General features: G+C 45.5%; 1 protein-coding gene across 1 annotated transcript; it reads left to right on the forward strand.

The window, feature by feature from the left end:
* Window positions 1–1,533: 1,533 nt before the first annotated feature.
* LOC136629098 (zinc finger protein 585A-like) lies at window positions 1,534–46,620 on the forward strand. Its single transcript, XM_066605231.1, has 10 exons — window positions 1,534–1,969; window positions 15,527–15,630; window positions 15,900–16,079; window positions 16,162–16,285; window positions 20,722–20,825; window positions 21,769–21,948; window positions 22,031–22,154; window positions 22,237–22,301; window positions 30,234–30,336; window positions 44,154–46,620. Exons 1-10 carry the CDS (start codon window positions 1,846–1,848, stop codon window positions 46,337–46,339), a joined length of 3,294 nt encoding a protein of 1,097 aa, XP_066461328.1. The 5' UTR covers window positions 1,534–1,845; the 3' UTR covers window positions 46,340–46,620.
* Window positions 46,621–72,089: the final 25,469 nt, after the last annotated feature.

A 72,089-nucleotide genomic window follows, 5' to 3' on the forward strand; every position in this document is an offset into this window, starting at 1 on the left:
CCTCACAATCCTAAGAGAGGAAGGAAGGGAGGGAGGGGACGGGGAGGGGCGCAGTGCATCACAATGAGGCCACGCCCCCGTGTGCCGCCGCGAAGCCGAGGGCCTTGCGTCACTAGGGGCATGGCCAGATTGGAGCCACGCCCCCCGCCCAGAGTGTTGCTGCCGCACCAGGGCTGCACAGAGGCCCTCTATTGTGCCCCATGCTGTAAGAGTGCCCCCAATTGCCAGGAGCCCAAGACCCGGGCGGCACTATGTCAACGCGCTGTGCTACTAAGGTAGCCATGCCCACTCAGCGTGCTCGTGCCCTGATACCGGCACCAGAACACCACCAGGTAAGCCATCAACCAGAAACAGCCCCCCGAGCTGCCCGCAAGCTCAAAGGGAGCAGAGGGAGAGAATAACCTGCCAGCCGCTGCACTATAATATGGGCAGGCTAGCGCTTACCCTACGCCATGCTGCCCGACGCCCAGGGCTGCACAGAACGCGACATACGGGGAGAGCCAAGGGAGGGGGGAAGGGAAGGTCGCCAGCGCATACTCACCTCTTGCGTCCTTGCTGGTGGAAATAGCGGCTCCCCAGTTCCAGCAGCCTACCCCTGTAACATCACCTGCCCAACAGGTAGGGGATGTGGACCTTTGCACCAAACGGGGGGCTCTCGCTGGTGGGCCACATGCAGATATATATGATCCGGATGTGCCACCTTTTCTTCTAAGGCGGGCCGGGCAAGAAGCAACCTGGACAAACCCGAGGTTGTTCGCCCTCCTCTCCGTCCGGGTTTGATGGGGAGCGTCCTGCCTCTCCGTCTAACCCTGGCCCTTAAAACTAGCCCTAACGGGCACGACCGTCCTCCTACGAGACACTAAGCTAAAAACTGACTAGCCTGCTGTCGGCAGGAGGGATACAGCCAGAGGGCGGAGCTAACTTTTTGTGCTTAGTGTCGCCTCCTAGTGGCAGAAGCTATATCCCATGGTCTTTGCTGTGTACCCCAATGACACGGGCGAGAAATCCTGGGGGTGTGAAGGAGCGGGACCCTCTAACCAGGAGGGGGCAGCATTCTCACACAGAGGAAGAGGAATCCTGGGGAGTGAAGGACAGGAACCCAGTGACGAGGAGGGGGCAGCACTCTCACACAGAGGAAGAGAGATCCTGGAAGGTGAAGGACCGGGACCTCCTGACCAGGAGGGGGCAGCATTCTCACACAGAGGAAGAGAGATCCTGGAAGGTGAGGAACCGGGACCCCCTGACTAGGAGAGGGCTGCATTCTCACACAGACAAAGAGGAATCCTGGTTGCAACAAGGTCAAGTCTTCCTCTATTCCAGTCACAGCCCTCCCAGCAGCCTCCTTTTCTTCTCTTTCCACAGAACTGCATTATTTGTAAGCTCCTCCTTTTCCAATCATGTGACCTCAGACCATGTGACTTCCTCCCCTCAAACCTCCTAGGAGCCCCTCCATTCCAGCATCTACCCCGGTGGAAGTACGGGAAGGTTGTGAGACCTTCTGCCATCAGCAGGCGGAGCCCGGTGGAGGTACGGGAAGGTTGTGAGACCTTCTGCCATCAGCTGGCGGAGCCGGCGCCCCCTGAAGGAAGTAGCTGCTGGGAGTTACCAGCTGTAACTCTTTCACTGCCTGAGAGGTGACATGTGCTCCTCACACAGCAGGGGGGACAATTAGGAGTTTAAGGGTTAATCAACCAGCACTGGCCACTGAGTCCTATAGGGGCTGTGAGGAAGGGGCCCACTGAGGGAACTCCGACAGACTCAGGGGCTTTCTGCAGTGACAGGAAGAAGGTGGCACGTTGTCATCTGTAGGTTGGTGTGAGTCTCCCACACAGGGAAGCGCCGTCTATGGAGAGCAGCGCCATTGTTTATTATATTCACTGCAAGTCAGAAGTTGTAGAAGAGAAGAAAAACCTGCGGAACGTCCGGAGCGAACGCAGAAATTGTAGGGAGAAACACGGAGGATCCGTCGGTGAGCGACATAACACTATCCGCCATCTAGACCACAGAAGACGTGTGTGATGTCACCGGTCACTATTATGTCACTACTGTCACCACTATCTGATGTCACCGGTCACTATCCTGTCACTACTGTCACCACTATCTGATGTCACCTGTCACTATTCTGTCACTACCGTCACCACTATCTGATGTCACCTGTCACTATTATGTCACTACTGTCACCACTATCTGATGTCACCGGTCACTATTCTGTCACTACCGTCACCACTATCTGATGTCACCGGTCACTATCCTGTCACTACTGTCACCACTATCTTATGTCACCTGTCACTATTCTGTCACTACTGTCACCACTATCTTATGTCACCTGTCACTATCCTGTCACTACTTTCACCACTATCTTATGTCACCTGTCACTATTCTGTCACTACCGTCACCACTATCTGATGTCACCGGTCACTATTCTGTCACTACTATCTGATGTCACCTGTCACTATTCTGTCACTACCGTCACCACTATCTGATGTCACCTGTCACTATTCTGTCACTACCGTCACCACTATCTTATGTCACCGGTCACTATTCTGTCACTACCGTCACCACTATCTGATGTCACCTGTCACTATTCTGTCACTACCGTCACCACTATCTTATGTCACAGTCACTATTCTCTCACTACTGTCACCACTATCTGATGTCACCTGTCACTATTCTGTCACTACCGTCCCCACTATCTGATGTCACTATTCTGTCACTACTGTCACCACTATCTGATGTCACATGTCACTATTCTGTCACTACTGTCACCACTATCTGATGTCACATGTCACTATTCTGTCACTACTGTCACCACTATCTGATGTCACCTGTCACTATTCTGTCACTACTGTCACCACTATCTGATGTCACATGTCACTATTCTGTCACTACCGTCACCACTATCTGATGTCACCGGTCACTATTCTGTCACTGCCAAATATATCATATGAAATTCATGACATTTATCAGAGCTTTATAAGGACTGCACCAGGTGGAAACGTTTTCTTTTTATTGGATATGGAGGAATATAGAATTATATTTTTACTCCGCCCCGTATTATTGCTGCTGTGAGTCTCATATTATATGTTTGATACTGTGTGGATCGCGGTGCGGACCCTCCTGTGGCGTCTGATCTTCCTCACCCTGTTGGGTTGCGTCACTATTTATTTGCTGCTGATTAACCGTTTACCTGTTCTGTCTCTTCTGTCGCCGCTCTTTTATGTATACTAGCAGTATTTTAGTTTTGATAACCTCTCTGGGTATTGTAGTCCGCCCCTTCCAGGTATTACTTTAGTTGTCGCCTTCGATCCCACTCATCCTCAGATATGTGCTTCTTAAGTACCGGGGCCCCAAACAGTCTACTGTATTCCATGTGTCGTCTGACCGGTGATCGGTAAGGAGGGGGAATAATGTTCTCGTCATCCGCCCGTAGACCTCATTTTATGGCCCCCATTATCCTACTTGCCTTGGCAGCAGCTGCCTGACATTGGTTGCTCCAGTTTAGTTTACAGTTATCTTCTCTAAGCCATCAGCTAAATCTGTTTCTTTACAAGTTCTTTTGGTGTCTTTTTTAGGGCGTCCTCACACTGACGAGCGCCATTTAGCTGTGAGTAAATCGCAATGTTGCTTATGAGACATCTGAGCGTCAGCGATGCTTTTTATTACAAGAACATCGCTGCGGCTTGCGTTTTTTTCTCGCACATTTTTCTTGCAATAGACAGTAGGAATTTCTAATGTTAAAAACGCATCGCACGCAAGTCGCAAGTTCGGGCATTGTGATTGGATAAAAAGGAGACTTCATAGGGAAACCTGGGAAATAGAAGGAGTCTCCATAGGGAATACCCAGAAAGATGGGACAGGCTGCAAGGTTTTCTTTTTCCCCCTCCACATGGCAGGAATGGTTCCCTAATTCTGCGGTTCCGCTCTCTCGCATCGTGTGATGTTATCCCCAGTGTGAAGGCAGCCTTGGGCACAGATGTGTTTTCTGAGGGTTTATTCCAAGTTGAGAAATCCTTGGGAAAAGATAACTGATAGCCGACCCCCTGATGCCACAACGGGGGTGCATGAGGAAAGCGACCCCCGCTGTTAAAGGGGTTGTCCCGCGCCGAAACGGGTTTTTTTTTTTTCAACCCCCCCCCCCCCCCCCCCCGTTCGGCGCGAGACAACCCCGATGCAGGGACCTAAAGAAAGCTTATCGGAGCGCTTACCTTAATCCCCGCGCTCCGGTGACTTCTATACTTACCGGTGAAGATGGCCGCCGGGAACCTCTTCCTCCGTGGACCGCAGCTCTTCTGTGCGGTCCATTGCCGATTCCAGCCTCCTGATTCGCTGGAATCGGCACGTGACGGGGCGGAGCTACACGGAGCTACACGGAGCCCCATAGAGAACAGGAGAAGACCTGGACTGCGCAAGCGCGGCTAATTTGGCCATCGGAGGGCGAAAATTAGTCGGCTCCATGGGAACGAGGACGCTAGCAACGGAGCAGGTAAGTATAAAACTTTTTATAACTTCTGTATGGCTCATAATTAATGCACAATGTATATTACAAAGTGCATTATTATGGCCATACAGAAGTGTATAACCCCACTTGCTGCCGCGGGACAACCCCTTTAACCCCTTACATGAAAAGTATTCCCAGATGGAGTGCTGCCCCCTCTGTGACATCATTGGACCCCCAGCTTGCCATTGCCTATTACAAGCGATCGGGCATGGCAGTACCGAAGTCCTGTGATGCCTAGGGCCGCTCTCACACATGCATTGTTTCCAGCATTTAACAGCCTTTTTAGCGCAGCGCTAAACATTGTCAGACGCTTTCTTTGATTTCATTGAGGCTTCTCAGACATGCGCTAAAACACAGCGTTTTTACAAGCCCATGTGTGGGAGGAGTTTAAGATATGAAAAAAATAGTGTAAAAAAACAACTTTTTTTTGCTCATCTTCCCCTATTTGTATAAAAAAAATAAGAAAATCCCATATATTTGGTATCATCATGTCCAGAATGATCTGTCCTATTATTGGAGCATACTATTTAACTTTTGCAGTAAAAAACATTAAATAAAGAGGCAAAATGCTTATTTTATCCATTTTACCTTCAAAAAGTGCAATAATAGTGAACAAAAAAGCCATAATGTACCCCAAAATGCTACAACTAAAAACTACAGCTTATAACGTAATAAACAAGCCCAGACAGAGATCCGGGCAGAGATGTAAAAGTAATTATAATGTAAAATAAAATGTTTTTTATTGTGCAGGAGTGGAAAAAACTAAAAAAATTATATTTTTAGTATGGTTGTAATCGTACCAACACGCAGAAAAAATGTATTGTCATTTATTCTGTATGATTGACACTGTTTTCTCTCCCTGCTCTCAAAAAAAAGATTATATGAACCCAAAAATAGTACCAGTAAAACCAACATTTCGCCACACAAAAAACAAGCCCTCATACGGCCGTGTCGACTGAAAAATATATAAGTTATGGCTATTGAAGAGTGGAGATAAAAATCCCCCAAAAATCCTTGTGACCTTAAGGCCAAAATAGACCATGTCCTTGGTATTAGTGTATCTTGACACCACCAGAAGTTAGGGGTTTAACAGGAGGAACGCCTCTGTCACACCCCCAGCACCCGATGGGGTCAAAGCTGCAAGGTACTAGCAGCACAGTGTGGATCTATTTCTGCCGGCCCTGCTGCATTAGGCTGACGGTTAGTTTTCTTCTTTGCCTTATGTTATTACCTGTAAATGCTGCCAGTTTCCCACAGTAAAATGGCACCATTAACATGTAATAATGTAAGGAAAAGAAGACAACTAACCGTCAGGGTAAGCCAGCAGGGCCGACTGAAATGGATCAAGACACAGGAGCGTCTCACCTCTGTCTCGGGCAGCATTTCTTGCATGTATCCCACCCAGCTGCCGGCCTGACACCACCGCCCCTGCCGCTGCTGTGAGGTCCGACCTTGCCCCCGGCTGTGTGGGCCGGTGGCAGTGAGCTCTGTGTTGGCCAGCAATCTGAGCTCGGCTGCCGCCGGCGGCTGTCAGCTCCTTGCCAGCCGGCGGCTGTGAGCTCCGTGCCAGTCGGTTGCCCACACCCGCTGACAATTGGCAATGAAATAGGAAATCACCTGGGCTAACACAATAAGTTCCCTGTCGCCAACGTACTGCCCAGGTGCCGCAAAGCTTGTGCACTGACGGGTGGTTCCGCCTTCTGGGGCGTTCTGCCTTTTCTACCTTTTGTTTAGTGGCTATTAGGGAAAAACTCCCGTTAGTATGTCATCCGGCGTCCAAACTGTAATGAGTACTCATCATTGTTTAAGTAATACCGATCGGCAGGAAGAAATGAGACCGTACATGTGCATTGAATGTACAAAATCATCTATTTCGATTTTATTGGTGTTACAAGAGGTCTTTTATAAGCATATCATATAATAAAGTGACGTTGATTCTGAGCCTAACATTACATATGTGTTTACATCATTCAGTAGTCTGCCACATGTTTGATCAAAGTCCATTCATAATACCTAATATTTTCCATTCTTCAGCGGTTTTGCTATTTTATTATAATTAACATTTCATAATGATTCAGCATAGTTATTTATCATACATGTTTGTCTTTATGACTTTATTTTGAGGTAACTATATTGCTTGTACCTGGTACATTTAGCCTTTATCAGCTTATAGCTATATTTCTTCCATCTCCTGACTTACCACCAGGTGTGGTTTTATTACTTTGTTAGTTATTCTGAATTATTGCAATGTCTAAGGGCTCATGTCCACGGGCAAAAGAAGAATTAAAATCCGCAGCAGATTGTAACTCTTCTCCTGCCCGCGGATCCGCACCCCATAGGGATGCATTGACCACCCGCGGGGTAGATAAATACCCGCGGATGGTCAATAAAAGTGATTTAAAAAAAAATGGAGCATGAAAAAATCTGGACCATGCTCCATTTTCGTGCGGGTCTCCCGCGGGGACGGCTAAAATAGGAATTTAAAAGAATTTACTCATCCGGAGCGGGCGGGGAAGGTCTTCTCTTCCTCACGGCCGGATCTTTCTTGCTTCGGCTCGGCGGATGTGCCCGGCGCATGCGTGCGGCACGTCGGCGATGTGCCGCCGGCGTGACGAGTTCATCCGGCGGCCGAAAAAGAACATCCGGCCGTGAGGAAGAGAAGATTTTCCCCGCCCGCTCCGGATGAGTAAATTCTTTTAAATTCCTATTTTCAGCGCTCATGTCCGCGGGGCAGGAGGGACCCGCTGCAGATTCTCCATGGAGAATCCGTAGTGGGCCTGATTTTCCCCGTGGACATGAGGCCTAAGGGTCATATCTGTTACGTGACAGAGAAAATGAATTATCTGAGACAGTAGAATTTAAAGGTAATATCACACAATACTGGGGTCCTGGATAATTTTCCCCACATTGGCCTTCAAGGACCTTGTGCCGAAGAAGCTGCGCAGCCAATCACCTACAGGGGGCGTCACCCTTCCTGTCAATCTTGACTCCACCAGCTATTGCTGGGGGGCATTAAGATACACATACCCATGTCTTTATGGGGTTAACAGAGGTTTTCCCATGACTTGCTTCACAACCACTCTGTCCCTTCTCGGTGCTGCTGACCATGACATGTGACTGCTGCAGCCAATCACTGGCCACAGCACTGACCCTTTATAACACATGGCCTGGTCAGCAGCAGACAGGACGGACAGAGTGATTGTGAAGCAATTTTAACCAATGGGAAAACACTTTTACATATCTCCCCTCGTTATATCCAGTAAATTGGTCCTCATGTTGTTTTTGTGGTTTTTACATTCGTTCATATTGTTATAGTAATATATTTCTCTTATCAGCCTAGGCAAACACGTGTATGCATAAATAATTCTGTGAGGGCTCCGCGTTAGGACAGGTAGAAATCTGGGCGTAAACAGTCAGAGACAGTGACATTCTGGATAAAGTTCGTAGTCCAGGCTTCACCTGGGTTTATTTCAGCACAAAACAAAGCAAAAACAGGCCTTAACACCAGGCCAACATAAAGTAACGCCTGCTCGTCTGAGCACTGACTAGACATAGACCGACCCTGTCTATTCACTTGCAAAAACAAAAGCTTGCTGCGCACAGCCAGCCTGGCTCTCAGACCTGCAGAGGTCTCAGCACGCCTCTCCTAGGACCAGCAGGTCCAGGCTTTATAACGCCTGGTACCAGCCTCACCTCGTACGTGGGAGTGGCCATCCCACTCTTCACTTTGACCACTCCAGGAAAAGCCGGCCCGGATTATGCGGCTTGGAACCACTTACCAACTACAACGTGTCAGTAACTTAGTGCTACTGACACACAACTGCCGGCTTCCTCCACCGAACTCACGCTGCTCGGTGGCATGTATCTGCCCACGTGCTCCCTAAAACCTCATAGGAGAGCATCCTAGGCAAAATGTATCGGCCCTCCAGCACTTTTCCGGTCACTGTCTCGCATACCCTCCCCCTCTGTTCGAGCCTGTGGGGGTCGGACACCTTTAGCTGCCATACAATGCATCCTAGACAAGGCATCGGCATTGCCCTGTAGCTTTCTTACCCTGTGTTCGACAGAGAAACTGAAGTTTTGTAGTGTCAGGAACCACCTAGTAACTCTAGCGTTTCTTTCTTTTGCCTGTGACATCCAGGTTAAGGGAGAGTGGTCTGTGATCAGCCTGAAGTGCCGACCTAGAAGGTAGTATTTTAGGGATTCAAGGGCCCACTTGATGGCTAGGCACTCCCGCTCAACAATACTGTAATTTTTTTCGGGTGGCGTGAGCTTCCTGCTCAGATAAATCACGGGATGTTCCTCTCCCTCTACTTCTTGGGACAGGACTGCTACCAGTCCCACATCAGACGCGTCTGTCTGAACAATAAATTCCCTTTTAAAATTGGGTGTGACCAACACTGGACGTCTACAAAGGGCCCGTTTTAACTCCTGGAACGCCTTTTCTGCTTCAGGGTTCCTCTTGACCATGACTGACTTATTGTTTTTGGTCAAGTCTGTTAGGGGTGCTGCTATGCTAGCAAAGTTTGGCACGAACCGCCGATAGTACCTTACAATGCCTAAAAAGGCTCTCACCTGCCTTTTAGTTGTGGGTTGTGGCCAGTCCTGAACGGCTTCAATTTTATTAACCTGAGGTTTTATAATACCCCTGCCTATTACATACCCCAGGTATCGTGCTTCTTCGAGGCCTATGGCGCACTTCTTTGGGTTTGCTGTCAGCCCCGTTTTCTAAAGGAGTTCAGTACTGGCTGTACCTTAGGTAGATGGCTGTCCCAGTCTTCACAAAAGATGATGATATCATCTAAATACACTGACGCATACTTACGATGGGGTTTGAGTATGACATCCATCAATCTTTGGAAGGTTGCTGGAGCTCCATGCAAACTAAAGGGCAGCGAGATGTACTGAGACAGCCCAACGGGTGTGGCAAAGCCGTCTTTTCTTTCACTCTTTCTGTAAGGGGGGCCTGCCAGTAACCTTTAGTAAGGTCGAGAGTGGAAAAGTATCTGGCATGACCCAGTCTCTCGATTAACTCGTCCACTCTCAGCATTGGGTATGCGTCAAATTTTGACACGTCATTTAGCTTCCGGAAGTCATTTACTTTTCGACTCTTCAATTATCCCGAGGTCTAGCTTTTTCTTGACCTCCTCAGAAATGGCTCGTCTGCGGGCTTCTGAAACCCTGTACGGTTTTAAATGAACCTTTACCCCTGGCTCAGTTACAATGTCGTGTTTTATGACGCCAGTACGCCCTAGTATATCGGAGAACACGTCCAAATTACGTTGGATCAATTCCCTAGACTCTTGCTGTTGAGATTTAGACAGGGACCCTGATACACCTCTTGGACTCCGCCATGGGGGGTGCTCACTGCAGTCAGGGTTTCTCTGTCCTTCCATGGCTTAATTAGATTTACATGGTACAACTGTTCTGGCTTCCGCCTCCCCGGTTGGTACACCTTATAGTTTACCTCTCCGACTTTCTCGATTATTTCATAGGGCCCTTGCCATTTCGCTAGGAATTTACTTTCTAGGGTGGGCACAAACACTAGTACCCGATCCCCAGGGTTGAAGCTTCTCATCTTGGCGGACCTGTTATATACCCGGCTTTGAGCTTCCTGAGCCTGCTGTAAATGGTCTCTAACAATGGGCATGACCGCCGCAATTCGATCTTGCTTGAGGGAGATGTGGTCAATAACACTCCTGTAGGGGGTGGATTCGTGCTCCCAGGTCTCCTTAGCTATATCAAGGAGCCCCCGCGGATGTCTACCATAAATTAACTCAAAGGGAGAGAACCCAGTAGAGAATTGTGGGACTTCACGGATTGATAACATTAAATATGGCAGCAGACAGTCTTAATCCTTCCCATTCCTATTGACTACCTTTTTTTAGCATGCTTTTTAGGGTCTTATTGAATCTCTCAACAAGACCATCTGTCTGTGGGTGGTACATAGATGTTCGTAAGTGCTTAATATTCAGCAGCTTACACAGTTCCTGCATGACCTTTGACATAAAGGGGGTTCCTTGGTCAGTCAGGATCTCTTTTGGTATACCCGTGCGGGAGAACATATGAAGTAGTTCTTTTGCAATACCGTTTGATGAAGTATTGCGCAAAGGAACTGCTTCGGGGTAGCGGGTGGCGTAATCTACAACCACTAATATATGTTGGTGACCCCGGGCAGACCTTACCAAGGGACCGACTAGGTCCATAGCGATCCGCTCAAACGGCACCTCTATAATGGGCAGGGGCACTAAGGGACTCCGGTAATGGGGCATAGGAGCTGTTATTTGACACTCCGAACATGACTCGCAGTAACGTTTTACATCACCATGTACCCCAGGCCAGAAAAACCGCTGAAGGACGCGTTCCCTAGTTTTTTTGCTCCCGAGATGACCTCCTAGCACAGTGATGGCGAACCTTTTAGAGACCGAGTGCCCAAACTGCAACCCAAAACCCACTTATTTATTGTAAAGTGCCAACATGTCAGGGGGCGGGGCTTATCACGACGTATGATTTTTACCCCCGTCGTTCTTAAAAGGACAAGGCTGTTTCAAAATAGACAGGTTTCAGATTTTGACTGCTTTTAGATGCGGAAATGCTGTGGAATTTGCCACGGAAATTTCCGCTGAGGACATTCTGCAGCATTTCCACCTTGTGTAAACATATCCCAGCAGTGATACTGCCCCCCCCCCCCCCGAGCGGCCCCAGCAGTAAGGGTGACCCCCAGAGCAGCCCCAGTGCTAATAGTGACCCACCCCATTGCGGCTTTAGTGGTTATAGTGACCCCGCACAGTGGCCCCAGCGCTAAAAGTGACACCGCACAGTGGCCCCAGTCGTAATAGTGACATCCCACAGTGGCCCCCCCCAGTAGTAATAGTGACATTCCACATCAGCCCAGTAGTAATAGTGACATCCCACAGCAGCCCCCAGTAGTAATAGTGTCACCTCACAGCGTCCCCAGTAGTAATAGTGACATCCCACAGTAGCCAGTAGTAATAGTGACATCCCACAGTGGCCCCCAGTAGTAATAGCGACATCCGATAGTGGCCCCTGTAGTAATAGCGCCCCCCTCTGAGACACAAATTTCGCCCCCCCCCCCACCTCCTCTGCTTGGTGCTGTTGCTGCCACTGATCCCAGAAGCACAATGTGATGTGCTGCCGGACACCTTCTCCCCTCCCCTGCTCTCGCGGAACCAAGTAGGAGACGTCAGAGGAGAGGGGAGGAGGATCCCGGCTGCACACTAACATCACAGTGTGCGCCGAGATCAGCGCCTCTAGCAGCGCTGCTGAGTGAATACCAGCAGGGGAGCTGCGGCACCCCTGCCGGTATTTACTAATGTGGTGAGCGGCCGATGGTGGCGAGTCCCAGCTGGGAAGGCTCTGAGTGCCGTCTCTGGCACGCGTGCCATAGGTTCGCCACCACTGTCCTAGCACATGCTTGTGCGCCAGGTCTAAGATCATCCTACGATAAGACTGAGGTACCACGAGCTGTTCTACCATCTCCCCACGGACCTTGTCAACCTGATACAACAATTCTTGATTGACTGCCAGGTGTGGGAACACTGCCTCAGCCCCTGGGAATTGAGGCTCCCCATTTATCACTAACATTTTCCCTGGCTTTTACTAAGGTGGGGTCTCGGAGTTGCTCAGTTCCGAAATTGGTACGTGAGACCTCTAAGTCAGGCATGGAAACCACTTTGTCCTGCACCTCTGTCTCACCTGCCAGTACCGTTAAGGGAAAGTTATCCCCATTCTCTTGGGTCACCCCTACTGCCGGAACCGCACCCTCAGGGTCAAACGGTTCGGGACATACATCATACATATTTGCATCATCATGAACCTTACTTGTAGACGACCCTTGGCTTCGCCACAAGTCCCAAAACAGCGGAAAGTCCCTCCCGAGGATCACGCTGTGCATTAAAGGGTTTGTCCCGCGCCGAAACAGGTTTTTTTTTTTTTGCATAGGCCCCCCCGTTCAGCGCAGGACAAACCCAAGGGATGTGTTGAAATGAAAAAAAAAAATTTTTACTTACCCGAATCCCCTCGCTGCAACTTCTTCCTTCTTTTCCTCCAAGATGGCCGCCGGGATCTTCACCCACGATGCACCGCGGGTCTTCTCCCATGGTGCACTGTGGTCTCTGTGCGGTCCATTGCCGATTCCAGCCTCCTGCCTGGCTGGAATCGGCACACGTGATGGGGCGGAGCTACATGATGACGCGTAGAAGGGGGCGGAGCCAGAACGCAGCTCGTGCCCGGACCGACCAGAAGGGAGAAGACCCTTCTGAGCAAGCGCGTCTAATCAGGCGATTAGACGCTGAAATTAAACGGCAGCATGGAGACGGGGCGCCAGCAACGGAGGAGGTAAGTGTATAACTTCTGTATGGCTTATATTTAATGCACGATGTATATTACAAAGTGCATTAATATGGCCATACAGAAGTGTATAACCCCACTTGCTGCCGCGAGACAACCCCTTTAAGGACCTTACGACACCCACCTCATGAGTGGCAAGTCCACACAGTCTCAAGTCTTACAGGGGCAATAGGATACTCCTTGGTGTCTCCATGCACACATACAACGCCCATGCGACGGCCGGTGACGGTGGTGGGATCGACCAAGCTGGAGTGCACCAGTGTAACCAAGCTCCCCGAGTCTAGTAGAGCTGTCACCACAAAGTCGTTCACCTTTATGTGGCATAAGGGGCGATCAGTCTCTGACACTGTTTCTGCAGAGCATACTGGCCGTGCGAACATTGACCTCCGCCGGGCAGAGTCACAGTCCATTGGCTCCACGGTATGGGGACAATTGGCGGCAATATGCCCGGGCTCATGACAGCGCCAACACAGTATGGGGGCCCGGTCTCCTTGGGGGTCTACCCAGGACCAGACTGTCCATTTGGGACTCCTCTTCTGTCCCAAACGATCCCCCTCTGAGCCGCCTCCCTTTGGGACACTTTTGACACCCCTTACATACGGAACAGTCTTATCAGGTGCTCCGGTCGACTTGCTGTTCCCGGGGTTGGAGCATCCAGGAGGCACGGCTTGCAATAAGTCCTCCGTGGCTTTATACCTCTCGACGAGGCTCACGAGTTGTTCCACGTCCTGGGGGCCCCCTTGTCCCACCCAGCACTGGATTGCGTGGGGCAACGAGCGGATAAATTTGTCCAGAACCACTTTTTGCACGATCTCTGCCAGGGTTGACTCCTCCGGTTGCAGCCACTTTCTCACCAGGTGGAACAGGTCGCACATCTGGGAGCGAGCTGGCAGGTTGTCAACGAAAGTCCAGGCGTGTACACGTCGGGCCCGCACATTGGTGTCCACGCCCAAGCGTGCCAGGATCTCGCCCTTAAGTTTTTCCGGTAACTTCTCCCTTTCTGCCACTCTTTCAAAGACAGCAAGATAGGCCATAGCGTCATCGGTGGGCGCCATCTTTTGTAAGGACTCCTGTACCGCAGTACGGGTGGTGGGGAGCGAACCAGACGACCTCTGCACACTTTGCGCCATCGCCAGGACTTGCTCTTGCAGCTGCTGGTTAACCCGCTGTTGCTCCTGCAAGGCTAAACGATTGGCTTCCTCCAGGAGAGCATTAGTTTCGGCCTGAGCTCTCATGGCCTCCTCATGGACCTTTAGCTGGGTCGCCGTCATCAGCGTCAACTGTTTCATTAGTTCTTCCACCTTGGCTGTATCTGATTGCTGCGCTGTTGCAGCTTTCACCCAGGACATGGGGGGTTACAGCACTCTCCAGTCAATCCCTTGGGCGGTTGCCCTTAGCAACGGTTCTCCAGCTGCTGCAGCAGAACGTCCATTAATAGGTGTATGTCTCTTTAGGACCGTTGCCCACATCCAAACACCATATGTGAGGGCTCTGCGTTAGGACAGGTAGCAATCTGGGCGTAAACAGTCAGAGACAGTGACACTCTGGATAAAGTTCGTAGTCCAGGCTTCGCCTGGGTTTATTTCAGCGCAAAACAAAGCAAAAACAGGCCTTAACACCAGGCCAACATAAAGTAACGCCTGCTCGTCTCAGCACTGACTAGACATAGACCGACCCTGTCTACTCACTTGCAAAAACAAACGCTTGCTGCGCACAGCCAGCCTGCCTCTCAGACCTGCAGAGGTCTCAGCACTCCTCTCCTAGGATCGGCAGGTCCAGGCTTTATAAGGCCTGGTACCAGCCTCACCTGGTACGTAGGAGTGATCATCCCACCCTTCACTTCGACCACTCCAGGAAAAGCCGGCCCGGATTATGCGGCTTGGAGCCACTTACCAACTACAACGTGTCAGTAACTTAATGTTACTGACACACAACTGCCGGCTTCCTCCACCGAGCCCAGGCTGCTCGGTGGCACTTATCTGCCCACGTGCTCCCTAAAACCTCATAGGAGAGCATCCTAGGCGAAATGTATCTGCCCTCCAGTACTTTGCCCGTCACTGTCTTATATATATATATATATATATATATATATATATATATATATATATATATATATATATATATATATATATATATATATATATATTGTATTTATATAATATATGTAGATACTAGTATATCTTAGACCTCATCAGTGGATAACCAGCATCTAAATGAGTAACTCAGTTGGTGTTCTACACTGTATGTGAATAGGCTCACAGTCCCTCTATATCCTGTCATGGCTTAGGAATGTCTAGAGATGACAGTTTCTAATCCTCCACATCTATAGAAACTGCTAGGACAGCTTATACAGAACTGAGGTTCTATTCCTGGAAATTCCGTGCCTTGAGGCGTTAACATATGTTAAACCATTAGCACCTAGAGCCAATCATGAGTTCTTATGAGTACAAGGGGGCATGTATTTCTGACCATACGTAAGTCCACTTATATATACATTGTCTGCCTTGTAATTAACTCGGAAGAGCTTCATTGTTGGATGATACTGACTGTGTCATGTGTCAGTGATCTGCGTATAGACTTCTCATATGATTTGGGCCAGGCAATGAAACCCTATGAAACCCCTCTGATGATTTCCCTAACAATATTCTTTCCATTCAGGCCCCTACATGATTGATTCATCAAAGATGGGGAAGGACAGAAACAAGATGTCGGAGAGTGCATTCAACCTCACCCTAGAGATACTCTTCCAGCTTACTGGAGAGGTGAGAGATTCTGATGATGTCACTTTACATCATTCTTATCTATGATAATAACAGATGATGTCACTGGAGGGGGGAGAGATTCTGATGATGTCACATTACATCATTCTTATCTATGGTCTTAGCAGATGATGTCACTGGAGAGGGGAGAGATTCTGATGATGTCACATTACATCATTCTTAGCTATGGTAATAACAGATGATGTCACTGGATAGGTGATGGACTCTGGAAATGTCTGTACTGATATGTATTAATGTCTGCCCATATACAGGATTACACAGTAGTGAAGAAGACATCTAGTGATGGCTGTTGGGCTCCCATGTGTGAGGGATGGGGAAGACCCCTGAGCCCAATCCCTGGGTCCCCACCTCACCCCCTGATACATGAGGACATCAATGTCCGGAAGATTCTAGAAATCGCCAAGAAGATGGTTGAGCTGCTAACTGGAGAGGTGACGCTGCAGGGAATGCTGGGACATTATACAGTAATAGCACTGGAGGCTTCTGGGTAATGACTGTATATTGTGTTGTCAGGTTCCTATAAGGTGTCAGGATGTTGCTGTCTATTTCTCCATGGAGGAGTGGCAGTATTTAGAAGGACACAAGGATCTCTACAAGGACGCCATGATGGAGACCCACCAGCCGCTCACATCACCAGGTAATGGATGTATTTAGCAGGATCATAGCTGAGGAAGGGGGAAAGTGGGGCATGTTCTAACGCACGACATTCATTCTCCCATATAGATTTTTTTCTTATATCAGATTCTCTTTTTTCTTTCCCACCATGCACTAGTCACACTGGAGCTTTAACCCCTTAGCAACAAAGCCTGTTTGCGCCCTAATGAGCAGACCAAATTTTGGAAATCTGGCATGTGTCACTTAACATAGAATAACACTGTAAAGGTTTAGCATATCCAAGTGATTCTGACATTGTTTTTGCTCCACATATTGTACTTCATTTAGGTGGTAAAAAATACTCCAATAGAATTTGTGAATATTTATTAAGAGTGCCAAAATTGGGAAAATGTTGAAAAAATTGTTTTTTTTTTGATATTTCAACTGTAATATCTCAAATATGTGCAAACATACTGTACAAATCTTTGCTAAGATATATATTTCCATCTGTTTACTTTATTCTGAATGCACATTTGAAAAACTTTGTTGTTTTTTTTTTAACCTTTTAGCAGACGTACAAATTTAACATTACTTTTCAGCATTTTGAGGAACACTTTGTTTTCCTGCACCAAGCCAAGATTGTAAAGGCTCATAGGTGTCAGAATGATAGATACCCCTACAAATGACCCCATTTTAAAAAATACACCCCTTAATGTATTCACAGAGGGGGTCAGGAGTTAATGCAATTTAGAGGAGAAAAAATAAAATTTCATATTTTTGAAAGTATGTTATCCCTCTGTCCCACATAGGGTTAACAAAGGTACGAGGTCAGTTACGTCCTTATCAGGACGAATTGCCTGCATTTGGGCAGGTCACAATCCCTGAGTTTATTTAGATAGGGAAAGTGTTCCCATGTTTTGGTTTATTATTGTTTTTACACAGTTTGTGTGCATTTGTGGGGGACCTGCTTGTTACGGATCCAGCACATGCTGGGTGGAAGTGACACCGTCACTTTATTTTCAATCCCTTTTATAATCTGCTCAGAAGTCATATTAGGTGAAAACTACTCAGAATCAGTTCTCTAATTCTGCACATTTAAAGGATGCGAAAATTATTATATAGAAACTTTATCTGGGATGGGAAGAGGCCGCTCATAGCTCTCAAAACAGTGCAAAAGCACAAAGCCAATGGTGACCTCAACTGCCCTCACATAAGGGACTATACCCTAGCAGCAGAAGCCCGTATTATCCATGATTGGATATACTCCCAATCGAATTACACAAATCTAATGCTGGAGCAAAGAATGTCTGCCCCTATACTGCTGCAAAACATCCTTCACCTCCCGTACACAGAACTGCTGGAGGCTGTTAAGTGCAGTCCCTTGATACTTACTACGTGGAAGGTGTGGGGCAGGATACATTGTGACAGCCGTGCATCCCCTTGTGCATCCCCGCATTTGTCCCTCGTAAAAAAAAAACATTTCCAAGACCATAACCCACACAGGATTTTTTTCAATTGGTATGCCTGGGGGATCAACTCCATAGATGAATTACTATACAAGAAAGAAAAACGTATCCGGTCCCATGAGGAACTGAAACAGAAATTCCCCAAGCTGCCAGTTCCAATGTTTTCCTATTTACAAGTTAGGCATTATGTTCAAAAGCTATTGCCGCAATTTCGGGAGTTTGACTGGACACTGGTAGCTGGTACTTGGATTCGTAGACCGACATACACACGTGGACTGATATGTAGGCTATATAGATTGATCTGTAATGCGCAAGAGTTGGACAACATTGACCCTGGAGTCAGAAAATGGTCTCACGACAACCCGGGCTTAACTCCTACAATGATTGCGGTGTCAATGTCGTCGGCTCACGAGTACCTGCCTTCGGCTAGATTCCGGGAGATGAGGTTGCAGGTCGCCCACAGATCTTATTTAACCTCTGAGAGAGGTCACTATATGGGAATCTACCCTACCTCAAATTATTTCAAATGTAAGGCACCAAACGCCAATTGGTTCCACTCTCTATGGACCTGTCCTCTGATACAAGCTTTCTGGTCCCAAGTGCATACTTACACTACTACACATCTGATGACTTTCTGTCCGCAGAAGCCCATATGGGCGATTTTTGGCTATTTAGATCCAAATAAGTACCGCTGTTCAAAAGGGGCTCGCAAACTTTTACACTTCGTGGCGGTGGCACATCTGAAGGCTATCTTACAAATGTGAATACAGCCGACAGCTCCACCCTTTAAACTATTTTTAGACAAACTAGGCTTCCTGTTCAAAATGGATTGGGCTGAAACATCTCTCTTCAAGAAGAAAATGGTGCAGTCCTTCTTCATGGCTTGGGGAGCTTTGTCCAAATGCTGTCACTGAGAATTAGAGAAAAACTCAGTAACTTTTTCACCACACGTGTTGGCTCCAGGAGTAATTAGCATTCGGAGATCGACCCCTCTAAGATGTCCTATGTGCTGTGCTGGTGGTGCATGAGGACTCGCCCACATCTTCTACTGCGTCTCCAATGTGTATTTCAGAGGTCTGCTTTTTATATGCAGATATACTGATGTTATTCCTGGAGAGCCCGCACAAATCGTCCTGTCCTCATTCAATGAGAGAGGAGACAAAGTGTAGCTCTGTGGTCATAGCAGGTCTGGTTCTTTTTTTTTTTTTTTCATAGGTTTCCTTTTTCTTTTCTTTTTCGATGTTTGCTTAAAAATAAGAAAACTGTTTACCGGGACTACATCTGTCTATATACCTGCTGCCACGCAGTCGAAGGCTGCTCTATGATATCCCACCAAAAGTTACAACTGGTCTGATTTTCTAAGACTTTTGGATTTCAAACAAAGCCAATATGGATACTGTATGTGCAACACAGCCTGAGATAAAGCTTAAAGCAACCCAGGAATGACAAGACTGAGAGCTGCTGGTCTGCGCAGCTGTCACTTCATCTCCCACTTCACCCTTCTGTATCTCAGGCTGTATTGTGGTCAGGGCCAACATTCCACATTATTGGCTTTACAACCAGTATAAAATTAATCCTCCAGCCACAATAAAGCCTGAGATACAGCCATTAGTAGCAAGGTTATTCCACCTACGTTATTAGCTACTGGAATGCCTGCCTGAGAGATCCATGGTCAGGAAGAAAAGGGTTAAAGTACCATGTTATTTATACCACACATTGAATTTTATGTAAGAGAGAAAAAGTAATGCTAGAATGGCTCATTTGTGGTCGCCTCGTCTCCCCAAAAATGGAATAAAAAAGTATCTAGAGGTCCTATATTCCCTAAAACAGCACTAATACAAACTGCAGCTCAGACGGCAATAAACAACATCTCCCACAGATCCACCAAAGGGAAATGTAAAAAGTTCTGGGGTTCAAACTTTGGTGAGTTAGCACAACTTTGGTGTGGGGTTTCTGTAGAACATCCTGCTTGCTTCTTCGCATGTCTTACAGAAGCGCTGTTCTGCTGAAACACAAAACAAACTCATTAATACAAAATATAGTTTCCTTTGCAGAAAGCAGGTGTAAACAAAAAAAGGTAACTTTTTTTAAAGAAAAGTAAAAAATAACCGTAATTATAGAACTTTGGCATTGCCATATTCACACCAAAACACTAAATAAGAAGAATGTGTCCATTTACTGCACAGCGATGTCATTAAAACCAAACTAAAAAAACTATGGCTCAATTATGTTTTTTAAAATAATTTCACCCCAAAAACTTTTGTAATTAATTTGTAATAAAATATTTTTAAAAGTTCTCCGTACATTAAAAGGTTCCATAGAAAAACAACAACTATTTTCCCCTTCAAAAAAACAAGCTCTCCTACTGCTTTGTTAGCAGAAAAAAAGCAATTGCACTATAGTGGTGGGGATGTAAAACGGCTGTAGGAAGGGGTTAAAGGGAACCTGCCTGATTGTCATACATACATCCCAACACGCATGTACATTGCAGACATCTATATTGTGCTCTAAAACACTGCAGCGCTTCAGAGAAAACCCTGTAAAAAGCAGCTCTGAACTTGGAGAAGAGTCAGTGGGGCGGTCGCTGATGACTTCTCCCTGCCTGGGTCGGCTATCAGTCGAACTAATCTGGGTTGGGGAGAACCCTGTCAGGAATTTGATTTGCCTGTAGTTCGTGCTTCATAAAACTCTGACAGGTTCCCTTTAATATCTCCTTATAGGGGTTTTCCTATGACTTGCTTCATAACCACTCCATCTTTCCTGGTTGCTGCTGACCAGGACATGTGACTGCTGCAGCCAATCACTGGCCACAGTGAAGACCTTTCATAGCCAGTGATTGGCTAGAGCAGTCACATGTCCTGGTCAGCGACAACCAGGAAGGACACACGGGTGGTGAAGCAATTTTAACTAATGGCAAAACACTTTTAAATGTTTCCCCTTATTATCTCCAGTAAAGTTTATTTTTAAGTGTTTTTTTGAGGTTTTTACATTGGTTCATATTCTTTCCATTCAGGTCCCTACAGGATTGATTCATCAAAGATGGAGAAGGACAGAAACAAGGTGGCAAAAAGTGTATTAAATCTCAGCCTAGAGATACTCTTCCAGCTTACTGGAGAGGTGAGAGATTCTGATGATGTCACATTACATCATTATTATCCATGGTAATAACAGATGATGTCACTGGAGATGGAGAGATTCTGATGATGTCACATTACATCATTATTATCCATGGTATTAACAGATGATATGACTAGCGAGTGGAGATATTCTGATGATGTCACATTACATCTGTTAGGAAAATCATCAGAGGGATTTCATAGTGTTTCATTGCCTGGTCCGAATTATATAAGAAGTTGTGTACACAAATCATTGACACATGACACAGTCAGTATCACCCAACAATGAAGCTCTTCATTGTCTCTTCGTTGTCTATTACAAGGCAGACAATGTGTGTGTGTGTGTGTGTGTGTATATGTGTATATAGATAGATAGATAGATAGATAGATATAGTTCACTTACATATCGTCAGAAATACATGCCCCTCTTGTAATTATAAGAACTCATGATTGGCTCTAGGTGCTAATGGTTTAACATATGTTAACGCCTCAAAGCGTGTCCCTACCAAACATGTAATTCCCAGGAATCTGAAACTAGATTCTGTATACACTTTTCCAGTAGTTTCTGTATGAATGGAGAGTTAGAAACCGCTATCTCTAGACATTCCTAAGCCAGGAAACGATATGGGGGGAGTATGAGCCTGCATCTACATACCAGTACACAACATGAACTGAGTTAATTATTTAGATGCTAGTTATCCATTAAGAAGGAAGATATACTAGTATGTGTGTGTATATGTGTGTGTGTATGTATATGTATATATATATATATATATATATATGCTACATACATGCATGTAGTTTCCCAAGGCTGATGTAAGAAACGTATATTATTACTATAACACATCATTCTTATCTATGGTAATAACAGATGATGTCACTGGAGAGGTGATGGACTCTGGAAATGTGTATAGTGATATTTATTAATGTCTCCTCATATACAGGATTACACAGTAGTGAAGAAGACCTCTAGTGATGGCTGTTGGGCCCCTGTGTGTGATGGATGGGGAAGACCCCTGAGCCCAATCATGGGGCCACCACCTCACCCCCTAATACATGAGGACATCAATGTACAGAAGATTCTAGAACTCACCAACAAGATGATTGAGCTGCTGACTGGAGAGGTGACGCTGCAGGGAATGCTGGGACATTATACAGTAACAGCACTGGAGGCTTCTGGGTGATGACTGTATATTGTGTTGTCAGGTCTCTATAAGGTGTCAGGATGTCGCTGTCTATTTATCCTTGGAGGAACGGGAGTATTTAGAAGGACACAAGGATCTGTACAAGGACGCCATGATGGAGACCCGCCAGCCGCTCCCATCACCAGGTAATAGACAGGACTAAATACACGGGGACTTTATTATCTGTATGTAAAGAATGACTTCAGTGTCTGTCTGTGTTTCCTGCAGTTCCATCCAGTAAGAGAAGCCCACCAGAGAGATGTCCCCGTCCTCTTCTTCCACAGGACCACCAGGTAGGTGGAGATGTCCCTCTGATCTGTAGAAGGGCTGTGAAGCTCTTGTCTTCAGTCTTATTAGATGTCTTCTACTTGTGTAATGAGGCCGGTGGAAATGGCAGGATTACTGCTGACCAGAGATATTAGATCAGTTGTGTCAAACCCAGTTTCACCGAGGGCCACATCAGCAGATTATTAGCCAAATTTACAACCCTTTTTTCTTTATTTGTTGTTTTTTTTTTTTCAATCAAACATGAACAATGTAAATTGCTCAACACAACTAAAAGTACATGTGATCCTCTGACTTCTCCACAAGATGCCACATTTACCGTCTCAGAATTATTCACCCCTGAATAGAATCCCTCACAACAACACACATTAGGAAATCACTTGTTGCTTCAAGCACACCGGATCCAACTAATCAAGGGCTTCATTAGTTGCATCAGGTGTGCTTGAGAGAAAATAGATCACATACCTGGACTGGCAAGAGCTTTGCTGACTGTGATGTTTGATTGCATGTTAGAAATTCAGATAAGTGAAAAGACTGGTCTAAAAAGGTAAAAGAAACAATCATTGCCTTGTTCAAACAAGGAAAGGGGTGCGAAAGATACAAAGCCACCGAATGTTCCTAGAGATATAGCTGAATGCAAGTTCAATGTTACAGGAACACTGGCTACACTATCCAGACATGGCAGAAAGAGTCGCCCCAGATACTGGAGGAGGCAGTTGGTCAAAAACCCTTCAGTGGCTGCAAAAGGCCTGCAGCAAGATCTGGTGGCAGCAGCACTGGGGTTCCCTTTTATATAGTAAGATACATACTAAAAGCTGGACTCCAACACGTCCACCTCTACCGACCCAAAAGCAGAACGCATTTAATGAGCGCTTAGACGAAAATAGTGAGTATAACACCAAATACATTGGGCTTTTAATTACAAATAGTTGTCAGAGAATTACAGAGTAACACAGTACTTTAGGCTGAAAAAAGACACATGTCCATCCAGTTGGGTCTATTACCCCCCAATGTTGTTCCAGAGTAAGGCAACCCCCCCCCCCCCCCCCCTGGTCCCCGGCCCCCAATGAGTTATAAGCCAATCTTACTCATTTTAGGGCAAAAAACTCCTCACCGACAAAACGAATAATATTAATAATAATAATCCGCACAATATTCTTTTTTTTTTTTAAAGGAACGTTTATTTAGCCAAAAGACAAATATACAGTAACAGCAGACATCATAAAGAATGCACACCTTGCTGATACATTACAGTACATGAGAACTGAAAAAAAAAGACAAAAGTGAAAACACTGAGTGTCTCGCATATTCGTGTGCATTTCTCGTAAAACATAATACTTGGCTGTTCATTTTCACATTTATCAACTACTCATAATGGAACAAACCCAACTAGGGAGGGCTCCTAGTCTGGAGCCCCAAGCTACCAGGAGAAAAAAGAAGGAAAAAACAACCAAAAAAGGGACAAACAAATAGATAGAACAACCCCCCCCCCCTCCCCTCCCACCTTAAACAACAACCCTGCGCGACTCTTAAAGAAAAAAAAAAAGAATTAGCCTAAACAGTAGATTGGTTCAAGCGAGTATCCCTCACCATATCCATTCCCAGTATCTAGACAGGCATCTCTGCTGCTGTTGCCGGACAGTTCATCCAGTGCCCCCAAACCTTGTCAAACTTCTCAGGACATCCCCTCGCCATATAAGTCAGTTTGTACATTGGAAGCACAGAGTTCACCACCTGGATCCATGCGTTTCTGGTTGGCCTACCAGGGTGCTTCCAATTTAACAAAATCACCTTCTTAGCATAGAAAAACAGTAGCTTATATAAGGTGCGGGTTGCGGCTGCCACTGGTAGGTCTCCAACAAGCCCAAAGAGGCAAACCCCAGGGTGCATGATCCTCGGGGCCCCCAGGTGAGACTCCATAAATACAAGAATGTCCCCCCAGTAGTCTCGCATGACACCACAGTCCCAGAACATGTGCATGATGGTCCCATCAGCAATTAAGCATCGGGGACAGGTCGCTGAGGGGAGCAGACCCATTACATGTAGCCTGGATGGGGTGTAGTATATACGGTGTATGAACTTTACCTGGATAAGCCTATCTCTAGCACTAATCAAAGGAGGACCAGAGCTCACCAATATGTCTTCACTCTCCTCCGCTAACAGATCAGGAATGTCAATGACCCACTTCTGGGTCGCCCTCTCCCTCAACGGGGCAAGACACTGCATCAGGTGGGCATAGAAACTGGACAGTGGTCTTACTATGTTGCACATCTGTGCCAAACCCTCCAACCGAGTCAGGGACAGCGGTATGGACAGGCCCTGAAACTGAGCCCTGATCACATGTCGTAGCTGGTAGTACCTGAAATAGGAGTGCTCAGGCAGGTTGTAGATTATCTGAAGCTGGAGGAAAGTGCAGAAGATGCCCTCACTGACTATGTCCGATAGTACATTAATACCATGAGGTCTCCAGAATGCAGACTCTGTAAAGCGCTGCAGGTGCGGCAAGTGTGGATTATCCCACAAAGGAGTATGTGGGGACCATGTGACTTCCACTACAGGGGTCAGCTGCAAGGCCTTGTGCCATATTTTAAGTATTACCAGCATGGGGTCAGGTAAGGGGGCAATAGGAGAGGAGGGGCCACGCATCAGCAGACCCCTCAATCCTAGGGTGGAGCCCACCACCCTGCGCTCCAGTCCCACCGCCGGATTGTAATCCGATGAAGTCAGCCACCACCCAGCATACACCAGCTGGCTGGCCAGATAGTAGTAGTAGAAGTGGGGTAAGGCTAATCCTCCCCAGCTCACTGGGAGGCACAAGGTCTCCAATTTAATCCTGGGGGTGGAGCCTCTCCACAGGATACGCAGTACAATCCCACGAAGCGTGGCAAAGAATCTGGTTGGGACCAGGACAGGGAAATTATGCAGGACATACAAAAATTTTGGTAGTAGCTTCATCTTTAACAAATTGACTCTGCCCACTAGAGTGAGCGGGAGAGAGGCCCAACGCGTTGCCATTCCCTCAGCCCATTTAAGGAGGGGAGCTAAATTAAGGTCAAAGAAGGTAGAAACCCCCACCGACACTCTTATACCCAAATAGTTTGTCTGAGCTGTCCAGCTTAGTGGAGCGGGCAAAGGGAGCTCAGCTGCTGCAGGGTCTATTGCAATTAAATGGGTTTTGTCCCAATTGACCCGAATACCAGAATGTAGGCCAAATGTGTCAAAAATGGCGAGTGCAGAATCAAGAGAGGACTCTGGATCCTGGAGGAAGAGGAGGGTGTCATCAGCATATAGTGCTATGCGCTCTTCATAATTGTGAAGTTTAAATCCCTTTATTACCGGCGAGGTCCGGACCCAAATTGCAAGGGGCTCTATAGCAAGGGCAAACAGGGCAGGGGACAGGGGGCAACCCTGTCGTGTGCCTCTACCGAGGGGGAACTGGGCAGAAACATGGACATTGGTTTTGATACTGGCTACTGGGGAGTCATATAGGATCTTTACCCACCTAATAAATACTGGCCCAAATCCAAACCGTTGCATCACTGCCCACAAGTACCTCCACTCTACTGAGTCGAAGGCCTTTGCCTGGTCTATAAATACCAGGGTGCGTTTCCCACAGTTAGAGTGTTCATATGTCAGATGGTCAAAAAGCCGCCTTAGATTCATGTCTGTACTTTTGCCAGGCATGAAGCCAGATTGGTCAGGGTGTATAATCTCTTTAAGAATGGAGTTTATGCGCATCGCTAGTATTTTTGCCAAAATTTTAACGTCGTTGTTAAGAAGCGAGATGGGCCTATAGGAACCACAATCTGCAGGATCTTTTCCAGCTTTAGGAATCATGACAATTATGGCCTTGCGCATGGTGTCCGGCAGGGCACCATCACGCAGAATAGAATTATATAGCGTTAGAAGTCGGGGAGCTAGGAAATCCGCATTCTTTTTATACCATTCCCCAGGAAGTCCATCCAACCCTGGCGATTTCCTATTGGGGAGTGACTTGATAGCATCCATTACCTCCTCTATACTCAAGTCCCCATCCAAATAAGTGGCACTACTTTAGCTCAGCACTGGGAAGGGGATATTACCAAGGTAAGCTATTAGCTGTTCATCCGAGCAGCTAAGTTTGGAAGTATAAAGATTACTATAGAAGTGGGCAAACGTTAGATTGATCAGTTTGGGATTATCCACCAGAGTCCCCGAAGCATCGCGCACCACCGTGATTGGCGGCAATGTCTGATCCTCCTTTGTTAAATAGGCCAACAAATGACCGTTCTTATCTCCCTGGTCAAAGACCTGGTGACGGGAGTAAAAAAGCTTCCTTTTGGTATACTCAGCGAGTAGTAATTTGTATTCCCGCCGTAGGTTATTTAAGTCCAGATAGGCTTCTGGGGAAGGATCTGCTATGTGCCTGGCTTCCGCTGCAACAAGGCGGCATTCCAGGTCCAATCGGGCAGCTTGCAGAGATCTTCTATATTCAGCAATGGCGGATGTAAAAGACCCCCTGGTAAAGGCCTTAAAGGCATCCCACACAGTCAGTTCTGAGGCAGTCCCCTCATTGATCTCCCAGTACATCCCTGCCTCCTGCTCAACATACTCATGTATCTCTCCCTGTGCCATCCACAAGGGGCTTAGTCTCCACAAAGGGCGAGAGCCCTCCACACCAAGGTCGAGGACCAGCTGGAGTGGGGAATGGTCTGATACACCTCTGGGCAGGTAGGACATATCCCGCACCATAGGGAGACAGTCCAGGGAGCCAAAACACAGGTCGATACGGGAAAAGGAATTATATGTTAGGGAGTGACATGAATAAGCAGTGTCATGCGGGTGTCGCAGGCGCCATATTTCCTGCAGCAAGTAGGAGTCAGCCCACATAAGCAATCTGGTTGATATAGAAGCAGCTGGAGTGAAACGGTCCCGCACCGGATCTAAAATAAGATTGAAATCCCCCATAAATATTATTGGGGCGGGTTCGAGCAAGACCACCTGGGTCATTATGTCAGTAAGGATTTTAACATCAGCGGGGGGCGGCAGATAAATATTGATTATCGTGAGGAGCCGGCCATAAAAGGTGCCCTGAAGGATCAGAAACCGACCCCCAGAATCAATGTGGATTTGTCGGAATACAAATTGGGCTGATTTAGCTACCAGCACGCTAACTCCTCTGGCATAGTTGGAATAAGTAGCGTGATACGCAGAGCCTATATTGGCCCTCTTAAGAGCCAGTATCTTTGAGCCCTGCAAATGCGTCTCCTGGAATAGTATGATGTGGGGAGAATGAACTTTCAGAAAGTTGAAAGCCAAGGCTCTTTTAAATTTGGAATTCAAGCCCCTAACATTCCAGGAGATCAACTTGAGATGCGTACTAGCCATTGTCATAGAGTTGGACATTGTTTGTGCAGAACACCCGCATAACACTGAAAGAAGAGCAGCGCCAAAGAAAAGGACAATAAAGCAGAATAGTTATCTTAGATGTGTGAACCATAACAAAAACCCCTTCCCACCCTACCCATCCCCCCGAACTTAGGACAGGTTTGGATCCCATAATACAAAACTTTGTGAGGGGCGTTAGGCCTGCCCCAGAAAACCAACAGAGAAACTTAAGACAAAGAGAGCAAATATAGTCATATGGTCCCCCTGCGAAAGAGCATGAGACACAATTGTGTAGGTGTGGGCTGTATCACAGCTCTCATATACCCGGCTTTAATACAGGCTACTGATATGTAGGCTGATTGCCCTAGGAGGGGAGCTCCCTCAGGCCATTGGCCACGAAGAGGGGTCCACCAGGGAAGGGCCACAGAGAGTAATATCGCCAAATCACCGGGAAAATCAGAGGAGAGGAATAGCATAGTTGACAACAACCCACATCACATATCAAAAACGGTTGTATCATAAGTGGCTGGCCCAAGAGCCTAAGGAGGTGGGTAGGGGGGAAGAAGTGAGAAAGGGGAAAGGAAGCAAGAAAGGATGGGAAGCGGTAAGAAAAGGGGTAAGAGTCTTATTCAGTTGTTGGTATACAGAAGAGATAGTAGGCCAGCCACGGCAACAATTTTGTAATGTCTCACAAACAGGATTCAATTTTGCTCGAGCCAATTTAGGACATCTCCAGGACTCTCGAAGAAATGGGAACGATTGTTCTTAATCACTTTTAGCCTAGCAGGGTACAACATGGCGTAGACAAGCTGTTTAGCGCGCAGAGCTTTCTTTGCCTCTGTGAACTTTTGTCGCCTCTGCTGCACCTCCAGGGAAAAGTCTGGGAAGATACGGACTGTTTGCCCTCCGACCTTCAGCGGATCTTTCATGCGGTTGAGCGCCAAGACTTTGTCCCTGTCCCTATAGTTGAGTAATTTAGCTATGAAGGTGCGAGGGGGTCCTCCAGGTGGCGGGGCTTTAGATGGAATACGGTGGGCTCTTTCCACACAAAACAGAGGCGAAAGGGAGTCTGGGCCATATGCCTGCTTGAGGAGCGACTCCAAGAAATCGCAGGGGTTTTTGCCCTCTGCTCCCTCCGGCAGTCCCACGAACCTGAGATTGCACCGACGCAGACGGTTCTCCATGTCATCGATTTTCTTCTGCTGTGCTGTAAAGCTGATACTAAGGGTCTGCACCCGTCCGAGAGCAGTGTAGTGGTGTCCTCCAGGTCAGAGACTCGGGTCTCAATCTCGGTCGTGCGTTCCCGCAGCGTTTGAACATCCGCTCTCAGCAGACTAAAGTCTGATTGCAAGGCATCGATTTTCTCTGTCAGGGCAGAGCGGGACTCCGTAATTGCTTTCAACACATCAGCAATGGTTGGGACGGACACAGGAGGCGAAACTGGGGCAGCTCCCGCAGGGGATGTGCCTTGTGGGCTGCAGGGCTCGTTAGATCCGGTGTCCGCTAAGCCGCTGTGTCGAGCATACTGTTGCAGCTTGTTGGCTATTTTATTTTGTTTAATGGGAGCCATCTTGCCGGAGGGGTACAGTCAGAGATATCCGTCGGCCCGAGCTTGTAATGTATCGCACAATATTCAATGTGTGCTCTGACCAGAGACTTGTAAAGAGGAACAACAATGTTCTTGTCATGTGCCCCTAGATCTCTTCTGATGCCCCCAATGATTCTATTTGCCTTGGCAGCAGCTGTCTGACATTGGTTGCTCCAATTAAGTTTTCAGTAAACTACAATCCCCAAGTCCTTCTCCATCTCAGTGTTAGCCAGTGGTTTCCCATTTAGTCTGTAATGGTGACATATATGGTCTCTGTACATTCAGATAATCATAACCGTTACACCTGTGAGTCTTAATTAATATTAGGAACAGTGTCCGTATAAGAACATAACTGAATTACTTGTCCGATAACCTAGTAAACCAAGACATCTGGGCGTAAATTCCAGATAAATGTCAGTACAGGTAAGAAAAAAAGTAAATCCACTTGTCAGATAATCAGGAAGACAAACGCACTTAATTCTGAAAACAGGCATTTGTTATCCTGCGGTTACTTTGTTGTAAAGGGACGGCCGTTATATAATGCAGTAGTGTGAAGCACATTATGATCATGTAGAATCAACCACAGCTACAAGATTATAGAATGAAAGGGCTTCTGTCACCGGGTTCATGAGGTTTGGCTTGGAGTTGAGCTCTGAGTCGTGGAGGGGGCCGTGCTGGCTTTTCCCCGCCTGCAGCATACAGTGACGGCTCTCTTCCTATACACAGAAGGGGAGAGAGCTGTCAGTTTGTGTGATGCGAGAGGAAAAAGCCAGCACGGCCCCCTCCAAGCCAAACTTCATGAACCGGGTGACCGAATCCCTTTAAGGAGTAGCCTAAAAAGTGCATCCACTTTGACATGACAAAAAACCACTCCTGTCCGGTTATTTTTGGTTGTCATGATGATTAATGATCTTTTCTGGTCATGTAAAACCTTCCACATGACTTCTCCAACCGTCTGCTGACTTTTGCAATATTTGTCTCACAGCTTTTGTATCGGGATGAAGATCTGACCAATATTAATACTACAGAGACAAATGTGAGGGGCGATCAGCGGTGTAAAGAGGGGATTCCTACAGGTAACCGCCCAGGTGAGTAGTAACCACTAAATACAGCAGAGAGGAGTCACAGATTCTACTCGGTCAGCGGCTGCTGATCGCTATGTAGATTTATAAGCTCTGGGATCTGTCAGTTTCCGCTGTATATTCCCCATTCAGCCGGAGTACAAACTAAATATGGCTGACATGTGATACCGTTATAGGTGATAACACAGGATGGGCATTTACGGCACGGACATGAAACACACCTATGTGAGAGGGAACTACTATTCCACATCCTGCTGGGCATATAGTAATTACCAATCCAGGATCCTCTCAGTCTTCTTACTTATCCTGTGGTCACAGGAGAGCTGCTGAATAGTATTAGGCCTTTTGCACAAGTGCAGGCAGAATGTGGTACAACATCCAATGAAAATAATAAACTGCATCCAGCGCCCGTGAGAAGACAGTTGTTACGATCCTTCAGCAAAGTATTAGAGAGGTTTTTATTACAACACGTTTTGTCGCACTCAGCGACTTTTTCAAGTAAGATACAACCAAACAGATATACACATCTTTATAGTCATGATGTCCATTATGACATGATGTCCATTATGACTATAAAGATGCGCTGGATGTAGTTTTTTATTTTCATTGGATGTTGTACCACTATTCATTATATGATGTCTGTACTGATGGGGGAGAAATGGTTTTCCAGCTCCGGTACTAAGGGTCCTTTTACACTGACCAACTCTAGATCTGATGTAACCAGCGCTGATCAGTAGGCAGGTCAGTCGCTGCTGGATTACTTTTTGTTTTACACGGGCCAAGAATCGCTGCTATGGGAACGAATGATCTTTAGTCTGATGGCTGATGCACATAGGCCGGCTGGTCATCTGCTCGGTAATATGGAGAGATGTAAAGCTGAAAATCATCGATCAGGTGATAAGCGAGTGTCACTAGTATGTCCGCTCAGGGATGTCCCTTTTTCATAACCTGACGATCAGGTGTACGAATGTTCGTGCCTGATGATCAGGACATGTAAAAGGGTTTGGAGGAACCATTAATTCCTATTAGACTGACATCAAGCTGCTGTGTGCTAACACAATACTGAAGATGGAGGCAAAGACCCCGATAACAGAATCCAGAATGTGCAGACATAGACCCAAAGAACAGAGGATTCTTTAGAGGATGTAAGTCTAGTGCTATCAGTGTCAGGGATGTCGCTCACCAGAGACTTGGCAGGAAGACACCGAGGTGCTGATCATCATGAAGATCCCACTCAGACAGCCACTGTTTCCCATCTGACTTCTGTCCATGTATTACATAGACCGCACTTATACTCTTTATAGCCAATTGGGGTATTAACATTAACATGTTTTTATGTGGTTCACAGCATGTCCTATTCTGGTTTGATTCCCGGACCAGAATCAGACATGCAATGTCTACTGCCTGCCAGCATGGGGCAGCACACAGTCCGTATGTGCCCATGTGATGTCCAATGGGAGTTCTCAGCCCAACTCGCACTCAGCCATCTGAATATGGCCGACCAGATAAATCATATTTCAGGTGTCACATCTTATCTCTCAGCTGTGAGTGAATGTGGTTTCTTAGAATCCCCCTCCCTTACATTGTACTGTAGATTATACAATCCCGCAGTGTGTGATCTCACCGTAATACTCTTCCAGTTGCCATAAATGGGCACAATTAGGAAACAGATTCCGAGTAGTTCCATCCTAATATAACGTCTGAGATGATTATAAGGGGGTTGGAGATAAAGTAACGGCTTACAGATGTGTTCTCTAATGGCTCCAAAGAGTTTGTTTAGAATCAAGAAGAGTCTAATGGCCGGACCGCCATCAGGGCAGGATAAATGGTTACAGAGGCCCCCGCTGATTGCTGGCTGCTGCCTGCCTGTCAATAAAGATATCAATATGTCCTGAGCCAAGTCAGTGATCGCCAGCACTCTGCACACTAGCAGTATGAATTATATCTCGGGGGTGGATCCCTTTAAGGAGCCCCCCTGTGGTCATTGACGGTTACTCTGCTTCCCGCTGGCTATTCTGCTCCCCACCTCCTACTAAAGACTCCAACACCATCCCCCACCCGTCCCCTGGGGCTCTCATAAATCTCACTATATGGGAGCCCAATATGTCTCATGGCAGCTCTGTGTAATGGTCAGGGGCTGGTTGGTAAACTTTAGCCTGGGGGCAGGATAATATCACAGGTCTATTAGTAACGGCCCAACGTAAAGGTGCGTTCACATGTGGCTCTTCTGCTGAGCAAAATCCGTATTTTGATGCAGATTTGCATCAGACTTCATTTCTTCAATCAAAAGAGTGAAATCCGCTGTGGATCTGGGTCAAAACTCACACCATATACTGTGGATTGTCATGCAGATTTTGGGGTATACCTGCATCAAAATCTGCCGTGTGTGAACGAACCCAAAGAGTGGAAACACACAGTACAATTGGCCACATAAAATACTGGCATAATTACATGGTGACTGGCCGCAGTCGGTGGGCACGGTCTGGTGGTGTGTGACCGGCCACAATGTGTCCTTGCATCCTTAGTTATCTATTTAGCTGGAAATAAAGCCCCAGAACCAACCTTAATACATAAATACAATACCAGAACCAAGGTCATAACATAAATAACGCCTTCCCTCCCCATGACATAAGGGTATGTCCTGGCAGCAGGATACTTCCCGCAAAATGACGTACCCTTACGTCATAGGAATACATCATCAGTCGTGATCTTGCGCTATCCCGCAGCGGGAACCGGCTGTCAGTCATAGCCAGCCTCCCGCTGCAGCAGCGGGGGTGCATTGGAGATGCGCCCCCCGCTGTTAACCCCTTCCCTGCCGCGATCTATATAGATTGTGGCATGGGAAGGGTTCACAGAGGGAGTGCATTCCCTCTGTGTAGTTGCCGGGCTCTCGCGATATAATCGCAGAGAGCCCGGCCTGTTGCCATGCAACAGGACGCCAGATACCGACGTCCTGTGTTGCCAGAGCCTATGATCGCCAAATAAGCAATATGGCATGGCAGTATCCCTGCCATGCCTTATCACAGCGATCATCAGTGCTGTGCTGTATGTGCCCAGAGGGACACAAATTGTTTAAAAAAAAAAAAAAACAACCAAAAAAACTCCCCTTTTTATGCTTTTTCTCAAATTAGTATAAAAAACGGTTAAAAAAAAATCAAAATGGCTCATATTTGGTATCGGCACGTCCGTAACGGTCTGTACAAAAAGTTGAATATGCTTTTTATTCTGGATGACAAAAAGCGTAAAAAACCCACAAAAAAGCAGAGGCAAAATGGTAATTTTTAGCATTTTGCCTCCCAAAAAATGCAATAAAAGTGATCAAAAAAGCTGTATATTCCCCAAAGTGGCACAGATAAAAACTACAGTTCGCCACGCAAAAAACAAGCCCTCATACGGCCGCGTCGACGAAAAAGTAAAAAAATTATGGCTTTTGAAAAATGGAGATAAAAATCCGCCAAAAATCGTTGCATCCTTAAGCCCAAAATAGGCCGTGTCATGAAGGGATTAAGGGACCAAAAGCATGCTTGGTGATGTACATAGATGTAACACCAGAACCAGGCTCAGTACCCAAATAGAGCCCCAGAACCATCCTTAGCTCCTTGCGGAATCGGCCCTTTTTCTCTTTTTTCCATTTTTAGTTTTTCCTCCCTTCTTCTTAAATAAATCCTAACTCTTTTATGTATCCATCGGTGTATCTGTGCGAAGGCTGGTTTTTGTGGGACGGGTTGTATTTTTCAGTGTTGCTATTTAATGTACTATATAAAGTAAAGTGGAATGGGAAAAAAAAACGAAATTCGGCCTTATTAGGGTACATAGTAACATAGTAACATAGTTCATTAGGCTGAATGAAGACAATGTCCATCTAGTCCAGCCTGTCTATCCTCCTGTGTTGATCCAGAGGAAGGCAAAAAACCCCAAGAGCGTCTTGTTTCTACTCAGTAATCACTGTGGCAAAAAAAATCCTAAATTATCTAAAGACCTCACTGAGAGGAATTTAAAACCTAACTTATTGGAAAAAAAAAAGGTAATAACTCTTTGCTAACGATATTCTAGATCTTAGATATTCTAGTTCTGAGAATATTACTTCCACCTTCTCACTGTAATAGACTGTAGGTAAGTGATTAGAATGTATGTTAGGGATGCTTTACTTCATATCTACATCATTAGGTTCGGCACAATCACCAATAACTAAACCCTATATCACATCATTAATCCCATTGTATGAATACCTAGATTTCTCTTTTCATAAGTGCACTGGAAGCTCCATTGTGCTACTGGCTTAGGAGATAACCTTTAACACCAGAAAGGGGACCAAAGGATGATACTTTACTCTAGGGGCTCACTATTGAGTTTATAGCGTCACCACCCTGTAATAGAGGTGTATGTATTGATTGATTGCTCATTTGCATATATACCACATCATGCGAGAAACATGCCCTCTTATAACCAAACCACAGATCTGTTTTCACCCTATGGTCCCTAGAGAGTCTCTGTTAGTCCTAGAGCACTGATTGAAATATAGTGCGCATCTGCACAGCAAAGACCATCAAACGTGATAATGGTTCAAGCGGATTACTGTAGCAAGATGCAATATCTGAGCTAAACCCTATATAGCATGATATTTCTGATAGGCATTCTCAGCAAGTGAATATAAATGACACTGCTGACATCTAACATTCACATAATGTGTTAGTAGTAGAGATGAGCGAGCACGCTCGTTTAAGGCTGCTACTCGATCGAGTATATACACAGAGAAGTGAGGTAGATTCTCCTCAGCATATACACATAGAGGTGAGGTAGATTCTCCTCAGTATATACACATAGAGGTGAGGTAGATTCTCCTCAGTATATACACATAGAGGTCAGTTAGATTCCCCTCAGTATATACACATAGAGGTGAGGTAGATTCTCCTCAGTATATACACATAGAGGTGAGGTAGATTCTCCTCAGTATATACACATAGAGGTGAGGTAGATTCTCCTCAGTATATACACATAGAGGTGAGGTAGATTCTCCTCAGTATATACACATAGAGGTGAGGTAGATTCTCCTCAGTATATACACATAGAGGTGAGGTAGATTTTTCTCAGTATATACACATAGAAATTAGGTAGATTCTCCTCAGTATATACACATAGAGGTGAGGTAGATTTTTCCAGTATATACACATAGAGGTGAGGTAGATTTTTCTCAGTATATACACACAGAGGTGAGGTAGATTCTCCTCAGTATATACACTTAGAGGTCAGTTAGATTCCCCTCAGTATATACACATAGAGGTGAGGTAGATTCCCCTCAGTATATACACATAGATGTGAGGTAGATTCTCCTCAGTATATACACATAGAGGTGAGGTAGATTCCCCTCAGTATATACACATAGACGTGAGGTTGATTCTCCTCAGTATATACACACAGAGGTAAGGTAGATTCCCCTCAGTATATACACATAGAGGTGAGGTAGATTCCCCTCAGTATATACACATAGACGTGAGGTAGATTCTCCTCAGTATATACACATAGAGGTGAGATAGATTCTCCTTAGTATATACACATAGAGGTGAGGTAGATTCTCCTCAGTATATACACATAGAGGTGAGGTAGATTCCCCTCAGTATATACACATAGAGGTGAGGTAGATTCCCCTCAGTATATACACATAGACGTGAGGTATTTTCTCCTCAGTATATACACATAGAGGTGAGATAGATTCTCCTTAGTATATACACATAGAGGTGAGATAGATTCTCCTTAGTATATACACATAGAGGTGAGGTAGATTTTTCCAGTATATACACATAGAGGTGAGGTAGATTTTTCCAGTATATACACATAGAGGTGAGGTTGATTCTCCTCAGTATATACACACAGAGGTAAGGTAGATTCCCCTCAGTATATACACATAGAGGTGAGGTAGATTCCCCTCAGTATATACACATAGACGTGAGGTAGATTCTCCTCAGTATATACACATAGAGGTGAGATAGATTCTCCTTAGTATATACACATAGAGGTGAGGTAGATTCTCCTCAGTATATACACACAGAGGTGAGGTATATTCTCCTCAGTATATACACATAGAGGTGAGGTAGATTCTCCTTAGTATATACACATAGAGGTGAGGTAGATTCTCCTCAGTATATACACATAGAGGTGAGGTGGATTCTCCTTAGTATACAGATGATTTTCCTAGGCTTTATCGGTTCTAAGAAAAGAACTACGTCATGCATCGTAAATATTCAGTTTTTAGAATTAAATATTGAAGTTGCGGAAAGAAGGAAGGAATGAATTTAGCTTACTCTCCACAACAAGCTGCTGCATCCACTGGTGATCTTCCCAGTGCCCCCCAACTACATAATAGTGCCCGCTGGTGTGGCCTCAGTTAGTAATGTGACTCCCTCTGATGCTCTAATAAGTGGTATAACTAGAATCGTATGGGACCCAGATCAAACTAAACAGCAGAATATATCGGGGGCGCGGAGCCAAGCCAGGGATGTGAGTGGCAGCAAGTGGTCACTGCTCCACGGAAGACATCCTGCTATCTATCCTGTAACCAGGGATATTTTACTATTTACCTGCTGCAGGGATTCCCCTTGCAGCCTGAGCACCCTGGAAGCCGTCCAGTCACTGCAGTTAGTCATGACCGCCACAAGGAGAAGGAAAGGAGTGGAAAGTCAGGCAGCTGGCAGATTCAAGATGGCGCTGCCCCATGTGCAGAGCAGGAGCACACACCACCAGGAGACCACACACAGCAGTCAGAGTGGAGCAGAGAAACAGCTGTGAAACTAGCAAGATATACTAGAGAAGACCCCATGTCTGCTACAGGAGCTAGAGATAATAGGAGGACGGGGAGGGAGTAATATGACACGAGTGAGTCCTTCTGCACACACCATGCTGAAGGAGATGGAGAGAGTGGGGGAACGAGGTCAGACACACAGGGGGAGAGCAGACTGACACATACAGAGACTGTGCAAGCAACAACCTCTTATGTAGCAGAGCCCACACTGCAAGATATACTTTGAGCTGTCACTAAATGTACTAACACTGTACAGGCACTATACCAGCAGTTTGGCACTTTACAAGAGCATATGGGGCTACTTTGGCAAGACGTGCAAAAAATTTCAAAAAATTGACCGCAGCAGAAGGGAGGATTAGTGAGATAGAAGACCAAGTGCTACCCAACGCCAAGTGACGAATAATGCCCAGAGTATAACATCTCTGCCTGCCAAGATAGATGATTTAGAAAATCGCTCCAGAAGAAATATTGTGCGCATAGTGGGGCTACCGGAGAAAATGGAAGGCAACAACCCATCTGAATGCTTTGAATCTTGGCTATTGGATTTATTCGGAAAAGAATCCTCGCCAATGTTTGCAATAGAACAAGCTCATCGTGTCCCCACAAGACCCCTCCCCCAAGGACCCCGCCACGACCGGTACTTATGAAGCTCCTACATTTCAAAGATTGAGACGCCATATTGCGTTGTGGCAGGGAGAAAGGAGACATCAGAGTTAATGGCGCCAGAATTTCTTTTTTTCCTGTTTTCTCGGTGGAAATACAAAAGAAAAGAGGGACTTTCCTAGATGTTAAGAAACGTCTGCGAGAGCTGCGCACACCGAGCTGCGATGCTGAATCCCTCCAGATTGGGAGGGGCAGCACTAGGGGAAACGCAGGTCTTTGATAGCCCTAAAATCGCGTCAGCCCAGCTGGAGAAGCTGCAATACGAAGTGCCTCGCACTCACCGCGCCGCCTGGAGGAGCCGAACATCAATGGCCGATGGAGAAGAAGCTGCTCAATACTTATTTTCCTTCCTTTTTATTACCCGGGAAAACTGGCGGAGAGAGAAGCTGAAGTTCTGTTATCTAACGAATGAGGGAATGGTTCCCGGAGGAAGCGGGCATTTTTTGCTTTTTCATGTATTTTTTTCTCTTTATTTCTACTGTTTCTCTTCAGAAGGTAAATTGTTGTAGTTTTACAGCTATGAACAAAGCGCCACTTTTTGTGGCTCGGTGGACTGGTGTCCCGGTCTGTGGGAATTTTTACAGACCAGCAAGATTTTAGTGGGGAATGTTTCTGTTAAATGTTTGTTATCTCTCTTGTGCTGATAGAAACCGGTATATGAACAAGCTGTCATGTTGGGGGAAGATGATGGGATTCTGGGGGAGCGCTGGATTCTTGATGGAGGAGACGCCTTCTATTCATACCCATTTACTGAGAAATGGCTGATACATTTACGATTATATCGTGGAATATACGAGGTGATCCGGTTAACCCCTTCCCACTCCAGGGGCAATCTCTCTTCATACAGTGCGGGCATCAGCGGCTATTAACCCCCACTCCCCGGGGGGTGGCCTGTGAAATTGCAGTATGACGTAATGCTATAGCATTATGTCATACTGCAGGAGCGATCAAAGCATCACATATTATAGTCCCCCAGGGGGACTTGAAAGTAAAATAAAAAGATCAATAAAGTTTTTTTTTAGTTGTAAAAAAAAAAAAAGTAATAAAAGTTGAAATCACCCCCCTTTGGCCATATCTATAATTAAAAAATCTAAATCATAAAATAAAAATACATATCTGGTATCGCCGCGTACGTAAAAGTCCGCTCTAGCAAAGTAGCACATTATTTACCCCACACGGTGAACGTCGTCCGAAAAAAAAAAATAAAGAACGCCAGAAATGCACTTTTTCAGTCACCGTTTCCTAGAAAAAACGCAATAAAAAGCGATCAAAAAGTCGTATGTATTCCAAATTAACGGAAACTTCAGGACATCCCACAAAAAATGAGCCCTCGCACAACTACGTCGACGGAAAAAGTTATTGCGCGCACAAGATGACCGCAGAAAATAATTGAAAAAAATTAAATGTCTTTGGAAAAAAAAAGAGTAGTATAGTAAAAAAAAAACAATACAAGTTGGTATCGTAGTAATCGTACCGACCCATAGAATAAAGTTATCATGTCGCTTTTGTTGCAGTTTGTACGCCGTAGAAACAAGACGCACTGAGAGATGGCGGAATGTCGTTTTTTTTTTTTCATTTTACTCCACTTAGAATTTTTAAAAAGTTTTTCAGTACATTATATGGTACTTTAAATAGCACCATTGCAAACTACAACTCGTCCCGCAAAAAACAAGTCCTCAAACAGTGATGTCGATGGATAAATACAGGAATTATGATTTATTATTTTTTTTAGGGGGGAGGAAAAAACGAAAATGAAAAAAAAGGGTCTGTGTCATGAAGGGGTTAAAGGGGTTGTCCCGCGCCGAAACGGTTTTTTTTTTTTTTTTAACCCCCCCCCCCCCCCCCCGTTCGGCGCGAGGCAACCCCGATGCAGGGGTTAAAAAAACAACCCGCACAGCGCTTACCTGAATCCCGGCGGTCCGGCGTCTTCATACTTACCTGCTGAAGATGGCCGCCGGGATCCTCTGTCTCCGTGGACCGCAGGGCTTCTGTGCGGTCCATTGCCGATTCCAGCCTCCTGATTGGCTGGAATCGGCACGTGACGGGGCGGAGCTACACGGAGTCGGCATTCTACACAAGCGGCCCCATAGAAGACTGCAGAAGACCCGGACTGCGCAAGCGCGGCTAATTTGGCTATCGGAGGGCGAAAATTAGTCGGCTCCATGGGAACGAGGACGCCAGCAACGGAGCAGGTAAGTATAAAACTTTTTATAACTTCTGTATGGCTCATAATTAATGCACAATGTACATTACAAAGTGCATTATTATGGCCATACAGAAGTGTATAGACGCACTTGCTGCCGCGGGACAACCCCTTTAAGCGTCTTGCGGTACTCCAGACAATTAAAGACGCATCTCTCGTGAGACTCGCTGTCCTCCTTTAAAGTTAGGTGGGCAGGGCACAATGTTCACTCCGTGTTCTCTACTTCCTCCAGGGGGGTTAGCATTCTTGTTCATCATTCTATTCCGTTTGTGACTTTTGCGCAGAGGATAGACGCAGAGGGCTGTTTTGTCTGCCTTCACTGTAAAATATTTCACTATGTTTGCCTACTTGTCTCAATATACCTTCCACCTCCTTATAGCAATGTGGTTATGTGACAGATTCTGGGCTTTATAGCGGAGACACCAGATGTCCTGATACTGGGAGACTTTAATTCAGTAATTGACCCCCATTTGGATAGACTACGCTCACAGGGACCACCAGACGGAGGAGGTTTGACTCCGCTGGGTTGCTTACTGGGGGAGACACTTCTACTAGACGTGTAGCGTACCAGGAACATGGATGTCAGATACTACTCATGCCATTCCAGTACATATCAGACTCTAACCAATTGACTTGGCAATTGACAAAACTCTGCTATATGAGGGCGTACAATTGGTCTGATGCCTTCCTAGGGTATTGTCTGACCACTCCCCAGTGCAAATTGTTGTGCGACATTCTGGAAGTGGTGCGCCTATGTGTCCCTTGTGGAGGTTTAATGCGTACTGGCTCAATATAATAGGACACCAAGACCTGGGAGAAACCCTGAAGGAATACTTTGAGTTAAACGCAGGCTTTGCAACTATTACTGTACAATGGGAAGCGATGAAAGCCTATCACAGGGGTATTCTACAGCGAGTGACACAGATGAAAAGGAGACCTAGAAAGCGGGGTCAAGAGCTAAGAAAGCAGCTGACAGATAGAGGGGCCAGGTTTGTGGAGATGGGTACAGTAGAGGCGATTGAGCATTGGAAGGCAGCCCAGGAACAAGTGACTCTGTATACCTTAGAGACTGCAGCACATAAGCGTAAATTTAAAAAACAGGCTTATTTTGAGGCGGGTGAACGGGCCGGACATATGCTAGCAGTAGTTTGACAGGCACAGAGAAGTCCCGAAAGAACAAATCATGCAGTACTTGGCAGATATAGAATTGCCAAGCTTGACTGCTGAACATAGGGAATTTCTAGATTCTCCTGTGGGGTTGGGGGAGCTGAAGGAAGCCTTAGAATCAATGCAGAATAATAAGTCACCAGGGGACAACGGCCTTCCAGTTGAGTTGTACAAACAATATGCGGGGCTACTATTACCAAAATTACTGGAGGTACTATTAGAAGTGGAGTGACAGACAGAATTACCAGCATCAATGCGGAACACAGTAACAACGATTATCAGAAAACCGGGGAAAGCCCCATTGCTGCCAGAATCATAAAGACCTATCTCGTAGTTAAATGTGAATGTAAAGCTCCTATCAGAAGTCTTGGCTAATAGACTCTCACAAGTGGTCATGACTCTTATCCATCCAGATCAGAGTGGATTTATCCCGGCTCGATCCACGGCAATTAATATAAGGAGACTATATCTTACTCCTCAGTTGCCAGTGGACAATATGGGGCAGAGAATAATATGCTCGTTAGACGCTGCTAAAGCATTCAACGGTGTGGAATGGCCCTTTCTATGGGAAGTATTGGAGAAGATGGGATTTGGTTAGTCCTTCATGAGACTCATAAAGCAGAGGAACAAGGCAAGGTTGTCCACTTTTCCACTCCTCTTTGCATTGGTGATTGAACCCCTTGCCAGTGTTCTGAGATCTTGCCCAAAGTTGATAAGGTTTAGAAGAGGGCAATTGGAGGAAAAAGTGGCACTAGATGCAGATGATTTGCTTCTATTTCTGGGTGATGGTAAATTGTTGGATGTTGCAATGTCTCTGATCAGACAATACGGTTCGTTTTCTGGTCTGACAATTAATTGGAGCAAATCTGATATACTGCCAGTAGATGACCCTAATCTAGAGGTGGAGGAAAATAGGACCTCTATACAATGCAAGTCTGTTGTTATGTACTTGGGAGTCAAAGTCTCAAGGCACGTCTTGGAATATGGAAAATTGAATCTAGACCCCTTATTGGTGAAATTTAGGAAAAACCATTGTGTCCGGTATAAACTTCCCGTAACGATTATAGGAAAAGTGAACATCATTAAGATGGTTTGGATGCCGCAATTGCTGTATCTACTTCATAACTCGCCTCACTGGCTTACGCAGAGCCTCTTCTATAGGGTCAGCCGACTGTTTAGAGACTTGATTTTGAAAGAAAAAGGGCCTAGAATTAGATTGGAGACACTATGTAATCCTAAGGGAGAGGGGGGACTTGCACTGCTTAATCCTACATAATTTTTTCTGGCATCGCAAATACAACTCTTCAAGGGAAGGAAATCAGAGGATACTAGTGATTGGAGTTTTCGACTCCCAAAAATCTATTTTAGTAATGCACATCTGTTTGAGTCCCCAGATAGTCTCAAATTCCGCTGTAACACCCAGAATTTTCCAACTTTAGTTCTTATGCATAAGGTTTGGTGGAAGGTTAGAGAGATAATGGGAGTCAAGGGCTCTACGCACTACACTCCTATCTGGGACAATCCGAAGTTACAGGAGTTAGAAAAGCCGGAGGGCTTTCAAGGGTGGAAAGATAGAGAGATTAGACGATTGTCCCAGATAGTGACTGGGGCAAATATAAAATCCTTTGAGCAGCCGAGAGATGAATATGGTCTGCCGCACATGCAATTTTTTAAGTATCTACAACTCACACACCTTTCAGATGGAGAAGGGCCTGGATGACCTAGAATTTGGAAAATTCCTACTAGCAGAGATTATAGGTGGATCAACCATTACAAAGGGGAAGATATCACACATATATTCCTATATACAGATTAATTTGTTCCATCCTCTGGCAACAAGGAGCAAATGGGAGGAAGATATAGGTGCTATTGAAGAATCACTGTGGGAGGAAATATCACAGATGACTCCCAAGCTGTCTCTGAGTGAGTCCCATGGATCACAAATATATTTGTTACATAGAGTGTATCGCACTCCAGCGTTCCTATACGGTATGGGTCTGAGAGACACCCCTCTGTGTAATAGATGCAAGATCCACACAGCAGACCTTATACATATGATGTGGCGCTGTCCAGAACTACAAAAATATTGGTCCGAGGTATGCAGTCTGATCCATAGTGTGTATGTACATTAGAATTTACCCCGCTGGCAGGCGTTCTGGGTTATGTGAATGAGAAACTGTCAGTAGCTAGACTACTATACTTAGCCAGAAAATTAATAGCACAGCACCAGCTGGATGAGACCCTCCTGATCTGACCGGACTCACAGACAAGTCACTCTAATTCTAATGTGGAAAAAAGGTGTTTATTGCAAAAGGAAAACGTTACAGAAATACTACATATGGCTCAAATGGCTGCATGCCTTTGGTCTCCTTAATACGGATCTGCTTAGAGGTGAGTGCCTAATGTTCATTGGAACAGTTGTGTTCTGGGAGAGGGGAGGAATTACGAGGGGCAGGGAAGGAAGAGGGAGTTTACGGTACTAAAAATTTGTATTGCAGGTAACAAGTGAATAATGTGGAATACAACAACTCTACAAGCGGCTCCATCATCCTTCCATATTACCCAAATAGTCCCTATAATCCTCCAAGGTCCTGAAAACAGTCCCCATCATCTCACTCACAGGCTCACAACGTCACCTCACTTCTTTTCCCTGGCGTAGTCACTCAGACTACAGTGAACGCTGGAGCCGGGGAGGGAGGAGTTTTGGTCATGTTTTCTACACTGACAATCTCTTGGTCTTTAAGTGAGCTGCAAACCAAGCAACTTCGCCAAGTGAACTTTTCTCCCTTACTTGCTCTGTCAGGACCCGTGTTTACATGGGCTGACAGTCATCCGTAATGGCTCTTTTCAGTGTTTACTCTAGCGGCTGTCAGCCTGTGTAAAAGCACCCTTAGATGATAATTAGATTTTGCTACATGACTTGTTATTAGATACTGATATTTTATAACATTTGTAAATTTTTTAGTATTAAAGAATCTGCTTTATTCTTGGCAGATGAAGGTATCGGGAGCTCAGAGGGACGTCTGATATCTGCAGATTGTAAAGCAGAGGATTGTGGTATCACACAAGATACATATGAGGAACCTGCCATTATCCCAGATATCTCCTCAGCCCTTTACAGCAAAGATACATCATCTGATCCTCTTGTACAGGTCCCATCTTCTGGTCCATCACAGGCCGATAAGCAGGAGAAATGTCACAGAACAGGACAACATCAAAGTTCTCACACAGGGGAGGAGTCCTGTTCATGTTCAGAATGTGGCAAATGTTTTACAGAGAAATCACATCTTGTTACACATCAGCGAAGTCACACAGGAGAGAAGCCGTTTTCTTGTTCGGAATGTGGGAAATCTTTTGTAGCGAAATCAAACCTTGTTAAACATCAGAGAAGCCACACAGGAGAGAAGCCGTTTTCTTGTTCAGAATGCGGGAAATGTTTTGCAGAAAAATCAGTCCTTATTAAACATCAGAGAATTCACACAGGAGAAAAGCCGTTTTCTTGTTTACAATGTGGGAAATGTTTTAGATATAAATCAGTCCTTGTTAGACATCTGAGAACTCACACAGGAGAGAAGCCATTTTCTTGTTTAGAATGTGGGAAATCTTTTGTAAGGAAATCAAACCTTGTTAAACATCAGAGAAGCCACACAGGAGAGAAGCCGTTTTCTTGTTCAGAATGCGGGAAATGTTTTGCAGAAAAATCAGTCCTTATTAAGCATCAGAGAATTCACACAGGAGAAAAGCCGTTTTTTTGTTCAGAATGTGGGAAATGTTTTGCACAGAAAGTATGGCTAGTTCAGCATCAGAGAAGTCACACAGGAGAGAAGCCATTTTCTTGTTCAGAATGTGGGAAATGCTTTTATCACAAAATACTTTTAATGCAACATCAAGAATCTCACACAAAAGAGAAACAGTTTTCTTGTTCAGAATGCGGGAAATGTTTCACAAGTAAAATAACCCTTGTTAGACATCAGAGAATTCACACAGGAGAGAAGCTTTTTTCTTGTTCAGAATGTAGGAAATGTTTTACAGTGCAATCAAACCTTGTTAAACATCAGAGAATTCACACAGGAGAGAAGCCGTTTTCTTGTTCGGAATGTGGGAAATGTTTTGCAGAAAAATCGGACCTTGTTAAACATCAGATAAGTCACACAGGAGAGAAGCCGTTTTCTTGTTCAGAATGTGGGAAATGTTTCGCAAGGAAAATAAGCCTTGTTAGACATCAGAAAATTCACACAGGAGAGAAGCCGTTTTCTTGTTCGGAATGTGGGAAATGTTTTGCAGAAAAAACAAAGCTAGTTCAGCATCAGGGAATTCACACAGGAGAGAAACCATTTTCTTGTTCAGAATGTGGGAAATGTTTCGCAAGGAAAATAAGCCTTGTTAGACATCAGATAAGTCACACAGGAGAGAAGCCGTTTTCTTGTTCAGAATGTGGGAAATGTTTTGCAGAAAAATCAAGCCTTGTTAAACATCAGAGAAGTCACACAAGAGAGAAGCCGTTTTCTTGTTCAGAATGTGGGAAATGTTTTGCAGAAAAATCACACCTTGTTAAACATCAGAGAAGTCACACAGGAGAGAAGCCGTTTTCTTGTTCGGAATGTGGGAAATGTTTTGCAGAAAAATCACACCTTGTTGAACATCAGAGAAGTCACACAGGAGAGAAGCCGTTTTCTTGTTCAGAATGTGGGAAATGTTACCCAAGCAAAAAAAGCCTTGTTAGACATCAGAAAATTCACACAGGAGAGAAGCCGTTTTCTTGCTCAGAATGTGGGAAATGTTTTGCAGAAAAAACAAAGCTAGTTCGGCATCAGGGAATTCACACAGGAGAGAAACCATTTTCTTGTGCAGAATGTGGGAAATGTTTTGCAAGGAAAAGCCTTGCTAGACATCAGAGAATTCACACAGGAGAGAAGCCGTTTTCTTGTTCAGAATGTGGGAAATGTTTTACAGAAAAATCAATCCTTGTAAAACATCAGAGATTTCACACAGGTGAGAAGCCTTTTTCTTGTCCAGAATGTGGGAAATGTTTTGCAGAAAAATCAGTCCTTGTAAAACATCAGAGAATTCACACAGGAGAGAAGCCTTTTTCTTGTTCAGAATGTGGGAAATGTTTCGCAAGGAAAATAAGCCTTGTTAGACATCAGAAAATTCACACAGTGGAGAAGCTGTTTTCTTGATCAGAATGTAGGAAATGTTTTGCAGTGCAATCAGACCGTGTTACACATCAGAAAAGTAAATCAGGAGAGAAGCCGTTTTCTTGTTCAGAATGTGGGAAATGTTAAGTGATAAATAAAAAATGTATGTAATTACCAATAAACATCTGTTATCCAGAAACAAATAGCATCCAGATAACCCACCTTTATATCAGCCGTGTACATAGAATATTTCACACTGATACATATAACTGCGTCTCTAAACTTGTTTCTAACTGTTGATAAAAGTTTACTTGTATAACTTACATGTTTGTATTTGGGCCGATCTTTCTTCTTCCTTTAGGTGATGTTTCCTCAGAACTGATGGAGATGAGGGAGACCTGGTAGCCATTATACAAACGTATATCGGGCGTGTTTTCACGGGCGGACGATATACGTGACCATCTGAGGCTTCGGTTTCCAATGGCTATTATGCACATTACGGACGGTCATTTTTACGCCGGCCGGGAAAGATAGTTCTGGACCTATCTTTTCTGGCTGGAATACGCCGGACGCCCCCATAGACTCCTATGGGGCCGTAAAAAAGGTAGGTGTAGATAGTTAAGCAGTGTCTCTGCTAAACTCTCTCCCCCTTCCCTACCCCTCTCCACACCTTGCTGGCTGTTGGCAAAGGGAAGGGGCGAGACTAGGCAGGAAAATAGCACACTAGCTCCCGCCCCCTTCCATTGCCGGCAGCCTGCAAGGGGCAGAGAGAGGTAGGGAGTTTAGCAGAGCTAAACTCTCTCCCTCCGCCGGTTGTATTCCATGTATATGCCGCACCCAGGCTTCTCTGAATGGGCACATAAACGGGAGATGCAGCCGTGATATGGTCACGGCTGCCTATCATTCATGCAATTTTCGGCTGCACTGTGGCCATAACATGGCCAGACAAAAACCACAGCGCCCGTGTGAAAGAGGCCCTATGTGTTTAAGTAGTGAGGGGAGAATCACACTGCGAATCCTGGTTTTTGTGGAATTTGTTAGGACATTTTTTGGTTTTGAGAATGATCCTTTCATAGATGATAATTGTAAGAACCGTATTCCACCACTGAGCCCAGCGAGGGCGTCTCCCCTCCATCTCATCGCTATAGGGTCATATACTAGGAAGAGTCGCACACAGTAATATACAGCTGTGATCACATGGGAAAGGTTCTACAACTTCACTGTAACATATCAGACTTTATTTATACAGGACTATACAACTTGGGGCACACAGCCCGATAACTCATGTAGCGAAGGTTTACTTTGCCAATCACTTCCAAAAGAGGGAGGATTAACACTCTAATGGCTATAATTAGAGATGAGCGAGAGAACTCGCTAAGGCAAATTACTCGAGCGAGTTTTGCCATTTTTGAGTACATGCCCGCTCGTCTCAAAGGATTCGGAGGCCGGCGGGGGGGAGAGCGGGGAGGAACGGGGGGAAGATCTCTCTCTCCCCCCTGCTCCCCCATGCTCACTCCTGCAACTCACTGCCCACCCCCGCCGCTCCCCAAATCTTTTGAGACGAGCCGGCATGTATTCGGAAATGGCAATACTCGCTTGAGTAATTTGCCTTAGCGAGTATGCTCGCTCATCTCTAGCTATAAAGGTTGTGGATGAAATGCTGTGATGTGCCTTTCAGGTTCTTTGTACATTATAGGCATTACAGAGTTAAATTTCCCTCTTGGGGAGGTGATTGGCACAGGAAACTTTTAGTACTTGATTATGGAGTTGTGTGCCCGGGTTCCGTTAGCCCTGAATTCCAAGTCTGATCTTATGTATTTGTACTGACAATATCCGCCCGATCTGAGATTTATATTTTCACTTTCTGAGTTGCTTGAATGTAAATGTTCGCTCCCTGATATGGACTATTGTGCCGGACCGGCTCTTCAATGTTACAACATATGTATAAAACTCTTGGCTCACAGCCATGACTAAGAGCTCAGCTAAGGCATAGGTGGTTGGTCTAAATGGGTTGTGCACCCCAAGTTTTAATCCTGTATATATAAAGTCTGATATTTTATACCAAGGCTGATAAATGTGATTTACGTTGCCCGAGAACTGGTTTGGCGTTCTTTCCATCTCTGTACATTCGATGCATTGCCGAGGCTGATTACTATAATCGAAAGTTTTGTATAATTTTATACAGGTACGATGCCACTGCTGCTCATCAGGAAAACCACAGAAACTCCAAACGGGTGTGAATACCTGGAGAGGAGCAGATTACCAGCATAAAATCAGCATCCATATCTTGTGTCTGACATTATGGTGTGGGAGTCTGCTCATTGACTACGCTTCTCTTTTCTCCTATAATCCTGGAAATTTTGCTAAACAGAGAAAAGTGGTCTTATTTTCACACATTTTAGCCTAAAATTCCACCCCGATGCTGTTTCTAGCATTTGTTATGGAAGTCTAAGATGGAAATACATAGTATGAATGAACATGCAGTGAGCAAGGAAGTCTTATTCTCACAGCTCTGCCTTTTCATATCCTAACAGAAATTGGCACTTTCAGTTAGACCGTGAATAGGGGTTTGCTCGTTCCCCCAGGTACTGCAGTCTCAGGGCTTTTCCTAATTCACTAAGCTCAGTCCTTGCTACACGCTCCCCTAGATGCTGAGGCACCTCAATAGTAAGACAGTGTCTGGCAGCCCATCAGAGTGCCGTTGGGTGATGATAAGAAGCTGATGAGCACCACTGGCAGTAATTTGGACAGTAGCATCTTTGTAGAATGTAGAGATTCACTAAGAAGGACATTTTTAAAATTCAATCCCTAAGAGGGTCAACGATTTTATGGGAAAACAATATTTAATGCACCTATGAACTTGAAATTTGGCAAAAATAATCATTTGAGCAAATAATTAAATGCGTTTTTTAATGATTGTGAAAAGACAGACCTAAATATTTACCTGGCTGCTACAAACTTCCATGAAGCACCATAAGTGTGCGATCGTGATACATCATCCAAATAGCAGAACTGTTGTAATTATTCCCATCACTATTCTAAGATAAAATGTTGAAATCATCCCAGTGACTCACCATGTGCTCCCTTATCTCCTCCTGTTAAATGTTATCTATTGCTCCCTGTTATCAGCTAATTCAGAATGAGGAGAAGATGACTGTAGTGGGGTAACAAACAAACTTCTATCTCCACATATATGTGTGATTGATAATCTAGGGTAGACCATGGAAAAGTGGCCCGACACCACACCCTTATGAAAGCTGTCTAAAAGAAAATCTGTCTTTGTTGCCCGTAGCAACCAATCACAGCACAAGCTTTCATTTTACCTCAGTAGTTTACCAACCAATCACAGCGCAACTTTCATTTCTTATACTGCTGAGGTAAAATGAAAGCTGCGCTGTAAACCAATGCTACGGGCAACAGCGGCAGATTGTATTTTAGACAGCTTTCATATATTTTATCTACAGTGGTTGTTGGAGCTTTAAACACGATCGGCACAATGGTGCCTAATACCGTCGTACCTATTATTGGTGATGGTGCTTGCCGTAGAGCAATATCCTATACTTTGTATGATACTCATGGCCAGAGGGGTGCGTGAGGAGATATTGGAGTACATGGTGAATCGCTGGGATGATTTCACCATTTTATCTCATGATAGTGATATGAAGAATTAGAACAGTTCTGCGGACTATTGTGCTGATATGCTGTGACCGCACACTTATGGTGGTTTTGTGAATTAGTAGCAGCTGGGAAAATATTTAGATCAGTGCTTGAAGTCTATCACAGTGGAAAGTTGTATTGAAAGTTCGGAGTTGAAGGTAATCCCGTAAACAGACTGTCTTTTATTTCTTCGCGAGATCTTTCTAGCAGACATTTTCATGTTTACCTGCCCTATAAAGCTCTGTCGATCACACTACCTGTTCCTCAGCTTGAAAGTACTTCTAATTCTGGGAAAACTACTAAAAACCGCTGAGCTAGATTTACTGATGCGATCAGAAGAAGAAGACAGATCAACGAAGTCGCTACTAAGTGCACAAAAAGAAACAAGAAAGTTCAGTTTGCTGCAGAGAAAGCTTACCAACAAACGGATCCACAGGTTCATAGAGCTGCTGCAGCTAATAATGGACAGAATAACTCCAAGATTCAGATAGCTGGAGGAGCTAAATGCCAAGAAAATAAACCAGAGCTTCATAGAGCTGCTGCAGCGAATTATCAACACAATAACGCCGAGCTTCATAGAGCTGCTACAGCTAAATACCAAGAAAATAAACCCGAGGCCTATAGAGCTGCAGCAGCTAATTATCAACAGAATAACCCCTAGGTCAATAGAACATCATCCGCTATATCAGCTGAATATCCACGAAATCACGTAGCAGCTGCTAATACGTAAGACAGAAATAATCCAAGAGGACGACCAGAAAGTCTATCGCTTCCATGGAAAGTTAAAGCTTTGATCGGAGTGTTGTATGATTCTGACATGGATTATGAATCCGATAAAACTGTTGCTCCAGGAACTATGGCTCATAAATCTATATATTGTAACACCCTTAGGGCTCAATCCTACTGGCGATAGATTGTTCTCGATGCAAGACTTAGTGAAAACACATGATAATGAAATCAATGATTTTCAATGCTTTCAGTCTCATTTGCGATGTCTTCACTAAGCCTCGCAGTGCTAAGAAAAATTTGTCAATGGGGCCGGCGGCAGCAATGCCAGCCCCATTAAAAATATAGGGAGTACATCACTCTCCTCTGACATAGCTGTGACAGCTATGAAAGCTATGGCAGGTGATTCCTTCATCATCACAGAGACCGCAGGGATGAAGGAATGCCCCGTCACAGCTGTGGCAGAGGCCTACGATGCTATCCCATTGGGATTGAATTCAATAAATGGCCAAGCGCTACCTGTGATTGGCTGAGCGCTATGACCAATGGGATAGCATTGCAGAACTCTGCCGCAGCTGTGACAGGACATTCCTTTATCCCCGTGGTCCCCGTGGACTAATTTGGCTTATTGATCCGTGGTCAGGATTGCATATGGAGCATGCAGTGGCGTTATGCTTCCCACAGCAATTGTGGTCTGATTGTGTGCTGCTATCTACAAACATTACCTTCTACAGTTGCCTTTGACCATTGCCAGCGGGCACCTAATTGAAGCATTTTTTTGTGATATAATGGATCCTGAGTTGGGTGCTCCAGGATTATCAACTACGTTTACCTATACAGAGGAAGAGGTGGCCAGAATATTACTGGGGGCCAACGTGGATGGTACCTTTTTAAACTCTCCCAATATCAGAGTGGTATATAGAGGAAATGGGAAGCTGCCCGGAAACGTGTTAATAAATTGTTAACATCTGGTGACATTAAAGAAATGCTACTCGGTGAAAAGGATACCGAGGGGCCTCAGATCCCATATACAACCTACGTTGATGGCAAATAATGAGGACTTTTGCATGAAATTCGTGAGTATCGCTAACAAATACTCATTTGATTTAATACTGCTAAACATGGAATTTTTGCCAAGCGATATTAAAAAAACCAATGTTGATGCAGACAGTTTGGAGCCGGAGCTGAGATGTCATTTGTCGGATGAAGATTGGTCTGATTAGATGAAAAAGATGGATGAGGTGTTTTAAGAAATATACCGAAGATTTGGAAAATACTAAGCATTACAAATGGAGTAGGTACGCTGATGATTACAGCTCTGGACACATGTATAATTGGTAGACACGTGGTAGGAATACCAACAAACAACCTCAAGGTGGGAATAGGAGAGGAAGACGCGGTTGGAGAAGACAACAACACCAACAGAGAACGAGATCCCTGAAATCTGGATTCACCTCTGTGGGCTCAGATTTGACGAATGATTCCCTAAAGGGTGTGCAGTCCGGTGGTCAATGTTTTTTAGTACTTCGTCCCTCTATGAGGTCCAAAGCAAAACATCAGGGTGCTGCAAATCCAGGAGAGGCGGCCGTAGGCATCATAGCAGCAAGAAAGGATACCCCAAGCCTTGTAACCAGGGCCGGGGCACGTCAAAAGAAGTGTCCACGTCAGTCCTTTAGTTGCCAATATTTCCTCTAAGCCACTCACACAGGTACAGGTGGAGGTACTATCTAAGGGCTTGTCCTTTTTCCCTGTACCGAATACGAACTGGTTTAAAATGGATATTGACTTTAGAAGTTTTTTTTTAGGAATTTGCATCTTAAGAGCTTCTTCTCCAAACAAGGTGAAATTGTTAATATGCAAGAGACACAGATTGATCCCAATGAGACATTCTCTTCACGTGCATTGGGTCTTTGTAACAAAAGCACCTTTCATCCTCCACAGGTTGAGGCTGCTGTTGATACGTACTCCAAACTGGTAGTGAAGGACTTAAAAAAGTTGAGAACAGGAAAATATAGATCACATTACAGAAATAATCTTATACCTGCTGAAAGAGAAGCTCTTAAATCTTAGAGTGGCGATGTGGACATCACGATCAGAGCAGATCAGGGCTGTGGTCATGTTGGACACACAATATTATAATGGATGTAACAGTATATGAACCTCTACATGATAACCCCACTGCTCAATATCAGTCATCACTACGTATGTTATTAGATGATGCATTTGAGGGTGGAATTATTGACGGGCATCTGAGGGATTTCTTGTATATTTAATATCCGGTAATGGTCACACTGTACACTCTGAAGAAAATACATCAGAATCTGCAGTCCCCTCCGGGATGTACAATTATTTCTGGGAGAGGTGGTTTATTAAAAAATGTATATCGTTTTCTCGACAGGGTTCTAAGAAAATTTGCAGTGGAGTCCAAATCATATATTCGCAATACAACTGATTTTTTGGGGTGAAAATTCAAGAAGCCCATGTTACAGAGAGTACCATTTTGGGAACTCTGGACACTGTCTCTCTCTCTTCACCAATATCCAACACAACAAAGGTTTGGAAGCCACACATGAACAGCTGGTGAGATCTAATTTGTCAAATAGATGCATTCAGTTTTTATTGACACTTTTGGAGATGGTCTTCAAGTGTAACATCTTTTTGTATGATGATAAAATCTATCACCAGCGCCAGGGGATGGCGATGGGTTCAAATGTCGCACCAACATAGCCAATGTGTACATGGCGTTTGTTGAGGAAAGTTTCGTCTACACCTCTGCAGGCTAGACACCTGTCTGAGCCTGGTGGAGGTACATTGTCATGTCTCATCTACCTGACTCTATTCATTGACATGTATAACCTGTACTGTATCTGTAAGTGCTTGCCTTCTTTAGTTTGTCCCTCCTGGTTCTCTGTACCCCCGGTGTTGCATAACCCCCCCCCCTTTCCTCCTGCTAGGGAGTTTCCTGTCTATAGCCTATGTCTTAGGTCTCTACTCTGTGCTCTGGCTAACCATCACTCTTTTTACCTACTGCTGAATGTGCATTCTACAAGATTTCTACCTGAATAAACCCTGGAATCTTCTCACATGCCTCTGCAGTCGAGTTGGATGCTGTCTGACAACATATATTTGGTGTGAGTACTGGTTCATAACTACAAGAGAAGTTACCTCAGCCGATACGCTTACAGACATGTTATTGAGTCAGAATAGTAAAAAGAATGTATAAATACAGCCAGACACTGCTGTAAAGACTCCTCCAGCAGCTCCACATACAACCACAGCTGCAGCTCATAATCTCCCACCAAGCTATAACTCTCCTCAGTGTTACCTCCATCCTGTGTGCTGCATCATGGCTGAAGGACACTCTGAGGCACAAGCTAGCATGGACCCTAGCCTGCAGTCTAGTGAGAGAGACAGGCGCTCTAATAAGCCAACCTGGAAAGTTAGAGAGAACCTTGAAAGTCTCAAGCAGGAACTTTCCTCTGACATTTTAAAACTGTGGGAAACATTACTAAGTCATGTCTCCAACATTCAGCAGAGTCTGTCTTCACTCCATGTGTCACCACTAGAGGGAGCCCTGCAACAGCTTCGTGCAACGTATGAACATTATAATATAAAGGTCCAGGAGTACGAAAATGCTTTGAGAAAATTAAACACAGAGGATTCCATAGAGGAATTGCAAAGCTTCCAACATCTCAGTGTAGGAAGAGACAGCTTAGTACGCGACATTAAGTCTAAGACAGAAGTGAGAATTGCGCAACTTCAGAAGGTGTCATCTCACATTTCTGACTCTACCAGGCACTCCAAGCGTACATCTAGGTCACGATCTTCAAAGCATTCCACCCTCAGTGAGCAGCTTCTAAAAGCACACGTAGAAGCGGAAGCGGCTAAGATACAGGCCGTCTTTGCGCAGAAGAAAGCGGAAGTGGAAGCTGCGCATAAGGAAGCAGAAGTGGAAGCTGCACATAAGAAAGCGGAAGTGGAAGCTGCACATAGAAAAGCGGAAGTGGAAGCTGCGCATAAGGAAGCAGAAGCGGAAGTGGAAGCTGCACATAGAAAAGCAGAAGTGGAAGCTGCACATAGAAAGGCTGAAATAGAGGCTCTGGAGAAACAATGCGAACATGCTACAGCCGTAGCAAGGTTAAGAGTTTTAGAACAAGCCACGAGTCAGAGCGAAAGAGACAGCATTGACTTCAGCGGAATGGATGCAGAGGAACCTCTCAAGCATACAAGAGACTATGTACTAAGCCAATGCTTCAATTCCCCACCTGCCGCAAACATTCCAGACAAAACAGACGTCTCTCCAGAGCGGCAGGCCGCACATCCTTCCACAGCACCAGGCATGCAAAGTCAGCACAGAACTCCGCTCGTTCCTCACACCAACCTTCCATCCTATATGGAGCACCAAGGCTCTGCACCCCAGCAAGCTCAATATACCGGTATTCATGGACAATTCAAAATACCAGCGGTTCTCCAAACCTCTAGCAATTACATGGTTCCATATCCACATGTCACCAAACCTATGGACTTCAAACCAGCTCCCAGGCTGAATACCCTGGCAGCCCCATATGTACCTACGTCTCTCATGCAAAACACCACAAACGATGTGATTAGCACCACTCAACCAATTTCACACCTGAAGTCAGAGAAAACCGACATGTCAGAGTTTGCAAAATACATGGTACGTCGTGAGCTCACCAAGACAGGACTGATAAGGTTCGACGACCAACCTGAGAATTACAGAGGCTGGAAATGTGCCTTCAGAACTGCAACTCACGATCTCGGCATTACTGCTTCGGAAGAACTAGATCTACTGATCCGGTGGCTTGGCCCACAGTCTACAGAACGAGTAAAGAGACTCAGATCTGTCCACATTGAAAATCCAGCAGCAGGCCTTGCAGCCGCTTGGGAGAGACTGGAGAGAACCTATGGTAGTCCTGAAGCAATAGAAAACGCTCTGTTCAAACGTCTACAAGCCTTTCCAAGGATATCTGGTAAAGACAATCAGAAATTCCAAGAGCTCTGTGACTTACTGCTAGAGCTACAGCTGGCCAAGGGAGACACTCACCTACCTGGCCTCAGTTACCTGGACACTGCTCGTGGAGTAAACCCAATCGTGTCAAAGCTGCCATACAACCTTCAAGAGAAGTGGACCGCTCTGGGGTCAAGAGATAAGAGAGAAAATCAAGTCTCCTTTCCTCCATTTTCCTACTTCTGTGAGTTCATCAAAAACATTGCAGAATCCAAGAACGATCCAAGCTTCTCCTATGAGGAATCCAATCCCGGTCCACATCCATTCAAGTCTGACAACCCACGCATCGACTACAAAGGCCGCAGAGGTCCAGTGTCAGTAAAAAAGACTGATATTTTTCCCTCTACTTTGTCAGCTTCACAGGGAGTCAGTTACAAGAGCAATCAAGATGAAAAGGTTGAAAACCCTAATCGCCTGTGTCCCTTACATAAGAAGCCTCATCCCCTCAAGAAGTGCATCGGCTTCAGGAAGAAACCACTCCAGGAACGCAAGGAGCTTCTAAAGAAGTTTGGGGTATGTTTCAGATGTTGCGCTTCAACTGAACACATCGCTAAAGACTGTAAAAATGCCATCAAATGCATTGAGTGTGGTCGTGAAGATCATGTACAAGCTCTTCACCCATCTCAACCTAGAACCGCACCAGCTACAAGTTTCCCTACCCCACCAACGTACGGCGGGGAGAACACAGATCAAGCAGAAAGTCCTACCACTGTATCTTCTTCATGCACAGAAGTCTGTGGAGAAGGCATTTGTGACCAGTCCTGTGCAAGGATATGCCTAGTCGATGTGTACCCCCAGGGTCAACCAGAAAGGACTATGAAGGTGTACACCATCCTCGATGACCAGAGCAACCGATCACTTGCAAGGTCAGAACTCTTTGATTTGTTTAACATAAAGGGAGATGTTTACCCATACACCTTGGGTACATGTAGTGGAGTGACAGAGGTCTCGGGGAGAAGAGCCAGCGGACTTGTAGTAGCCTCTCTTAAGGGCAACCTTGAGATACCCTTGCCCACACTTGTTGAATGTAATCAGATACCATCCAATAGGGGAGAGATCCCTACACCAGAGGCCGCTTTCCATCATCCCCACCTAAGGGCTATAGCTAACGAAATACCAGCCCTTGACAAGAGCGCAGAGATCCTACTTCTGCTGGGTAGAGACATTTTTAGGGTGCACAAAATACGTCAGCAAATTAATGGACCTCATGATGCACCATTTGCCCAGCGCCTTGACTTAGGATGGGTCATCATAGGCAATGTCTGTATAGACAAGATGAAAAAGCCAACCAAGATTTCCTCATTTAAAACACACATCTTGCCAAATGGTCGCGGTACTTATTTTCATCCATGCCCACACCATTATCGGGTGAAGGAGAAACTGACTAACAGTAAGTGGCACCACGACCAACAAGACAGTACAAACACTTTCCTCTGGGATGACAGTCTTGGATCAACAGTGTTCAATACAACAAGTGACGATAACAAGTTGGCACCTGCTAGAGAAGACATTGAATTTCTCAAGGTCATGGAAAGGGAATTCACCCAAGATGACTCCAATAGCTGGGTAGCTCCCTTACCCTTCCGTTCTCCAAGAGTAAAGCTACCTAACAATAGGCAGCAAGCTACCACTAGATTCTCCTCTCTGAAACGCACTCTTGAGAGAAAACCAGTAATGAAAAAACATTTCGTAGACTTCATGCAGAAGGTATTCGATAGAGACCATGCAGAACCTGCGCCACCGGTAAGGGAAGGAGAAGAATGCTGGTACCTTCCGTCCTTTGGCGTGTATCACCCCCGCAAGCCTGAACAAATCAGAGTTGTGTTTGATTCCAGTCCATCACCTGCTGTAGCAATCTATGGACTGAGGAGGACAGCCCAAGAAGGTGAGAAGGAGCACGGATCGGATGCTCGGCAATTCGTCGAGAAGAACTTCTACGTAGACGACGGACTTAAATCCTTACCCACAAGCGCAGAGGTGATTGATCTCTTCACCAGAACCAAGGAAATGCTGTCTGACGCAAACCTTAGGCTTCACAAGATTACCTCCAACAGCAAGGAAGTAATGAAGGCCTTTCCATCTGACGATCATGCAATCAACTTGCGGGACCTGGACCTCAGCTCTGAGGTTCTTCCTATACAACGCAGCCTAGGATTGCTCTGGAATATCGAACAAGATACATTTATATTTCAAGTATTAGCTTGCAACAAACCATTCACCAAGCGTGGAGTTTTATCGGTCGTGAACAGTTTTTATGATCCTCTCGGATTCATAGCCCCCATCACTATTCAGGGCAAGATACTTCTGAGACAGCTTACTACTGAGAATATGGATTGGGATGCTCCCTTACCTGTTGAGAAACAACAAAGGTGGGAAAAATGGAAAAGGTCCTTGAAAGTATTAGAACAACTCCAAGTACCGCGTTGTTATGCTCCCAGTTCTCTTTCAGCTGCTGTCAAAAGGGAAATACACATCTTCTCTGATGCATCAATGGAAGCCATAGCCGCAGTGGCCTATCTGAAGATCTCAGGAGCCAACAATGAGCTACACTGTGGATTCGTACTAGGTAAGGCCAAACTAACCCCAAAACCTGCGCATTCCATACCAAGACTTGAACTCTGTGCAGCCGTGCTAGCAGTAGAGATCGCCGAAGTGATAAGGGATGAAATGGACGTCGCATTTGATTCATTCACCTTTTACACAGACAGTAAGGTTGTTCTCGGTTATATACACAACCAAACAAAACAATTCTACGTGTATGTAGGACACCGACTAGAAAGGATCAGAAGTTTCTCCACCCCTAACCAGTGGCATTACATCCCTACAGAACTTAATCCAGCCGACCGGGGAACAAGAGCCGCACCAACATCAGATCTGCTAGACCACATATGGTCTTCACCTCCAAGTTTTCTATACGAAGATCCTTGTTTGTTACCTACCAATGCCATCTATGATCTGGTGGACCCTGCGTCTGACAAGGAAATCAGAGCCCTAAGTTCTACACTTTACACTTCTGTAACTTCTAAGGTGAAGCTGAAGTCACATCGCTTTGAACGTTTCTCGACATGGAGATCTCTCGTGCAAGCTATTGGCAGACTAATTCACATTGCTCAGTGTTTTGCAAAGAACGCATTGTCAAAGTGTAGTGGTTGGCATATGTGTAAAGCACACCCTACAGTCACAGAATTTGACCTTGCTGAACAAATCATCATCCAGTGTACACAGCAAGAGGTGTATCACTCAGAGATAGACAATATCTCGAAGGGCATCAGTCCGCCCAAGAGCAGCGCACTCTATAAACTCAACCCAGTAGTTGACCACCACAAATTGCTCAGAGTGGGTGGTCGGATAGAGAAATCCGATCTATGCAATAAAGAACAGAACCCCATCATCATACCAGGTGGACATTATATCGCTACCTTGCTAATCCGACACCACCATGATCAAGTGCATCACCAAGGCAGACAGTTCACTGAAGGTGCCATCAGGTCAGCCGGTTTATGGATCGTAGGAATGAAGAGAAGCATTTCCTCTGTACTCCATAAATGTGTCAAGTGTCACAAGCTAAGGGGAAGACAACAACAACAGCAAATGGCGAACCTACCAGCAGATCGGTTGAGTACCGATCCCCCTTTTACTTACGTTGGTGTGGATGTCTTTGGTCCATGGTCCGTAGTCACACGAAGGACGCGTGGTGGCGCCGCAAATAGCAAAAGATGGGCTGTGCTGTTCACCTGTCTTAGCATTCGTGCAGTACATATTGAAGTGATTGAGTCTATGGATTCTTCCTGTTTCATCAATGCTCTTAGAAGATTCTTCTCCATTCGTGGACCAGTCAAACAGCTGAGGTCCGACTGTGGGACTAACTTCGTAGGAGCCTGCAAGGAACTACAACTAGGCAACTTCTTGCTCAACAATGGATGTACCTGGGTATTTAACCCTCCGCATTCATCTCATATGGGAGGAGCTTGGGAGCGCATGATTGGCGTTACAAGAAGAATACTTGATTCAATGTTAATGGATCACAAGTCGTCGATACTCACTCATGAAACATTGGTCACCCTTTTTTGCTGAGGTTTCTGCTATCATCAACGCAAGACCACTAGTCCCGGTATCTTCAGACCCTGATTCTCCATTTATTCTTACTCCAGCCACGCTCCTCACCCAGAAAATTGGGACTGCTACTATTCCTCCAGGCAACTTTGACTGTAGTGACATTTACAGACGTCAGTGGAAACAAGTTCAACATCTCTCCAATGTGTTCTGGCACCGTTGGAAGATGGAGTATCTACACACCCTTCAAAGTCGTCAGAAGTGGCAGACTCCAAAACCCAATCTCCAGGTTGGTGATCTTGTTCTTCTGAAAGACAAAGAGGTTCACCGGAACGAATGGCCCATGGGTCTCGTCACCAAGGTCATCCCTAACGACGATGGGAAAATTCGAAAAGTGGAAGTCAAAGTGACAAAAGGAGGCACTGTAAGAGTTTTCTTCCGTCCAATCAGTGAACTAGTACTTCTTCCAAGGAAGGAAGTCAGCTAAGGAAGCTTGATTATCCTACACAGCTTATGGCGGGGAGCATATCACCGCAGACTGCAACCGAGAGAAACTGAAGAAGTCCACCTGTGGATTACCTTTGCCACAACAGTTGATTTGTTCATTTATTATTGCTGTTGCATTCGTTTACTTGTTTTTTAGGTTAAACAAGAATTTCTGGACTTTGAAGGACATTATGTCAAAATAGTATTCAGTGAAATCTAAAGATTTCAGACGGGGAGTGTCATGTCTCATCTACCTGACTCTATTCATTGACATGTATAACCTGTACTGTATCTGTAAGTGCTTGCCTTCTTTAGTTTGTCCCTCCTGGTTCTCTGTACCCCCTGTGTTGCATAACCCCTCCCTTTCCTCCTGCTAGGGAGTTTCCTGTCTATAGCCTATGTCTTAGGTCTCTACTCTGTGCTCTGGCTAACCATCACTCTTTTTACCTACTGCTGAATGTGCATTCTACAAGATTTCTACCTGAATAAACCCTGGAATCTTCTCACATGCCTCTGCACCCCAGCAAGCTCAATATACCGGTATTCATGGACAATTCAAAATACCAGCGGTTCTCCAAACCTCTAGCAATTACATGGTTCCATATCCACATGTCACCAAACCTATGGACTTCAAACCAGCTCCCAGGCTGAATACCCTGGCAGCCCCATATGTACCTACGTCTCTCATGCAAAACACCACAAACGATGTGATTAGCACCACTCAACCAATTTCACACCTGAAGTCAGAGAAAACCGACATGTCAGAGTTTGCAAAATACATGGTACGTCGTGAGCTCACCAAGACAGGACTGATAAGGTTCGACGACCAACCTGAGAATTACAGAGGCTGGAAATGTGCCTTCAGAACTGCAACTCACGATCTCGGCATTACTGCTTCGGAAGAACTAGATCTACTGATCCGGTGGCTTGGCCCACAGTCTACAGAACGAGTAAAGAGACTCAGATCTGTCCACATTGAAAATCCAGCAGCAGGCCTTGCAGCCGCTTGGGAGAGACTGGAGAGAACCTATGGTAGTCCTGAAGCAATAGAAAACGCTCTGTTCAAACGTCTACAAGCCTTTCCAAGGATATCTGGTAAAGACAATCAGAAATTCCAAGAGCTCTGTGACTTACTGCTAGAGCTACAGCTGGCCAAGGGAGACACTCACCTACCTGGCCTCAGTTACCTGGACACTGCTCGTGGAGTAAACCCAATCGTGTCAAAGCTGCCATACAACCTTCAAGAGAAGTGGACCGCTCTGGGGTCAAGAGATAAGAGAGAAAATCAAGTCTCCTTTCCTCCATTTTCCTACTTCTGTGAGTTCATCAAAAACATTGCAGAATCCAAGAACGATCCAAGCTTCTCCTATGAGGAATCCAATCCCGGTCCACATCCATTCAAGTCTGACAACCCACGCATCGACTACAAAGGCCGCAGAGGTCCAGTGTCAGTAAAAAAGACTGATATTTTTCCCTCTACTTTGTCAGCTTCACAGGGAGTCAGTTACAAGAGCAATCAAGATGAAAAGGTTGAAAACCCTAATCGCCTGTGTCCCTTACATAAGAAGCCTCATCCCCTCAAGAAGTGCATCGGCTTCAGGAAGAAACCACTCCAGGAACGCAAGGAGCTTCTAAAGAAGTTTGGGGTATGTTTCAGATGTTGCGCTTCAACTGAACACATCGCTAAAGACTGTAAAAATGCCATCAAATGCATTGAGTGTGGTCGTGAAGATCATGTACAAGCTCTTCACCCATCTCAACCTAGAACCGCACCAGCTACAAGTTTCCCTACCCCACCAACGTACGGCGGGGAGAACACAGATCAAGCAGAAAGTCCTACCACTGTATCTTCTTCATGCACAGAAGTCTGTGGAGAAGGCATTTGTGACCAGTCCTGTGCAAGGATATGCCTAGTCGATGTGTACCCCCAGGGTCAACCAGAAAGGACTATGAAGGTGTACACCATCCTCGATGACCAGAGCAACCGATCACTTGCAAGGTCAGAACTCTTTGATTTGTTTAACATAAAGGGAGATGTTTACCCATACACCTTGGGTACATGTAGTGGAGTGACAGAGGTCTCGGGGAGAAGAGCCAGCGGACTTGTAGTAGCCTCTCTTAAGGGCAACCTTGAGATACCCTTGCCCACACTTGTTGAATGTAATCAGATACCATCCAATAGGGGAGAGATCCCTACACCAGAGGCCGCTTTCCATCATCCCCACCTAAGGGCTATAGCTAACGAAATACCAGCCCTTGACAAGAGCGCAGAGATCCTACTTCTGCTGGGTAGAGACATTTTTAGGGTGCACAAAATACGTCAGCAAATTAATGGACCTCATGATGCACCATTTGCCCAGCGCCTTGACTTAGGATGGGTCATCATAGGCAATGTCTGTATAGACAAGATGAAAAAGCCAACCAAGATTTCCTCATTTAAAACACACATCTTGCCAAATGGTCGCGGTACTTATTTTCATCCATGCCCACACCATTATCGGGTGAAGGAGAAACTGACTAACAGTAAGTGGCACCACGACCAACAAGACAGTACAAACACTTTCCTCTGGGATGACAGTCTTGGATCAACAGTGTTCAATACAACAAGTGACGATAACAAGTTGGCACCTGCTAGAGAAGACATTGAATTTCTCAAGGTCATGGAAAGGGAATTCACCCAAGATGACTCCAATAGCTGGGTAGCTCCCTTACCCTTCCGTTCTCCAAGAGTAAAGCTACCTAACAATAGGCAGCAAGCTACCACTAGATTCTCCTCTCTGAAACGCACTCTTGAGAGAAAACCAGTAATGAAAAAACATTTCGTAGACTTCATGCAGAAGGTATTCGATAGAGACCATGCAGAACCTGCGCCACCGGTAAGGGAAGGAGAAGAATGCTGGTACCTTCCGTCCTTTGGCGTGTATCACCCCCGCAAGCCTGAACAAATCAGAGTTGTGTTTGATTCCAGTCCATCACCTGCTGTAGCAATCTATGGACTGAGGAGGACAGCCCAAGAAGGTGAGAAGGAGCACGGATCGGATGCTCGGCAATTCGTCGAGAAGAACTTCTACGTAGACGACGGACTTAAATCCTTACCCACAAGCGCAGAGGTGATTGATCTCTTCACCAGAACCAAGGAAATGCTGTCTGACGCAAACCTTAGGCTTCACAAGATTACCTCCAACAGCAAGGAAGTAATGAAGGCCTTTCCATCTGACGATCATGCAATCAACTTGCGGGACCTGGACCTCAGCTCTGAGGTTCTTCCTATACAACGCAGCCTAGGATTGCTCTGGAATATCGAACAAGATACATTTATATTTCAAGTATTAGCTTGCAACAAACCATTCACCAAGCGTGGAGTTTTATCGGTCGTGAACAGTTTTTATGATCCTCTCGGATTCATAGCCCCCATCACTATTCAGGGCAAGATACTTCTGAGACAGCTTACTACTGAGAATATGGATTGGGATGCTCCCTTACCTGTTGAGAAACAACAAAGGTGGGAAAAATGGAAAAGGTCCTTGAAAGTATTAGAACAACTCCAAGTACCGCGTTGTTATGCTCCCAGTTCTCTTTCAGCTGCTGTCAAAAGGGAAATACACATCTTCTCTGATGCATCAATGGAAGCCATAGCCGCAGTGGCCTATCTGAAGATCTCAGGAGCCAACAATGAGCTACACTGTGGATTCGTACTAGGTAAGGCCAAACTAACCCCAAAACCTGCGCATTCCATACCAAGACTTGAACTCTGTGCAGCCGTGCTAGCAGTAGAGATCGCCGAAGTGATAAGGGATGAAATGGACGTCGCATTTGATTCATTCACCTTTTACACAGACAGTAAGGTTGTTCTCGGTTATATACACAACCAAACAAAACAATTCTACGTGTATGTAGGACACCGACTAGAAAGGATCAGAAGTTTCTCCACCCCTAACCAGTGGCATTACATCCCTACAGAACTTAATCCAGCCGACCGGGGAACAAGAGCCGCACCAACATCAGATCTGCTAGACCACATATGGTCTTCACCTCCAAGTTTTCTATACGAAGATCCTTGTTTGTTACCTACCAATGCCATCTATGATCTGGTGGACCCTGCGTCTGACAAGGAAATCAGAGCCCTAAGTTCTACACTTTACACTTCTGTAACTTCTAAGGTGAAGCTGAAGTCACATCGCTTTGAACGTTTCTCGACATGGAGATCTCTCGTGCAAGCTATTGGCAGACTAATTCACATTGCTCAGTGTTTTGCAAAGAACGCATTGTCAAAGTGTAGTGGTTGGCATATGTGTAAAGCACACCCTACAGTCACAGAATTTGACCTTGCTGAACAAATCATCATCCAGTGTACACAGCAAGAGGTGTATCACTCAGAGATAGACAATATCTCGAAGGGCATCAGTCCGCCCAAGAGCAGCGCACTCTATAAACTCAACCCAGTAGTTGACCACCACAAATTGCTCAGAGTGGGTGGTCGGATAGAGAAATCCGATCTATGCAATAAAGAACAGAACCCCATCATCATACCAGGTGGACATTATATCGCTACCTTGCTAATCCGACACCACCATGATCAAGTGCATCACCAAGGCAGACAGTTCACTGAAGGTGCCATCAGGTCAGCCGGTTTATGGATCGTAGGAATGAAGAGAAGCATTTCCTCTGTACTCCATAAATGTGTCAAGTGTCACAAGCTAAGGGGAAGACAACAACAACAGCAAATGGCGAACCTACCAGCAGATCGGTTGAGTACCGATCCCCCTTTTACTTACGTTGGTGTGGATGTCTTTGGTCCATGGTCCGTAGTCACACGAAGGACGCGTGGTGGCGCCGCAAATAGCAAAAGATGGGCTGTGCTGTTCACCTGTCTTAGCATTCGTGCAGTACATATTGAAGTGATTGAGTCTATGGATTCTTCCTGTTTCATCAATGCTCTTAGAAGATTCTTCTCCATTCGTGGACCAGTCAAACAGCTGAGGTCCGACTGTGGGACTAACTTCGTAGGAGCCTGCAAGGAACTACAACTAGGCAACTTCTTGCTCAACAATGGATGTACCTGGGTATTTAACCCTCCGCATTCATCTCATATGGGAGGAGCTTGGGAGCGCATGATTGGCGTTACAAGAAGAATACTTGATTCAATGTTAATGGATCACAAGTCGTCGATACTCACTCATGAAACATTGGTCACCCTTTTTTGCTGAGGTTTCTGCTATCATCAACGCAAGACCACTAGTCCCGGTATCTTCAGACCCTGATTCTCCATTTATTCTTACTCCAGCCACGCTCCTCACCCAGAAAATTGGGACTGCTACTATTCCTCCAGGCAACTTTGACTGTAGTGACATTTACAGACGTCAGTGGAAACAAGTTCAACATCTCTCCAATGTGTTCTGGCACCGTTGGAAGATGGAGTATCTACACACCCTTCAAAGTCGTCAGAAGTGGCAGACTCCAAAACCCAATCTCCAGGTTGGTGATCTTGTTCTTCTGAAAGACAAAGAGGTTCACCGGAACGAATGGCCCATGGGTCTCGTCACCAAGGTCATCCCTAACGACGATGGGAAAATTCGAAAAGTGGAAGTCAAAGTGACAAAAGGAGGCACTGTAAGAGTTTTCTTCCGTCCAATCAGTGAACTAGTACTTCTTCCAAGGAAGGAAGTCAGCTAAGGAAGCTTGATTATCCTACACAGCTTATGGCGGGGAGCATATCACCGCAGACTGCAACCGAGAGAAACTGAAGAAGTCCACCTGTGGATTACCTTTGCCACAACAGTTGATTTGTTCATTTATTATTGCTGTTGCATTCGTTTACTTGTTTTTTAGGTTAAACAAGAATTTCTGGACTTTGAAGGACATTATGTCAAAATAGTATTCAGTGAAATCTAAAGATTTCAGACGGGGAGTGTCATGTCTCATCTACCTGACTCTATTCATTGACATGTATAACCTGTACTGTATCTGTAAGTGCTTGCCTTCTTTAGTTTGTCCCTCCTGGTTCTCTGTACCCCCTGTGTTGCATAACCCCTCCCTTTCCTCCTGCTAGGGAGTTTCCTGTCTATAGCCTATGTCTTAGGTCTCTACTCTGTGCTCTGGCTAACCATCACTCTTTTTACCTACTGCTGAATGTGCATTCTACAAGATTTCTACCTGAATAAACCCTGGAATCTTCTCACATGCCTCTGCAGTCGAGTTGGATGCTGTCTGACAACATATATTTGGTGTGAGTACTGGTTCATAACTACAAGAGAAGTTACCTCAGCCGATACGCTTACAGCCATGTTATTGAGTCAGAATATACATAAACAATATTTTATTCCTCTGGGATGGTACAATTGGCGGTTTACAGGAGTTCTATGAGGGGTTGAATATGATCTTTCCCGAATTGAAATTTACCTTGATGCATTTGAACAAAGCGATACAATTCATTAATGTTGCTATTACTAATGACACTGGGGCATTGATATTGATGTTTATACAAAGCCGATCAACAAAAATAATTTGCTTCTGTACTGCAGTTTTCATCCTAACAAAATGCTCAATGCGCTCCCATGGAGCCAGTGTCTACGGGTTCGTAGAATTGCTCATGATGACTACGTAGACGCATGGCTAAAACAGATGTGCGACAAGTTTACTCAGAGAGGTTACCCCGATGACTCATGCTCTACCGTGTGAGCTTTTATGCACCGTTGTTCTACAAGTTCATTATTACAGACTAACACGAGGGACAGCGGTTCCATGCGTATGCCATTTATTTCTACGTATGGCACTTGAGAAAGAGGGATTTCATAGATTATCAGGAAGCACTGGCATATTTTGTCGGATTGCTGTCCTGATATCAACGAATTCCAGGTTCCCTCGTTGATGTCGTATCGAAGGGGGCCGAATTTGAAAAACATGCTGGTACATTACTACTGGCCATAAGAACAAAGGCAAATTGTATAACGCACATTCAGTAGCTGAGAGCTGCCCCTGATTGGTCCCTGTGCTGAGCCAATCAGAGGCAGCACTCACTCACCCATTCATGAATTCATGAATGGGTGAGTAAGAGCTGCCTCTGATTGGTCAGGGCTGTAACCAATCAGAGGCAGCCCATTCGGCAGGCTGAATACTACTCAGAGCAGTTCAGGAGAACTGCCGGCCGGCCGCGGCTGAACTCCGTCTGCGGGGACAAGATGAGTATATGTTTTTTTTTACTTTTTACACATTTTTGGATGATTTTCAGGGAAGGGCTTATATTTTTAAGTCCTTCGCGAAAATTCATCCTGAGATCGCCCGCAGCCCATTGCTTTCAATGGAGCCGGCTGTATTGTAACTCCATTGAATTCAATGGGCTGGACAGCGCTCCACTGCTCGGGCCCGTTTCAAAGGAAACACGGCTAGGAGCAGATTTTTCGGGCGATTTTTTGGCCCCAGTCACGCGATTTGCGGATGCGCATTCGTCATGCGATCCGCAAATCGCGGCAAAAAACGCCCGTGTGACCGAAGCCTAAAGGATAAATCAGCTGTAGATCTGTGTCAAAAATGCACCAAATACTCTTGGTTTTCTGGCAAATTCGCAACAAAAGCTGCTATGTGTGAACGTACCGAGGGCGATTTCAGGCGGCCATATGTGCACAGCAGTTGCCGCTATGGGGTATAGTATGGATGAACTGTTTTTTTTCCCTTCTCCGGCCCTAGCGCAGGAAATTGAAAAAAACGCTAGAAGATAAGTCCTGTCCTATCTTTTGCGCATTCAGTATTACCTATTTGCAGGAGAAATAGGGCAAGTCCTATCTTTTCTTGGCCGTAATATTCACAAACTACTGAAAACAAAATGGTTGTGTTTCATCCTGTTATTAATTATCACGGCTGTATAATGGGAGTAAAACCCGCCCTGTGTTTAAGCCCCTATACGCAGTTTACACGCTGAGGGCTCCTTCACACGGGGGACGCATCTCACATCAGTGTTTTGTGAGCCAAAACCTAGAATGGGTCCAAAATACGGACAAGATGCGAATGTTTCCATTCTACTTTCTCTGTATGTTCTACTTAATCGTCATTGCGTTTTTGCACAAGCCTGCTCGCTTTACTGCACATTTTGTTTTTCCAGTGTTTTTCCTGTCCCTTCAGGACAGCAGCGGCAGAGCTCCAGCGTATGCTGTCACATGCCGCCGGATCAGGACTTACCAAGGTGGTGGGGGCAGCATCGTTCCTGGCAGCCCCGATTACCCCAGTGGGATGTACCTCACCTTGGTGCTAACCGGGGACTGCATGGGCCTTGGTCCAAGGACGGGCTCTCGAGCACCACAGTAGCCATCATCCAGGCTGCGGCCGCTGCATCGGCTCCCCGGAGCTAGCAGCTGACGTCAGACACTCCGTGGCGGGGGCGTCACACAGAGCGCATGGAGGGGATGGGGCCTACCGCAGGTGGCACCAAATACAAAAATAAACCTCCGCTGCACCAGTAAAATGCTGCAGGAGGCTACTACAAGTGGGGATCGGTTCCTAAGGACAGGAGTCCGAGCCCACAGTGCAGGATATCGGCCAGGGAGGACCCAGACAATCTCCAAACTGTAAGTTGTCCTGTGGTCCAAACTACAAACACCTGCACTACACTCCCTTTACTAATGGAGTTCTCTCTTGTCATTTCAATACAGGGATACTCAAAAACCTAAGGAGGTTAGGAGGAGAAGTAAAAAGTGCCCAGTATGCTTTGTGGAACTGGATGACTCCTATAGCAAAACGCTATGCGTTGCATGTTCAGCAAAGATTCTGCGGGAAGAAAAATCTTCCCTTATGTCTGAAATCCAGACAGTCATCTGGGAAGAAGTGCAATCCTCCCTCTCAGATCTCCAGCCAGGGCCCTCAAGGGCCGCAAGAAGATCGGCTATGGCAGTGTCAGTGTCTGACTCTGACATGGCTGAGGAATTTGTTTTAGTGGAATTAAGCAAAGTGGTGCAGGAGAAGAGAAAATATCTATTCTCCACCGCTAACATGGATCATTTATTGAAAGCAGTTCGTAAGACCATGCAAGTTGAAGAGGAGATACAACAACCCCGCACAGCACAAGATGACATGTTTGGAGGCCTCTTACTTCAACGCAGATCCATGCTTCCAGTGAACATCACACTTAAACAATTGATTCTAAATTAGTGGAATGATTGATGATTGATTTCCAAAGAATTTAGGGAGCGAATCTTGTTTTCGGATGAAGATGTTGCTATCTTTGACAAAATGCCGAAGATAGATACAGCTATCTCTGTGGTGGCAAAGAAAACAGGGCTACCCTTTGAGGATAGGTCCCATCTGAAAGAGCCAAGGGACAACAAGGTGGATATGACCATGCGGAAGGCCTGGTCTACATCGAGTATGGTCATGAAAACCAACATTGCATCCATGTCGGTAGCACGGTGGTCTGGTTGGATCAGCTTGCCTCTCTAATTGATCAGAAAGCCTCAGGAGAGGAAATTGCTAGTGGCATTCCTTTACTTCAGATGGCCACAGGATTCCTGGTGGATGCTTCCATGGAGTCAGTCTGCTTTAGGTCCTGTATGGCAGCTTTATCCAACACAAAATGAAAGGCAGTCTGGGTAAAAGAATGGTCAGGGGACGTTACCTCTAAAAACAAACTGTGTACTTTACCTTTTCAGGGTTTATGTATATTCGGACCAGACCTGGATGGCCTGCTAGAAAAGGCAGCAGACAAAAGCCAGGGGCTTCCAGCTATCAGACCTTCTAAAAGACCCTTCACCCTGCGTCTCTCAGTTCCGGCATATATAAGGAAAGGAAAGACCGGGAGATGGTCTTATCCGAAGGGAGGAAGGGGTAAAGTCCTTACCGTTGTCCCTAGTCTACATGTCCGTGCCTGGTAGGTGGAAGATTAGCCCATTTCCATACCAGTTGGCAGAATATAACAACCAACTAATGAGTTGTACACCTGGTAGCGGAGGGTTACAAGATTGAGCTAGAATCTTGTCCCCCAGATAGGTTTGTGTTAACCTCATTGCAGTCTCCAGCTCTCCTTAAGAGAGTGCAGAACCTGTTTGACCTTTATGGAGGAAAGGGTTTTACTCCCCACTATTTCTGTTCCTGAACCAGACAGGTCTCACCGCACCATAATCAATCTTAAAGACCTAAATAATTTCATAGAGTACAGGAAATTTAAGATGGAGACGATAAGAACTCTAAACCCCCAAATTGGTCCAGATAGTGTGATGACTACTATCAACCTGAAGGATGCGTATTATCAAATCTCCATAACTCGCAAAAATTCCTAAGATTTCCACTTGAAATTGAAGGGGTAATCCATCAGTACTAGAGATGAGCGAACCTACTTGGACACGCCCCTTTTTCACCCGAGCGCCGCGATTTTCGAGTACTTCCGTACTCGGGTGAAAAGATTCGGGGGGCGCCGTGGGTGAGTGGGGGGTTGCAGCAGGGAGTAGGGGGAGAGGGAGAGAGGGCTCCCCCCTGTTCCCCGCTGCTACCCCCCGCTCCACCACGCCTCCCCCCACCCCCCCGGCACCCCCGAATCTTTTCACCCGAGTACGGAAGTACTCGAAAATCGCGGTGCTCGATCGAGTAATTACTCGAAACGAGTATATTCGCTCATCTCTAATCACTACCAGTTTATTTGCCTTCCTTTTGGAATTTCCTCCGCTCTGCGGGTTTTTTCCAAGGTTGTTATTGAAATGATAGCCTTTCTGCATAATCTGGAAATTGTTATCATCCTGTATTTGGATGTCTTCCTTTTGATTCTCCGTCAATTCTGAAGTCACACTTAAGTTCTACACTTCAGTTACTATGGGAGCTCGGCTGGATTATTAATGATCTGATAATCCGACATGGAGCCAGAAACTCGGAAAAAATTCTTGGGAGTCATTTTGGATTCTTGTCTCCAATGTTAATCCCTACCTACCCTAAGGAAAGAACTTATCCTACACAAATGGTCAGCTCTATATAGGAAATCTGGAATGTCAATCAAAGAAGCTATGCAGGGCCTGGGGTTAATAACTTCATGAATTAATGTGGTTTCCTGGGCCCAGTTCCACAGCTGTGATCTTCAGGTACTTATCCTCCCGAACTAGGACAAGTCACAGGCTTCACTCGATAAAACAATCCTTATTTCCTCCAGGGCTAGATCCTCCCTTCACTGGTGGTTGTCCTCAGACTACCTTTCTCAGGCATCTGAATGGAATTTGGACCCCCCGATAGTAATAACGATTGATGCCAGCGCCAAGGGGTGAGGGGCCCACTTTAAGGGAGGTCACATACAGGGTACCTAGGATCCCCATGAGAGAACCAGTTCATCTAATTTTAGAGAAATCCCTATGTAGCCTGCAAACAGAGTTATGGATGAAGCACGTTAGGATTTTTTCAGATAACATGATGGCAGTGTCACTCATTTGCCACCAGAGTACCACCAGGATTCCTCTACTTCAACATCCTTCATTGGGCGGAACTTACAATCAGGTCACTGTTGGCTTTCCATATAAAAGGAGCTGAGAATATAGCCGTGGACTTTTTTCAGCAGGAAGAAAGTGAATCCAGGAGAGTGGGAGCTTCATCCTGAGGTGATCGGCCGACTCGTGACAAAATGGGGGGTACCTGAGATAGACCTGTTTGCGTCAGTTGTGACATTTTAAAGAAAGGGGTTTTTTTTGTACAGCACACATATGAATGAAGACTGACACCCCAAAATGGATCGCCCTGCTTGTCCTGTGTTCAGAAACATTCCCATTGTGGCCTTAATCTACTTACAGGACACATGGCTAGGCCTTTAGTAGAGGGAATACCCATTGGATTTCAGGGCACAACTGAATTCATTCCAGTCCCCACTGCTCATTTGTGCAGAAA

This window comes from Eleutherodactylus coqui, chromosome 5 (genome assembly GCF_035609145.1).
Source record: "Eleutherodactylus coqui strain aEleCoq1 chromosome 5, aEleCoq1.hap1, whole genome shotgun sequence".
Lineage (NCBI taxonomy): Eukaryota > Metazoa > Chordata > Amphibia > Anura > Eleutherodactylidae > Eleutherodactylus > Eleutherodactylus coqui.

Bases quoted from the DNA above. Each gene is read 5' to 3' on its own strand.
- LOC136629098 (XM_066605231.1), top strand. From the start codon at position 1,846: ATGGAGAGCAGCGCCATTGTTTATTATATTCACTGCAAGTCAGAAGTT. The intron at 16,080-16,161 runs GTGACGCTGCAG...TTGTGTTGTCAG, and splicing joins TTGAGCTGCTAACTGGAGAG to GTTCCTATAAGGTGTCAGGA. The intron at 30,337-44,153 runs GTGAGTAGTAAC...TATTCTTGGCAG, and splicing joins TCCTACAGGTAACCGCCCAG to ATGAAGGTATCGGGAGCTCA.